This window comes from Dama dama, chromosome 22 (assembly GCF_033118175.1).
Source record: "Dama dama isolate Ldn47 chromosome 22, ASM3311817v1, whole genome shotgun sequence".
Classification (NCBI taxonomy): Eukaryota; Metazoa; Chordata; class Mammalia; order Artiodactyla; family Cervidae; genus Dama; species Dama dama.
This window is the reverse complement of record NC_083702.1, coordinates 42,903,069-42,964,016: the sequence shown is the minus strand read 5'-3', so window position 1 is coordinate 42,964,016 and position 60,948 is coordinate 42,903,069. Positions and strand designations below refer to the sequence as shown.

Here is a 60,948-nt window from a genome sequence, read left to right as displayed (position 1 = left end):
ACTTTCATTTGTAAGATGGGGACAAAAATGACTTGGGGTTGGTGGGCTTCTCTACCCCCATGGAAAGGGCACCTAACATGGGACCAGCCACTGGGCTCCTGCAACTTCACCCAGGCTCGTATGTCAATAGACTAAGCACTGGGCCAAGAAGCGGGGATGGTTTGCTTACCCCAATGAGCATAACCCAGTCTCCATGGCCAGGGAGCCAATAGCCACCCATAGAGACCCACCATCTGGCCACAAAGCAGAGCATGGCATGGCCCAGAATTCCCAAGGCCTGGGAAAATCAGGCGGCTTTGTGGAAATGATATATGAGCCAGACCTCAAATGTTAAGCAGCCCCTAACCCCTGGACTTGGACCTCTCAGCTTCATTTCCTGCCACTCCCCAGTGGCCAATCTCAACCCATTTTCTGCCACTGAGCTGTTGCTCTTGAGGTTCCCTCCACCTAGTCTACCCACTCCCCTCAACTCCCAGGAGCCTGCCCAAGTTCATCACTGTGACTGAAGAGAGTCCTAGGAGGACCAGGAACAACATGTGAGTCCCTTGAGTGCTTCCTAAAGAAAGGAATCCCACACCCCAAGCTCAAGCAGCATCTCCTCCAGTAAGCCTGCTAGATTTCTCCCATTGGAAGTGCTCATCCTCTCCAGTGAAGCAGTCTCACGGACTTGGTAGTACACTGAGGGTTTGCTCTTAGTCTCCTGGATTCAGTGGCCGATCCCCTTAGCCTAAGACCACACCCTGCTGGCTAGGTATCCCCGCTCCAGGAGACATCTCTTTGATGATCAGACACAGGCAGGGCTGGGCGAAGGGTGGCCCATCTGCGGGGCCCTCCTCCGGTCATTTGGGGGCAGGTAAGGTGATGCCAGCACAGATGGCAGGCAGCTCCAGGATGAGTCAGGAGAGAAATCCGACCCTCCCTATGGGCGAGCAGGAACCTGAAAGGTGGCATCAACCTGAGCTGGGGGTGGCAACAAGTGGGACGAGGGGAAGGGGGCCCAGGCCAGGGAGGCAAGCAAGCAAAAGGCCACCAGCTTCTATGACAAACTGTTTAATGTTCCCTAATGTGCAGCTTCTGAGGGAAAAAAAAGCCCATTAAAAATCCACAAGCTGTATGAAAAAAAAAAAAAATCCACAAGCTGTACATTCTGGTAACGGAGTGGCTGGCCCCCTCCCCACCCCATCCCTCCAAGAGGCAGGGCAGGGAGGGGCGCAGGTGCTGTGAGAACATGGTCCTGGGCTGTGCTCACCGGGAACACACACGGGTTAGTGCCTAAGTCACAGGGGTGGGGGGCATGACATTTACACAGGGGAGAACCACGGACACACATGTGACTGGAAGACTCGAGGGGCACAGGTGACGGTAGACTGGGGAAGCCACAATGCCCCCGTGGAGGTAAACACAAGAAATGTCAGCTGGACGGGTGGCTGTCACACACGGCAGGCTCGGGGGCGCCTGTGAACAGAGGAGGCTGTGGAGGACTTCCCCAGTGGTCCAGCGATGAAGACTCTGTGCTTCCACTGCACAGGGCACAGGTTCAGTCCCTGGTCAGGGAACTAAGATCCTGCATGCCGCACACAGTGAGGCCCAAAAAAAAAAAAATAAGAGGCTGTGGAGGCAGGAGACCTCGTGAGCCAAGGGGAGAAGCAGACTCGAGTCCACCCTGTGGGATCTTGGGTGTGCAAACCAACGCACAGGACTGAGAACGCAGATGCTCTGAGGAGAGCAATGAGGGACAGGACACAGATGTGTGTGTGAGACCCATGAGAAGGGCCCGTGGAGACACAGGGCCAGGGGAAGGCCCAGAGCAGCAAGTCCAGGGGTGGGAGGGAGCTCTGGCCAGGAGCTCCCCTGGGTGAGAGAGCCCAGAGCCCAGAGCCCAGAGCCAAGGCCCCATGTCAAGAGTCCCAGGGTTGAGGAAGGCTCAGGATGGGGAGGACCCGGGTCCACTGCAGACACCAGAGTCCCCGGTGGTGGCTTCTGGAGTGCGTGAGGAAGGCACAGGCATTCCAGGGGGGCCCTCAGGCCTCGCTGCTGCTGCTGCTGCTGCCGCTTCTGGTGCTGCCGCGCTCTACCCACACAAGGCGGGCCTGCTCCTGCAGAATGCGGCCCCGCACCACCTTGGCCAGCTCCTCCGAGTGGCCCCACTCGTGGGCAGGCACCTGCACCCAGGAGCAGGGCAGCCCCCAGAGCACATGCTCTGAGCCCCGGCACTGCCGCAGCAGCTCGGAGTCCCGCCAGCCCGGCCGGCCCAGCAGACCCCTGCCGAGAGAGCACAGTAGGCAGTGGTCAGAGAGGGGGATGAAGATGGACAGTGAGACAGAGAGAAAGGAATGGACTAAGACATGGAGAGTCAGAGAGGGAGGATGGACAGAGGGAGTCAGAGAGACAGACAGAAGGCAAACGAAGAGATGGAGAGAGAGAGAGAGCAAGGCACCCAAACAGGAGGAAGCGCAAAGTCTTTACCCCTCCTCCCGGCCCAACTCACCTGACTTCCCGGACATTCTTCTCGGTCACCTCCACGTGGATGACGATGGGGTAGATCTCGTTCTGGACCAGCTCCCGCACACCCCGAGCACCCAGCTCCAACAGGCAGTGCTTCTTCTCAGGGTAGGGGTGGTCAAGGCTACATTTTACTCCCAAGCCAGAGACCCTAGCCTCCCTGCCCCCGGACTGGGTCCCCATAAGGGGTTCTCCCCTGTGTAAATGTCATGCCCCCCACCCCCGTGACTTAGGCACTAACCCGTGTGTGTTCCCGGTGAGCACAGCCCAGCACAGCCCATAAGGGACCCCTACAGGGTCCAGCTTCCCCATCCACCTTGGCAATAAGGAAAGAACTGGAAGGGAAAGCCCAAGACCCAGAGAAATAAGTCACTTTCCCTAGACTCCGATCTGCATAGGGCTCTGACCCCACCCATGGCAGCCCCAGGTGGCTCCCAGGGGAGCGGCAAGTCTGAGACAAGGATGAACAGATCAGATGTATCAGCCAAACTCTCCAGGGTGAGCCACTTGAGGCAGAGTGCCCCAGGTCACCCATTTCACAGGTGAGAAGACACCCATGGAAGGGAAGGGGCTTGCCCAGGGTCACCCTCTGCTCCTGGGCCCAGAGGACACCACCCCCCATGCCCCACCCCAAGCACCTACCTTCCCGACAGACTCCTGGATGGCACGGATCCTGCTGCCCAGACCGGGGGCGGCAGGCCGGGCCTTGGGGGCTCCAGGTGCTGACAATGTGCACTGTTCCTCTCCAGAGAGGCTTTCTGCAAAGCACAGGAAGGCACAGACGAAGGGCCAGTGGGCCTGACTGCCCCAGGGTGCCACCCCGTCCTCCCATCTTCAAGTGTGCAGGCTCACCCGCTGGGCACACTTGGAAGTCCAGCCGGGAGCTGGGCAGGTCTAGGAGGTTGCGGATGAGCCGGGGCGCCAGGCACTCAGGCAAGAGCACCACGGGCCGCAAGGCAGACACCAGCAGGGGCCGCACCAGGCTGTAGGGTTTGAGGCTCCGCTCTGGCTCTGGGTGCGGGAGGGGACAGGATGTAGACGAGATGAGGGTGCAGGCAGGGCCCCAGCTCCTCGCTGCTGGGATGGCCAGCCCCCTCAATACTCAGAACCCCAGTGCCTCCTCTCAAGGCCCCTATCTTCTTTCCCTTCCTAGCCCTTCGGGGCTTCACTGGGACTGTCCTCCTCCCCATCCCGGGCCTCACCCGTGCCCCCTACAGGCCATTGTCCTCTCGGCAGCTCAGGCAGGCTTCAACGCTGAAGTCAGATCCTGTAACTCCCCTGTGTTCAATGCACCAGTGACTTCCCACAACTCTCAGGAAGAAGGCCACATCCTCCACGTGGGTGACCCAGCCCTGCCGGAGCTGGGGAGGCAGCAAGCCACAGATCCCCTCACTACAGGCTCTATTCCGACCTCACAGATCAGCAGCTCTAATCGTGGGACCTCTGCATGCCCTGGTGGCCCAGTTAACTCTCCTGTCAGAGCCCAGGTCAGGCCTTCCCAAGCTCCCAGGTGGGCAGGGACCCCTCCTACCTCGCCCCTCCCCTGTCTCCCCTCCCCTCTTCCCTCTGCCACAACGTGTGACAACAGATTTGCATTTGCTGCATTCAGTGTCCTCCAAGCATAAGACACATAGCCATGCCTCTGAGTCTTTGCCTTCTGCAACGAATGCCTCTTCATCCTTGAAGGCCCCAGCTCAATCTCCTTTCCAGGAAGCCTTTCCTAACCAGCCTTATGCTCAGAATTGCTATTCGTTCCTCTGGGCTCCCCTAACCCCTCATCCTCCTTCCTCTAGGAACTCCCTCTGGGGTCATCATGGCACCTGCCACCATACACAGGCAAAAGGCACAGCTGTGCATGCTTTGCCAGACAAGAACAGGCCCACGCTTGTCCGTGCCTCACACAGACCCCTGGTCACACCTGGACACAGACCAGCTCCCTCCATCCTGGTGGCCCATCTCCCACCAGGTCCCTGGCCTGCACCCTGCCCCCGACTGGAACCCTCCCACAAGCCCTTCAAGGCCAAAGGGAACACCAAGGCCAAAGGACACCCAGATGGGCACATTCCTGGAGCCCATAGGCAGTGGCTGCACCTTCGCACCTGGGCACACACCTGAGCAGGGCTCCAGCAGCAGTGGCTCTGGGGAGTCCCCGGGAGGACTCCCCACGTGCTTGGGCTTCACCAGTCGCAGCTGGTCCAAGGCGCGCTTCTTTAGCTGGTGAGGGAGTAGAAAAAGAGGGGCACCTGAGAGCTCAGCTCCATCCCATCCTCAGGGAGAAAGGGCCCTGCTGTCCAGTCTCATGGGTCAGCGCAAGAACCCCCTCTCTATCTGGCTGTCCTCTGCCCCCACCTGGCCCAGCACAGCCCCTGAGACAGAGGAGGGTGACCATCAATAGGAACCCAGGGAAGCAAGACTGCTAGAGCTAGTTAGAGCTAGAGGAGCCTTAGGTCTGCCCCCACATTACAGATCAGAAATGGAGGCCCAGAAGGACCTAATAAGATGTAAGAGACAAACTCTGGGGTCTCTTCCAATTAATCAGCAGTGTAGGAAGAGTATAGAAAAACCAAAATTGACAGCATTAATTCTAACAATAGTGGTTGCTGTTCAGTTGCTCGGTCATGTCCGACTCTTTGCGACCCCATGGGTATCAATAGTTGACAGGCGTCAAATAATGTGACAACGTGACGAACGCTAACTAGATCCCACATGCATGAACCCAGGAGGCAGGCTGGGTTCCCCATTTTACAGATGAGGAAACAGAGCCTCAAGAGAGGGTCAGGTGGTCATCCAAGGTCACACAGCAAAGACGGAAAGAAGCTGGGATGCAAACTCTGGAGGCCTGGCTCCAAACCCAGGTTCTCCACCTTCTCTTCAGTACCATGGTCTCTTGAAATATTTAACCTCTCCGAGCTTTGCTCTGCCCAGGCATGTGGTCCATGGATCAGAGAAGGGAGTGTAACTACCGTTCTGTTAAGTGCTCACCACATGCCACCATGCTCCTGAGCACCGGGCACACTGCCTCACTTCCCCCTCTCAACCACCCGGACTGGAGCCCTGTTGCTATTCTCTTTGACGGACACACTGGGGACAGGATCAACCAAGTCTGGGTGAAGACGCAACCAAAATGCTCACCAAGAAGATGAGCAACCAAGTGGGTGGGGTCTCCTCCCCCAGTTTCCAGAGAATGGAGCCTGTCCTCTCCCTTTTGGCCCCCCTCCCCAAGCCCTCACCCTGTCCTCCGCAGCCCAGCTTACATTACTGCGGGGGCCCCGGTGTCGGCTGGATGGCAGGCATTTCTCCTGAACTTCCAGGAGCTGCTGGGCTCTGGCGGGGGTGGGTGGGGGAAGAAGGGAGGTCATGTCATGAGTTTGTAGGGAGATGGGGAGTTCCTCACCTTCTCTCCTCCAGCCCCCTCCCCCAATCCTGTCCCATAGGATGGCAAGGGACTGCAGGAAGAAAGAGAGTCCCCCATCCTAGTCCCGGTTCCCAGGGCTGCGGGCTGTGTCACCTCTGATAATTGGGCACAGTGCCCCGGTCCAGGTCTCGCAGGGTGAGGGGGTCGACCCGCGTGCAGAACCACTCCTGCCGCCGCTTGTATGCCGGGTCCACCAGCCGCAGGATCTCCTGAGCTTTCACACACAGGGCATGGGGGTCAGCCCGCTCAGGCAGGGTGAGGTTGGCTCGAATGTAGAAGGGCTCAGCTCCCGGCTCCTTCACCCAGGCATCCAGGGCCTCGTGGAAGGACTGGCAGGCTGAGTGTGGACAAAGCAGAGGGCAGCAGCGAGGACAAGGGAAGGAGAAAGTCAAGCATTAATCTCAGAGAGGTCACACCTTCCCCTTCTTAAAATGAGAGTCCAAGACCCAGGGAGGGAGGGGATGGGCCCAAAGCCACCAAGCCCACTGGGGACAGAACCAGGACCCAAACCCAGGTTCCTGGACTCCTATCCACTGCTCCTTTCACTGTAAGTTGCTTACTGAGGACAAGACAGAGGAAGGGCATACGAAGAGACAACTAACAAGCAGCCAGTGGTGTAGGAGGGAAGAGCGCTGACAGGAGTCAGGACGTGAGGCATCCCCCTCCCAGGCCGTGGCTGTCCCACCCACACTACGGACTGAAGGAGCCTTCTCGTGGGCCCTCAGTTCTGACCTTCCAGGACTCCTGCGTCCTCAGTCCCTGCCCGCCCCAGGCCAGGTTTACCCTTGAAGTCCATCAGTGGGAGTGTGGATGTCTGTTTCCGGGGCAAGGTTCTCTGCTGGGCCTCGCCTTCCAGGCATGCCCCCTCCAAACCAGCAGCCTCTGCCCTTGGCTGGGAGAAAACCCAGACAGGGAGGGAACTGAGCTAGCTTCCCAGGGCAGCCCTGGGGCTGAAGAACACCGCGTGTGGAGGTGACCATGTCTCAAAATTCTGATGCTCCCACCTCACAGGGTGCGTGCCCAGTCAGACCCTGCTCCCTGCAACTGGCCTCCCCACCCAGCGTGGCTCAGTCTGGTCTTTTCCACGTGTAAGGGTGGGGATCTGTCCAGTGCTATCAGTCTGCCCCACCTCCCAGCCCCTGCCCAATCAGATTTCACTTAATGCTGCCTGAGGAGGGGCAACCAGCCGCTAGTCGATGAGCCCACCTCTGCTCCGACCACAAACCCCGCCCAATGAGCTAGATCCACCAATCAGAGGGTGCCCAGCCCCAGCTAAAGTACCGATTCCGCCCCCAGCTCAGAGGGGCGGGGCCTCACCTCTCTCGTTTCTACCCTGGCCGACCCTGGCCCAGAGAGCACCCTCCGCACAACAGCGCCAGACCAGCTGTCCCCAAGGAACGACAGGCTATCTGGGCCCTTGTCCTGGGGCTCAGGTCCCCCGGGGGGACTCCAGCCAGACACTCGGATGGCCAGAGACCTGAGCAGAGAAAAAGGAGTTGGAATTAGCGTTTAGTCAGTATGTTGATTCAGTTCAATATTCTTGGAGAACTATAGTGATGCCCCAAAAATGCCAAGACTGCCACCCCAGGCCACTGCACCTGCTGGAATGCTCTTTCCCTTCTTTTTTTGCCTGGCAAATTCTGCTTATCCTTCATAACTCAGGTCAAAAGCAACCTCTCCTTCCCAAACGCCTGCACACAGCGAGGTGGAGGTTCTTGCTGGAACACCCCGTTTTTCTATTTTCCCCTTGGTTTCCTCCCTCAATAAAATGCCTTGAGAATCAGCCCTCTATCATGTTTGGCTCTGGATCCTGACCACCAATCACAAGTGTCTGGTACATCTGGCAGATGACTAATAAAAGCTTGTTATGCTCATAGTCTAGGGCAGGAGGTCACCCTTAAATCATAACAGATCAGGGATGGTTACTGCTGGCAGTAGGAGCATAAAAGGGAGGGGCTTCCCAGAGGAAGCAGCAGCTAGGCTACATGAGGGTGAAGAATAGAAGTACTCCTAGAACAGACAGAACTCTGTGGTTCCAGACCGAAGAGCTGGTGCAGGCAGAAGTGTGGAGAATAGGATACAGTGCAGAAGAATTTAATAACAACAATAATAACAGTAGCATCAAACACTTACTGGGTGCTTCCCATGTGCTAGACACCATGCTAAACTCCTTGCCCTAATTAACTAATTTAACATCCTGGGAAACAGCTCCCAGGAAAGGCAAGCTGGAGCCAGCCTATGGAGGGTAAGGAATGAAGGTATTTGACCTTCCTCTGGTGGTCAGTGGGTACCACTGACAGTCAGGACAAAGAGTCACCAAATCCCTCTCATAGGAGGACTCTGCCTATCCCTGAATGAGAAGTGGTGAAGCCCTTTGGCCAGACTCAGAGAGAACTGACCATAAGTCTCCCCAGGACCCCTCCTCCATGGTTCTGTGGAAGGGGAGAGGTCAGGCTCTGTAGGTGTGCCCCAAATGGAGAGGGAGCCCAGGAAAAGCCTGGGCATTCACTCACCTCCCCATCTACACTGGCAGCTTCAGTCACATAGCCACACTGCCCCCTGCTGCCTGCTCAGGGTGGGCAAGGCTGCAAAGACCTTAACCCAATCAGTACCCATGCAGGGGAAGACCCTGGCCCTCGGGAGTCCAGCCTGGCTCCTGCCCCCTCAGTGAAAACAGAGGACCAGGACCCAGGGGCTGGGGATAGACATGGGTGCTGGGGACATCTGGGCTGCCTTTACAGGCTCCTTCAGCCCCGGGACTGTCCTGGCCACATCGACTGGGGACAGAAAGGCCTGGACAGAGATGGGAGGCCTGAGGCTGGGCCTGGCTATGCTGCCCAACGGCTGGATGGCTGAAGCCACAGCTATCAGCTCCAACCCCAGTACTAACTGTGCTCTAGCCTTTGAAAGCGAGCTGGCCACTTGATTCTATCCCCACATCCATAAAGCAAGGACAATGATGACACTCGTTTCCCACCATGGGTGTGAGGCTTAGACAAATATAGAGATAATGCAGGTAGAGGTGGAAACCAGAGGGCTCCAGGGCTTTCCAACTAAATGGGTTATGAAATTCACTGGGTCATGACCAGCACTGTTTTTAAATGGAATGGAACAGAAAATATAAGCCTGCCTCCCTTCAAGTAAATCCAACTATCTTCCCGTGACCCTTTTGTTCCAAGCACTTGTATTGGGTTTCTCCTGCAGCGGGATACTATCAGAAGAGTTTGAGAAAAGTGGTGTGGAGGGCACCAGCAGGAACTCTGGGGCCAGGAGACCTGGCTGCTCGCCTCTGGTTCTCAGCAGTCCCATCTGTGTCTATCTACCTCATTGTACAACTCAGTAAGTTTAAACACTGGATGTTGCTGGAACAGTGCCTGATAAAAACTAGACATTCACTATCACCAGGTGTGATTCAGGACAAGTCACCTCTCTGTGGTCCAGCTTCCCCCTACCCAATTTCAAACCCACAGACAGCTGACCACTGGTGGCTTCCTTAGTTCAGGGCCCAGTGAGTAGACTGCATTCAGGCCCTCCCGGTCCATCTGCTCACTCCCTACCCCTGCCTGCATGCCACGCCCCCTCCCTGCAATTCCAGCATCAGGGCAATTCCTCAGCCATTCCACCTTTTCAGGTTCAGAGACCCAGCTTGGGCATCTTCTTCTTCAGGATGCCCTTGCCCACCTTCCTGAAGGATCAAGTGACTTCTCTGAGCCTCCACAGCCCCAGGCTACTATCTGGGAGCTCACAGGGGCAAGATCCAGGTCATGTCTCTTAGACTCAGACCTCAGCAGACAAGTGTGTGGGGAAGAAAAAGGAACATGGTGGAGGGCAGGGGTTGCCTGCTCCAACCTCTCAGGAACTCCTAGGTTTCTGGCAACAAGATCTGATTGATCCCAGTCCTGCCTGTGGGAAGGATGGGGGTCCCTATCCATCAGGAGAGGGCTCCCAATCCTATCCCCCAGTGTTAGGTCAGGAGTCAGGTCACAGGGGAACATCAGGGACTGGGCCAAGTCCTTCACTCTGCCAAACCTGAGCATCATGAGTCAGGTGGCCTGGATAAGTGCTGCCCTACACCCTGGGGCACTGTGGGAAGATCCCTAGGTTCAAAGGTCAGGGACCTATGAAGCTGAGATGTAAGCATGTCACACAGATTACCTCACCGAATCCTCCCAACCACCCTACGGAAGCCATCTGTTATTCCCCCAACATAAGAGAAGAGGCAAACGGAAGCCAGGGGAAGTTACAATTGCCAAGGGTTACACAGCTGGTGGGTGGTGGCGTTAGACAGTGACCTACCCAAACCTTCCCTGTGTGAGGTCGGCCAATGCCAGAGATCCTGTCTTTGTGACAAGAGCGGGCAGGTATGGCCCTGCCCAGGAGACAGCACCCCAATACCCTCCCAGTGTCCTTCCCACCCAGCATCTCACCTTCACTCTTTTCCACCTGCCTGACCATCCTCTGCCCTGGCCCAAGACTCTGGGAGCCAAGAGGGGCAGGGGAGAGCAAAGAGATGCAACGCCCAACACACAGGGAGCACTCAACACAGGTGGAGGCTAAAGCAGCTTCAGTGGGGACTTCCCTGGGAGGATAGTGGTTAAGAATCGGCCTGATAAGGCAGGGGACACGGATTTGATCCCTGTTCTGGGAAGAATCCACATGCCGTGAGGCAGCTAAGCCTGAGCTCCACAAGGAGGGCCACCACAATGAGAAGCCTGCACACCAAAACTGGAGGGCAGCCCCCTCTTGCTGCAACTAGAGAAAGCCTGTGTGCGGCAATGAATACCCAGCACAGTCAAAAACAAATAAAAGTTTAAAAATAAAAAACTCAAGTAGCTGTGATGAGAGGAAGGGACTCTGGAATCCCCAGCTCCACCACCAAGTGGCCGCGGGACACATTCCTGACTCGGAGCCTCATTCTCATCTCTATATGGGGCTTGCAGGGCTACTCTGAGGATTAAGCCACAACAGAACCAACAATAGCTAAGAACTAACTTCCCACTCACTACGAGCCAGGCACTGCATTTAGCACTCTAGTAAGAATATTAGAACCTCCACAATGACCCTAAGGGACAGGTACTACAGTGAGCCCATTTTACAGAGCAGAAAACTGAGGTACTGAGAAATTAAATGAGTTGCTCAAGGCCCCACAGTAGCAAGTGACAGAGCCAGGATTTCAGCTGGCTCACAAGTCTGTTTGGATCCCGCCTGTGCTCTGACCTGTAACCCTGCCTCCAGCCCAGGACTTGTGCAAACAGCGCTCCCAAGGCCATTAGGGCTCTCACATCCCTGAACTCCCATCGGCCCACCCCCTTCTCTCTTAGTCCACCAACCCTGCCCCAACCCCTCAATCTGTGTTCCTCCCCCATCTCCCTCCTCCCCAGGAACTGTGTGGGCACCAGAGGTGGTCCCATGATCACATGGGCCAGAACCTTCAGCTCCCTCTGCGGCATCCCGGGGGCCCTTGGACAGCAGCCAGGACCCCTGCTGCAGGCCTGAGCAGAGGAAGAGAGGAAGGGCCAGGCAGGCAGGAAGGGAGGCGCCTCCGCCCCTTCCCCCAGAAGCACGTCCTGCACAGTTAGAAACAATGTCACACTGGGCCCGGTGCCTGAGAGTGGGGGCAGGGGCCTGGCCAAGCTGCTTCCAGGAGGCAGGAGGCTCCCAGTGCTGCTCTGCCCTGATTTCTTGTGCGACCTGTCCTCTGTAACCAGCATCCCCACATCCCAGCTCTGACATTCAGTGCTTCCTATGCCCTCCCCAAAACCCAAATCTGGTCAGGCCACCCTGGACCTTGGCCCTGGCACGTGCCAGCTGTGTGACCTCGGGCAAGTCGCTTAACCTCTCTGAGCCTCGGTTTCCTCCTCTATAAAAACGGGGTAATCATAATAGAGCCTGCCTCCCAGGACAGAGGGAATGCTGTAAAGCAGCCTGGAGCTGGCCTTGCATTTAGTAATAGCTAAGCACCATCCCCTCCTCCCCCACCACCCAGGTTTCCCAGGGCGCACAGCACCACACTTCCCCAGCCTGACTCACAAAGCCTGCCCTAGCCTCGACTTTCACCTTTCCCCCTTCCCTGCCCTCACACTCCAGTCACCACCAAACGCCAGGCCTGTCCCTGGACAGCCTCTGTTCTCTCCTCTTCCATATCACCCAGCTGCCCTCCTGGCCTGCTCTCTCCTGGCTGCGTTCAAAGGCCACATTCTCAGATCAGCCTCTTCCATCGCCTGTCCTTCTGAGATCACTGACCAGGAAAGCCATGTGTCCACCAAAATGGACAGAGCACATGGCCTGCAGCGTGCTGGGAGCCGCCGAGGTTCGTGTCTCCAGTCATAGGCGAGCCAGCTCAGCTGCAGGGAGATACAAATGACAAACTACCACCACCCCACCCTGCCCTCAGCACAAAGTCTGCTGGGAGGCTCAGTCCTGCTGGGAGATCTGAGCAGGAACAGGCAAGCAGTACAAGTAACAGTTGCCACCTACCGAGCACCCACCGCATGCCTGGCAGAGCGGGGTGCTTGGCTGCCACAACTCCTAAGCCTTCAAACACCACCTGCAGAAGACATCGCTGTGCCCTATTCCCTGATGAGGAAACTGAGGTCCAGAGAGGTGAAATAACCAGCCCAAGCCTCCCAGACAATGGTGACAGCATATGAATTCAACGTCTGCCTCTGCGCAACAACCCAACAGTCTGACAGCGGCGTGAGGCAAGGGCTTCGCTGCTGCTCCCTCCCACCTCACCCCTGCTCACCCTTCTCCGGGGATCCGGACCAGCCCCCCAGCTCCACCCCGCCCCAGGCGACTGTGGTACCTGCTGAAGAGATCCAGGCCGCAACCTCTGGCCAGAAGGCCGTCCGGCTTTCCCAAAGGCCACACGCTGTCGGAGGACGAGGACGAGGAGAGGCCTGGGGACCAGGGCTTGAGCGTCACACTCCCTGGGGAGGAGGGGTGAGGTTCAGGGGCGCCAGCAGAGCCATGAGGGAGGGCTGGGTCCATGAGAAGGGGTTGAGCCCCTCCAGCCCAGGGATGGCTCAGGGCCCAGAGGCCTTGGCAGGTTGGAGGCCCTGGGAACACACTGGACTCACAGGGCTCAGGGCTGGGCCTGGGTCGACCAGGGTGACCCATCAGTTTCCTGGAAGAAGGTGGAGGGCGGGCTGGAACTGAGTAGCTCCATAGAGCGTAGCTGGGACCAGGAGAGAGGACCACGATGGGCTCCGGGTGAGAGGTGGGAATCAGCTCCCCCGGGACCTCCTGAGCACAGCCTCCCTGCCTGGCCAGGGGACAGCAGAGCCTCAGGGAGGGGACGTAGGCCAAGGGCAGCATAGGTAGCATAGGCCTCAGGTGGGTCCCCAGACGAACCCTCCCCAGAGTCCCGGGGCCTTTACCTGTGATGTCTGACATGCTGCTGAAGGACCTGGGCAGAGAGAGGGCGGGAGGGGCCAGCACTGAGCGCAGTGGGCACTCAGCCCCACCCCCACTCCTGTCCCCATGCTACCCCAATGTCTGGCAACCCCCAAGCACAGGCAGGCTAGACCTAAAGTCACAGGGCAAGAAGCTAATATTCTGACCGTGCGACTGTGCTCATGTCCCTCCACCTAGAAGGCCACCCCTTCTGGTCTGTAATGCCACTCCCTCCAGGAAGCCTACCCTGACCTCTCATGCCTCATCCCAATCCTACTTTCTACTGTCATTTGTAGCTCCAGGGTCTGCCTCCACACTAGAACATGACCTTCCCATCGCACACTCATCATAGCAGGTTCACTCATTACATCAAGCCAATGACGGGGGACACATGCCAGGAGGCAGGAGATCTCCCGCCCTCGGTCCTGGCACCAATCATATGGCTCAGTTTATCTGGCCCCATTTTCTGCTGCTGCCTGAACCTGCAGCCGTTCTTGCCTGAGATCCTTGACCCCTGAGAACCTCCTCCATGTCTCCTAGTCCTGAACACCCAAGCTTCCCCCTGGATTAAGGCTCTTTGAGGTTTAACTTCCAGTGACTCTCATGTCAGGGTGCTCAGCAGGGACTGAGCCCACTTTGCCCTTTGACCTTGTCTTAACCCCTTGGTTACACATATGACTTCTGGAACCTGGGTTTCCATAGCTCCAGTCATTTAAGGGCAGCAAAGGGAGGTGACAGCGTGGACCTGACCCTGGCATCAGGGACTCTGGGAGGCAACAGTAGCGCCCCCCACCCCGGCCTCTCTCTTTACCTCTTAGGGGGCGCAGGGTCCTCCTCTCGCTGCCGGCGGAGGATGGAGCCAGCGCTGGGTGGGAAGGGCAGGATGGAGAGGCGATTGATCTCCTTCTCATTGTCCGTGGCCTCCTCCTGCAAAGTCACAGCAGGGCCTGGTCACCCCCACAGCACCCGCCCACAACTCATCGTGCCAAGTTTGTGCTCATTTCACAGATGGGAACTAGAGCCCAGAGTGGAGGGGCTGGCTCTGCGAAGCTTCTGTATGTGAATGGCTCCCCAGGTCTCCTGGCGCCCGAGCCCAGGCCCAGCACTGAGCCAGCTTCTTTGGGAGTTTCAACAAGGCACTTGGCTTTCATGGGCCTCAATTTGCTCTCGTGGGAAATGGAATGGTCAGCAAACTGGAGAGCCCCCTGTGTGTCAGTAATAATATGACGGCCTTGTGCACCCCCCACATCTGCGCTAGGGCAGGCGTCTTACCGAGGCGTGGGGCTCGGGCCCTTCCACGACAGCCGCCTCCCCCGCTGCTTCTGGGCCTCCCAGTGGGGACGGGAACTCGCTGAGGCTCCAGGTGCTGCTGAGGTTGGAGCACAGGGAATGGGAAGAGGCGCAGGCCTGGAGAGGAAGGGGAGAGGGAGCGGTCAGCAGCGCTGGGCCAGGGCCAGCCACTGCCATTTTCTCAACGCCCGAGGGCTGGAAACAGGGACGAGGTGGGGAAGGAGGGAGCTGGATTCCTGCCCTCATGGAGCTCACAGCCTAGTGGAAGAGAAAAACTGTGAACAAGCAGACAGATGAAGGAATTAAGGCTCAGCTGCCAAAAGAGCTGGGAAGGAAGGTACCTAGGGTGCGGAAGACACTCAAAGGCCCCACCCGGCCAGGGGGCCATCAGAGTGTTTTCCGGGGAAAGTGTGGCTGGAACTGAGAACTCAAGGATATGTAAGTGTTAAAGTTGGGGAGGATGGGTGAGGCAGATGGAACCGTAAGAGCAAAGGCCCTGAGGCAGGACTGACACATTCTAGGAATTAAAAAGCTGAGACTGGGGGGAAGGGATAGTGTGGGATCAACAATGTACAAACTGCTATATTTAAATGGATAACCAACAAGGTCCTACTATATGGTATATGGAACTCTGCTCAATGTTCTGTAGCATCTTGGATGGGAGGGAAGTACGGGGGAGAACAGATGAACGTGTATGTATAGCTGAGACCCTTTGCTGTCCACCTGGAACTACCACAATATTATTAATTGACTATATGCCAATACAAAACAAAAACTTTAATAATAAAAAAAAAAAAGTTGAGACCGAGAGAACCAGGCTCGAGGTGGGCAGGTAAGGGAACCACCCTGTAGGACTTCTAGGGCAAAGTAAGCCACTGAGGATATTTTAAAGTCAAAAATCACAGATTTATGCTTCTTTTGTCCTGTTTCTTCAGGTACTACACTCCTGGCAGACTGATTCTCTTTAAGCAAACCCAAAATAGGAAAGGGGCTTCCCTGATGGCTCAGTGGGTAAAGAATTCGCCTGCAACGCAGGAGACACAGGAGCTGTGGGTTCAATCGCTGGGTCAGGAAGATCCCCTGGAGGAGGAAAATGGCAACCAACTCCAGCATTCTTGCTTGAAAAATCCCATGAAGAGAGGGGCCTGGTGGGCTACAGTCCAAAGGGTCGCCAAGAGTCAGATATGACTGAGCAACTAACCACACACACAAAATAGGAAAAGATTTCTTTTCCTATCTTGGCAGAGATCTGAGAGCCAGTGTCTGATTCATAAGGGATCTGAGGGCTTGGCCCCACTGCTGGATGGCTATGTGATCCTGGGCAAGCTTATGACCCTCTCTGGGCTCTGTGCAATGAGGCAACTGTACTAGTCGGTTTCTGAGGAACTTCTAGGGCACACATTTTGCATTCTAAGATGCTCGCCAGCCCTCAGGCAGTTGGGGTTCTCCAAGTGTATGATAAGACAAGCTTCAAACTGTTTTTCGCGCCCCAGGTATAATCTCAGAAACCCAGAGGCCCCTACACTCCTGTCCTGTCCCCTGATACACCAACCCCCACCCATCTGAGCTGCATTTTGTCCACCCTGGCCAACAGCCCCCTCCAAGACTGGCATGTTCTTGATCTCGAATGATGACTCCAACCAGGACCCACATGTTTCCTCCCAGAGCCTGCATCTTCCCAGGCCCAGGTGAGGACTCCCGATGGGTCCCCCACATCCCCATCCCCAGCTGAGGTCTCTCACCAGGTCTCACTCTGGCCGAGAGTTCCAGCTTGGACTCCTGACCCTGCTCACCTTGAGATGGGGCCCCCCCTGGATCCGCTGTAGCTGCACCTCCAGCAGGGCCTTGGCACCCTCCAGGCTGGTGAGCGCTGTCAGCAGCTCATCCCGCTCCACCTCCAGGCCTCGGACCTGCTTCCGGTACTGGTCCTTCTCAATGAGGCTCTGCGAGTACTGCAGCTGAATACGGTCTCGGCTCTGGATGGCCTGGCAAGAGTAAGCAGGGAGGGGACTGGGGCCTGGAGCTGGAGGTGACATGCTGGCTCAGCTGTCCTGGCCTCTGACCTTTCAGATCAGGCCAGGGGGTGGAGGGATGGGTAGCAACAGGACCGGCAGCTAATGTTTATTAAGGACTTCCTGCATGCTTGTACCCTGTGCTAAATATTGGCTCATTTAATCTACACACTAACTCTCAGAGTTAGAAAGTCTCTTTATTCTCATTTTACAGACAGGGACACCAAGCCAGCAGGGACATAGCTTCAGAGTCCAGGCTCGTATCATTTCCTGGAAACAACTCAAAACTCTTCTCTGGGACACACTGTGGGTGGGGGACTTTATTCCCGGCCTCCAGGGTTCAAAACCCAGCCCAGTGCACCCAAAGAATTTTTCCATACAATGTAGACCAGGGTGCCCAAGAGCTGGATTCATGGCCATGGGGACCTGCCACGATTGTCTCAGAGGGAGCAGGGGTGAGAGTCTCAGGGGCTAGGAGCAACCAGGTAAAGTGCAGATTCCTGGGCCCACCCCAGACCACCTGAACCAGTATGTCTGGAGTCGAAACCCCAAATCTGCATTTTCACCCGGCCCCCTGAGGCCCACGCTCACATGTAGACATCAACTGCTCCAGGGATTCAAACATGGCCCAAGGACAAAACCTGCTGCCCTCCCCGCTGCATGGGGAGCTCAGACGAGGAGGGCTGGGGGCCTCGGCCCATCCCTCAGGAGGTGAAGGAATGGTACCCAGGACTTGGGAGCCAGAACTTTTGAGTATCTCTTCACCAACAAATATTTGAAAGCCTCGCCCTTGATGTGAGCAGAACAGGGATTCAGATGCAAAGGCCGCCCACACCAGCTTTCATACCTGTCCCAGGAGCTCAGTGAGGCAGGTGTGTTGAGAGGGCAGGGCTGGCACACCTCAGCGCTCAGGTCCCCTGTCTGTTTCTCCTGGCCTACTTTGCCCCATCCTAAACTGACAAGTATACTGTTTGCGATTCCAGTCCTACCTGCCTCTCCCCATCTTCCCCTGCAGGCCGGGCTCACCTGGTCCCGCTCCTTCTCGATCTCCTCCAGCTGGGCCAGGACGGTGGCCATGCGGTGCTTGTACAGGTCACAGTCCTTCTGTAGTGTACGATGCTTCAGCCGCAGGTCCTCCATCTCCTGCAGGTACTGTGGGTGCGGCAGGGCGGGGCGGGATGGGACACACCCCGGTTAGACTCCAGGGCCAGGGACCATGGGCAGGAGGCTAGCAGGTCCAGGGAAAGGCCTGAACCCTAGTAATAAGTGCCCACCTCCCCAGCTGGGTGGCCTGGGCTGCTTACTGACATCCCCTCACTGGGCCTCAGCTGCCTGATCTGTAAAATGGGGACAACAGCCCATCCCAACCTACCTGGGCCTCCTCATTTCAACTGCAGTCTGCCCCCTTAACCCACTCTGCTTCCTCCGCAGCACTCATCACCCTCTGTGACATGAAGTGAGGGACTGTGGATTACGCATAAGGTGTCCTGTTTGTCTCCCCTGCTAGAATCTGTCCTCCCCAGGAGAAGGGACCTCTGTTGTGTTCACAGATGGACCTCAACACATATTTGAGAACAAATGAATGCACAGCTCTTGGCACGGGACCTGGCACACAGCAGATGCTCGGGGAAAGCTGGCTGAAGTAAACGGGTGATGTCCATTCCCCGCCTCCCCAGGAGCTTCCCCAGGCTGTGAGCAAAAAGGCAAGTGGGGGCAAGGCAGGGGGTATACGGGGAAGGCGGACATCACCTTATCCCGCAGCTCCTCGGCCCACTGCAGCTCCCCCTGCACATCGTGCAGCTTCTGGCACAGCTCCTGCCGGCTGTCCTGCGCCTCACGCCAGTCATGTTCCAGGATGTCCAGGAGGATGCGCTCGGAGCCGGGGGCCCCTGGCCGGCTTGCCTCCTGGGGGGGCGGGTGTCAGAGTTCAGTGCTGCCTCAGCCCCTGACTCCGGGCCCCTCCTGAGTGTGGGGCGAGGGGGGACACATAGCTCTCAGCCCCAGCTCACTAGCTCTGCCCCCTTGGCCAAGAGCCTTGGCCTCTCTGAACCCTGGCTTCCCCTTCGGCTGAGTGGGTGTGGCCCCAGCAGTTCTGCCCACCCTCCAGGGAGCATCTGGTGTACAAATGAGGTAAGTGGATGAGGGCGTGCTCGGACAAGTTGGACCAGGATCTTATTCCTCAACAAGAACCAGGCCTGTTCTCTCTTGCTCTGGCCCCAACCCGCTAGCCAGGATAGAAGATGGGTAATATTTCCAAGACCTATTTCTACCCTCCTCCTCTGGCCTGACAAGGGGTTTTCATAGGGTCTGAGCCTGGCCCAGGCAGGTAGACCATGAGCTGAAGATCCAGTCCCCAGACCCACACCCTAGCCAGGCACCCCAAACCCTATAAAATACACCAGAGTCCTAGCTTCCTCCCCCACTTCCTGTGAGGTGTAATGGCCAGGTGGCAGGCCCATGCTGTCCCTTACCTGCCACAGGACACTGAGCAAGCCCTGGGGCCACCCAGACCTCAGAGGTCTCAACCTTTCCATGATCAGACTCCTTTACAAATCCAAGGAAAACTGGGGGCCCACTCCCCAGAAAAACACTCACACACAAAATCAGATACACTGTTTCAAGGAGCTCAGAGGCTTCCTGAGTCCCCCGTCCCCCAGCCCCAGACCCCAGACTTAACACACAGGGCGAGCTAAGGGCCTCCACTCAGAGCTCAAGAGGCCAGCCAGATCTCAGATCCCTGGTTCTAGAATCCTCATTTTCTAGGCCTCAGGGGGACAAGTGAGCAGGAGGGTCTGGCCTCCCCCTGGGCCTACCCCCATACCTGCTGCAGGCCTTCCTGCAGCTCCTGCAGTGAGGCCACCAGCCGCTGGTTCTCAGCGCGGAGCTCCAAGACCAGGTCCGCACTGTCGGGCTCTTTCTCTTTCTCTTTCTCCTCGGCCCCAGGGAGTGGCCCCCTGGCCCTTCGCAGCTGCGTGCACTCTTCCTCCAGCCGGCTCACCTTGAGCTTGAGCTGATCCACCTGGGGCCCAGGACAAGGGTCAGCTCAGGGAGGGAGCACTGGCCAGGCCAGAGAGGAGACAGAGGTCCCGCTCCTGCAGTCCAGGGTGCCTCCCCAGTTCCCAGAGGGGCCCGAGCAGGCATCCTCCCTGGACATGTCTACAAAGAAGCGACAGGCTGGACCAATATGACAAGGCCAAGCCACCCTCCCAGGGGAATCTGACTCAAGGACTTGTCGGTGGATGGGCCAGATCACAACACACTTGTCTGTCCCGCAGTTCTGACATTGAGCACAGGCAACTAAGCCCAGCACCAGCATAATGGACGGGAAGGAGGGCTCCACCAAGAACAGGAGGACCCAGGGGCTAGGCCCAGCTTGGCCTCTAACTCCGTGTGGCCTTGGGCAAGTCATTGCCCCTCTCTGTGCCTCAGTCTCCTCACCTCCCAGGGGAATAAGGAGGAGGATAGTTTTGAGGGTCTCACCCAGCCCAAGAGCCAGGATGATCCCCCTCAGAAAGCTTCCCCACTCAAGATACATGTACAGAACAGCCATGAGTCTGATCCTCCCTTAGAGGTAATTCCTACCAGAGCCTCCATGAGGGGTGGTTCTGCTGTTGGTTCACTCCCAACACAAATTCCAAATCTGGGGTCCAGGTTTCAATTGTACCATTTTACCCTCCATCATCCTGAGCAAGTCACTTACCTCCTCTGGGCCTCAGTTTCCCCATCAGTAAAATGGGCCTGTGCAATCCCCCTGCTCCTGCTCCACCACCTGCCTCCCAAAGTCATTGCAGGCATCAAACAAGACAGCAGGTGGACAGAGGCCTTTAAACTACAAAACTGCTGGGGGTGTAACAGTGGCTATTTTTACAGCTTTGAATAAAATCCTAGGACCACACCCCCAGTCACCAGTTCAGTGTGGGCGCCAGAAACTGACCAAGGGGGCTGTGTGGGCTGCTGAGTAGTGGCCATGGCAGAGATGTACGACCAGCTGGCTGGATTATGAGTGTACTCAGCCCAAGCGATTTTCCAAATTCATGTGGGGTCTGAGGTGTCTATAGAGCGACACAAGGAGCAGGTGGCAGGCCACAAAATGAAGTCATTGTTGGAAAAAGACAGAGTGACCTCCGGGGCCACACTCAGGCATGCTGATGTCTGGTGCCCTAGGAGCACCCTGGCCCTGCTTGGAAAGGACTCCCAGCCTCCCAGACTCCAGAGCCTGGCATGACATTCCCCACACCACCATCCCACACACACAAGGGTCTGGAGACTGGGTCAGGCAGTTCCACGAATTAACAGCCCACTCCTCCTCCGCAGAGGACTCAGAAAGAAATTCATGACTCTCACATTCCTTTCCCCTCACAAAACCCGCTTTGTGAGCCGCTGGAGAAAGACAGCTAGTTACAAGGGCAAATGTGGTCACACCCTCTCCAGCAAACCACAGCCACACACCCCGGCCTCCTGCCTGACCCAAGGCCGGCAGGCTTCCCGGATGAGCTCAGGGGACAGGGCACCTGGGAGTCTCCGCCAAACACCAGGAAATAACGGATGCATTTAATCCTGGTGTACAAACTCACTTAGCACAAAATTATAGCGTTCATTCCTTTAAGGTTTATGTTGCTTAGAAATAACAGCTCATTAAATTTGCACTTTATAAAATACAGTATTAAATCACAGCCACCACACACCTGTCCAGGGGGGAGGGAAGCCAAGCTGCCAGGAAAAAGCATGATCAGCTGCTCTGTTCATCTCCACCTGCAAAGCCTTTGTTAATTGGTTGCGGAAAAGCTCCAGTAAATTAAGGCAAGTGTACAGTAGCTACATTTAAAGAAAAGCTTATCTATTAACTGAATTTCATCCCTTAACCTCCACCAGCTAAACCAGGAAAAAGCAGCTCTTCTCTGCCCATTGGCAGATTTCTTTACCCCTAGGGCCATCCTGGACCTTCCCCAGTGGCTCAGTGGTAAAGAATCCGCCTGCAGTGCAGGAGATGCAGAAGACACGGGTTTGATCTCCGGGTCAGGAAGGTCCCCTTAAGAAGGGAAATGGCAACCCACTCCAATATTCTTGCCTGGAAAATTCCATGGACAGAGGAGCCTGACAGGCTACAGTCCACGGGGTCAAAAAAGAGCTGGACACACGTGAGTGACTAAGCACACACTATGTGCACCTAGAGCTGAAATGCTGACACACACAGAACCTCTAACACCTCTTCTTCATCGGTCTACCCAACCCCAGGAGACTCCAGACAGGCGCACGCACGCACACACAGGGCACCCCCCCACCCAGTCACAGGCACATATCCTCTGCTTCAGCAGACCCAACTCACAATCACATCCAACCCACCTGTGCCGGCCACCGCCCCTCCCAACACCCTGGGACCAGCGGCCATCACACTGTCTGCTCTGAGCAGGCTCTCCCCACCAGGCTCCTCCCCCAGCTCACCCCACTCCCAGCAGTGCCCAGAGTAGAGTCAGAAATTCCCCATCTTGGAACCCTGGGAAAGTACTCCAACCAACCTGTCTGTGCCTCAGTTTCTTCATTCATAAGTGGGGGTAATAACAGGGGCTCTGCCTGACCCCCATTCCCGTGGAGTTCCCAGGAAATTACAGGAGTTGATGGACATCAAGCCCGAAGGACCATGCCTACCACACAGGAGGTGCTATATTGCTATGATGTCACTGCATCATGACCTCCCGCTTCAAGGATGAGGAACCTGAAGCTCAAGAGGGCCTGGCAGCCTGGGCCCATGAACCTGTGGCCTCAACAACCCCCAGTCGGGACTCCTTTCCCCCGATGTCCACCCCCACCCCCAATGGCACCCACAGTCACAGGCTCCAGCACACCAGTGCTCTCACGCTTACGGGCTCATCGTGGACATGTGACCCATGGTCCACGGCCACCTCTCACCCCGTGGGGTGCCCCAGCCACAGTTGAGGCTCATGGGGTCAGGGGGCTTCAGATCCCACCATCAAAATCCCCCAGTGGAACCCTGTGCAGTACCGCCAAGGAGAGCCTACTGTGTGCCACGTGTGTGCTCAGTCACTTCACTCACAGCCCACCAGGCTCCTCTGTCCATGGGGTTCTCCAGGCAAGAATACTGGAGTGGGTTGTCATTTCCTGCTTCAGGGGGTCTTCCCCACCCAGGGATGAAACCCTGCATCTCCTGCCTTGGCCGCAGGCACTGTCAAATCCTTGAGACAACTCTCTGCAGCAGTATAATCCCAGCTTTATCCCCATGTGAAGACCCAATAAGACACCAAGAAAGAGAGGCTTAGTTTCTCAGCCTCTAAGAGGCATGGCCTCGCTCGCTTATAGAGAGAACTGGGTGAGATTTCATCTGGACAGGAGCGAGAGGAACAGCATCATGAGGCAGAGGCCAGCAGGGGCACCAGGCAGACCTGGTTCACATCCAGGCTGCGCCACTTGCCGCTCTGTGACCTCGAGGAGGTCTCTTTACAATCTACACCCGTGTCTGTACTCCAAAATGAGAACGTGGAGCATGGTGTCTTTGTAAGATTACATGATGTGATACGTGTAACCTACATGGCACAGAGTCATACTTAATAATATCAATAACAATGGTTAACCATAATCCAGGTTTTGAGCACTAACCCTGCACCAGGCACTGTATATGTCTTAAATTCTGTGTCTTAAATCCGAGGAATCCTTCTACCTCAAGGCCTCTCTGCCTCAGCACTTGCGGACCTTTTGGACTGGACAGTTCTTGGTTGTGGAGCTGTCCTGGGCTCCAAGGATGTTTAGCAGGAACCCCAGCCTCTACTCACTAGACGCCAGTAACACACTCCTGGTTGTGATGATCAAAAGTGTTCCCAGACATGGCCAAAAGTTGCTAGGGGGAGGGGGAGCAAAATCACCCCCAGTTGAAAACTACAGTCATAACTCAATGAAATAAGCACTATCAATATCCCCATGTTACAGATGAGAAAACTGAGGCACAGGGTAGAGAAGGGACTTGCCCATGGTCCAGTAGCCAACAGATGGTGGCTCTGGGACACCAGCTGGCTACAATATTACCATCACTTTTTGCAAAGCTGCCCCTTTCCCATGGCACACCCCACCCCAACCCCCCCAGGGCCTACCGCCAGCTGCAAGTCCCGGCTGCGCAGCACGGCTGAGTTCTTCTCCTCGCTGAGCTGTGCCAGGCGCATGGCGATCATGTAGTTCTCATCCTTAAGCCGCAGAAGCTCCAGGCTCCCCGCCTCCCAGTCCTCCCGCAGCCGCTGGCAGCGCTCCTGAGCCTGCTGTTGCTCCCGAAGCCGCTGCTCCAGCCCGGCCCGCTCCTCCTCCAGCACCCGGCCCCGGGCCTGCAGCTGCTGCTCCCGCTGCAGCTGACTCTTTCGAGCCTCCCGCAGCCGCCGCACCTCTGTCATCAGGAACTGGGTCAGGCCCTCAGGCCCCTCCTCATCTGCCAAGGACAGGGCAGAGAAAAGTCAGGTCAGGCAAATAAAATCCAGCAAGATGGCAGACCACACAGAAAAACCCAAACCGGAAAAACACTAGAAGGAAATATTGGAACACATTTTTACAATGTGGGGACAGGGAAAGGCTTCCTAAACCAGGCAAAAATCAAAAAACTATAAGAGATTTCTGAATGATGACAGATGTCAGAAGCAAAGTTAAAAGACAAGTAACAGAGTGGAAGAAAATACAAAAACTGACATAGAGCCACACTATATAAAGAGCTCCTACAAATCAGTAAGCAAACAACAAAATAAAAATATGGCCAGAAACTATCAAATTGCAAATTACCAAACAAAAAATGACTGGTAAACATAGGAAAGGGCTTCCCTGATAGGTCAGCTGATAAAGAATCCAGCTGCAATGCAGGAGACCCCGATTCAATTCCTGGGTTGGGAAGATCCCCTGGAAAAGGGATAGGCTACCCATTGCAGTATTCATGGGCCTCCCTAGTGGCTCAGACAGTAAAGAATCCATCTGCAATGCGGGAGACCTGGGTTTGATCCCTGGGTTGAGAAGATCCCCTGGAGAAGGGAATGGCAACCCACTCTAGTATTCTTGCCTGGAGAATCCCCATGGACAGAGGAGCCTGGCGGGCTACAGTCCACGGGGTCACAAAGAGCTGGACACAGCTGAGCATGTATGCATGCAGATATGCAATGAGGAACGTATTTTCCTATGTTTGTGCTGAGCTGTGCTTAGTCACTCAGTTGTGTCCCACTCTTTGTGACCCACGGACTGCAGTCCACCAGGTTCCTCTGTCCATGGAATTTTCCAGGCAAGAATACTAGAGTGGGTTGTCACTCCCTACTCCAGGGGATCTTCCCAACCCAGGGATCGAACCCGTGTCTCTTGCATCTCCTCCATTGGCAGGTGGATTCTTTACCACTGTGCCACCTGGGAGCCCCCTCCAACTCATTAGCAATAATAATAACAATAATGATAGTACCACTAACATTTGACTTTATTCTTTGGTCTACACACATATATTAATTTATGTAATCTTCACAACACTTAAGGTAGGTACTATTTATTGCACCCATTTTAAAGACAGAAAAACCCAGGCACAGAAATGTCAAGCCATTTGCCCCAGGCTAACTAAGCTGTTGAGTAAGCTGAGTACATCTCTCAACAAAGTGCAAACTTAAGACAACAACATATTATTTTTCATGTATCTAACCACACAAAAAAAATATTTTTAAATGACCCCCAAGATGAATAAGGGGACAACAAAAAGGGTGCTCATACACTGTTGGAGGGACCCATGTTGTGTGTGTGTGTTAGTCACTCAGTCACGTCCGACTCTTGGCGAGCCCATGTACTGTAGCCCACCAGGTTCCTCTGTCCATGGGATTCTCCAGGCAAGAATTCTGAAGGTGGGTTGCCATTCCCATCCCCAGGGGATCTTCCCAACACACGGACTGAACCCAGGTCTCCTGCACTGCAGGCAGATTCTTTACAGACTGAGTCACCAGGGAAGCTACACATCCTCTAAGAAATATGACTTCTCAGAACTTCTCCTGAGACACACATGTGCACAAAGATGCGGATGTTCCCAGCACTGTAATATTTGCAAATAACACATCAATAGAGGATGTGTTAAATAACTATGGCACATCACTAACAAACACGATGCAGTCATTAAAAACAAGCATAACAGAATCACACTGGTGGTGGTGGGGGAGTGAATCACAAAAATCAGTTGTTCCAAGAAAAAAATGAAATACAGAACAAGACATGTAAGATGATCCCCTCTGTGTGTGTGTGTGTGTGTGTGTAATTGCCAAACTGTTACCAGCAGAGCAGAGTTGAAGGAAGAAGTAAAGATCTTTGCTGTTTATTCTCATCTCATGGCATGTTTGAGTTTTTTACAGAAGAAACTGCAAACTGGTACACGTCGGCCACATACAGGTCTGAGAACAATTTCAGGGGGAAAGAGCCACATTAAGGGTGTGGGCTCTGAATTTAGACTCTAACTGCATTACAAACCCAGCTCCACATTCAGCCTGCTGGGGAGGCCTTGAGCAGACAGTTTCAGCTGTCTCTGTGCCTCAGTTTCCCTGCCTGTTCAATGGCCACAATAGGAGTGCCCCCCTCACAGGGAGGGGGTAAGGAACCTGCGCTGGCACCCACTGCAGACCCACTCACCGAGGATCATGGAGCAGCGCTGGGCAGGCTCTCGGCCAGTGAGCAGTGTGAAGTGCTCGGGGTAGTAGAACTCCAGGGCTTCCAGGAAGGCCTCATAGCCCCTCTTCCCCCGGCAGCGCAAGATGTCCATCAGGCGCCCTGGAGAAAGGGGGGTGGGTGTCCAAGGGTCAAGGTGACGGCTGCCCCCAGTGCCTAGCTGCTTCCTCCTGTCTGCTCCCCGCCCCTCTACCCCGACTACCCCAGGGCCCACATTCCCCAGATCTCTGAACCAGTGACACACACAGGGGCCTGACTCAACACATCAGAGGAGATAGCCTGTCTGCTCCTGCCAGGAGAATCAGGACCCACTCCCCTACCACCACCAGTGGCAACTGTGTTTCAACAGCTCCCCAAGCCCCTGCCTGCCCTCCAGGATACAGGGCCAGCAAATGGAGCCTGCCTTTACAACGGCACAAAAAAGCCCCCTCCATCTTCAAGGCAAACCAAAATAGCTATCTCGTTGACCAGTGCCTGAAATTCCACCATCAGACCCTCATCGCTTCACCAGCTCCGCTCAGGCACAACCTACGGGAGAAGGCACCCTCAAAAAACTGGGATGGGAAAATAAAGAAAAATGACTCTCCGAGAAGTATGTGACACACAGACGGCGGGGGACAGGGAGAACCTATAAAAGCAAAGGACACAGGAACGAGGCCAAGTCCACCAGCTGTGACCGGGAGGTCCCAAGCCCGGCCTGAACCGCAACCCCTCACTCTAAGGTGGACCGAGGAGGCGGGGGGCGGGGAAATCCAGGCGCGGTGTGGACACGCGGACACGCTGAAGGAGGCAGGATGGCGGACACACCAACCATCCCACCCTACCGATGTGGAGACCGAGGTCCGGGGGATCAGAGCCCTTGGCCGGTCGGCCCCAAGAAGACCCCAGGGAAGGTCGGCCCCGCCCGCTCAGGCCCGACCCCGCGACCCCCACGGCTCACCGGTGCGGTTGACACGGCACGGGAAGCGGTAGGTGCTCAGCACCTCCTCCTCGTCCTGTTCGTCGATGACCCGGCATTGGCGCAGATACGGCGTGAGCTTGGCCGGGTTGAGGGTGCGGGTCAGCCGGTGCCGGACGCCCTCGATCCGCTCCCACAGCGCGTCCTCCTCCGCCTCGGACCCGGAGCCGGCCCCAGCCTCCTCCTCGGCCTCCCCAGCCTCGGCTCCGCCCGGCATGGCCGCGTCCTCGGGGTCTGCGAGCCAGAGGCGCGCGAGGGTCAGCGCGGACGCCGGGGGCGGGGTGCGCCGACCGAGCCCAGCTCCGGGCGTCGTCCGTAGGACCCCGCGTATCCCCTCGGCTTTCCCCTGGCTTCCCGCGCCCGGTCCTCCCCGAGGATGCCCGGCCCCCGAGCCCCCCGGACTCACCCCGCACGCCAGAGCCGCCTCGCACTCCCGGGTCGGCGCTCGGGCGGCGGCTCCGCCGGCGCAGGGGGGCGGGGTCGGCGGCGCCCCCGGCCCCGCCCCCGGCCCCGCCACTGCCCGGGCTGCCCGGACCTCCCCACATCGCCGCCCCGGTCCGGACCAAGCCTCCGGACGGCCAGCCACCCGCACGTCCGCCCGCAAGCCCGGCTCCCTGCCGTCCGGCCGCTGCGCGCCTCCCCCCGCTTCCTGTTTCCCGCCGGCTCTGCCGGCCCTGGCTCGGCAGGGTCCGGGCGGTCCGCCCACACCTGCCCGGCCTCGGGGCGGGGCGGCGCCGGCGGGACACGCAAGCTCACACCCTCCTGCGCGCCGCCACACACCTTCTCCCGCCCGCACGGGGCACTGGGCACACGGCGTCGGCTCCCCCGGCCCAGCGCGCATTCCCGGCGCCCAGTCCGCCGCTCGCACCTGGCACCTGGCGCTGACTTCGGCTCGCTGCCTACGCGGCGGCCACAGGGCATACCGGTCACACCGGCACACGGCACATTAGCAAACCGTGTGCTCGGAGTTAAAACGTCCCACACAGCCTACACAACACCCCAGCCCCGTGCAGATGCCACACACCCGGTGCGATTCTATCTGCTCGTCTCAGGAAATGACCATGCAGTGTGGAGCCAGGCCACCCCCGTCCCCAGGGTCTCTCCCAGGGCCTGAGCACGTCTGTGGCTGCGCTTAGCCGGGAGAGCACTGCTCCTGGAGCAGGAGATCCGGATCCCAGTCCGGCCTCCGACCTACCCTTGTCTCCGTGTTCCCAAATAAATTGCCAGTTTTGGCACCTCCTCTCAAGCTAAAGGGCCGCCTCTGGATGGGCAGCAAAAGACAAGAGTTATGGCTGTCTTCTCAGAGATCAGAGTCGGAACTCTCAGGGCACCAGCCAGGTCCCTCCTACATAGTCTCATTGGAGAACAGTAAGACCAGAGACCCATTTCCCAAAGGGGATTCCTCTAGATGCTAGACCCAGAAACACTTGGGAGTGGTGCTGTAGTCCAAGCAAGGAATCTACACTCCCCAACCCCCTTGGGGTAGTCACTTAACCACAGTAAAGTGAACACCCACATCAGCTGGCATGGCCATACCATCCCTCCATGGGTTAGATACTGCCAGTGGGGCCTGCTGAAAGTGAGGAGCAGAGGGGCTGGAAAGAGCTATGAGCTCCCCAAACTCCTTCCATGCCATCTGAATTCAATGCCATGTGCATTTGTGCTATGTATCCAAAGAAATAAAAGTTTTCAACAAATGAAGGCCAAGAAACGTGGTCAAGAAACTGGCTTACCTTTATATACCCTAGTATTGTTTCCCAAATGTAATTAACCATTTTTTTTGTTTGTTTGTTTTTTTGTTTGTTTTGGAGATCACCAGTTTTAATTGGGGGGAAATGCTTTGAAAGTACTGGATTCTAGTGCAAATTCCTCAGTTCACAGAGGAGGAAGCAGAGGCCCAATAAGGCAAGGAACTTGACCAAATTTACACAGTAAGGAAGAAATGGGACCAGGCCAGGGCTCAGTCCCAAGCTCTAAGCCCAGGCACACACCAGGCCTTCCTCCCAGTGGCCCCAGGTGCCCTTGGCTTCCTGTCATCCTCCCACTAGCAACCCTGTTCATTGTGAATACTTTTTAACTTGACCAGGAGAATGGGATGAAAGTCTTAGAAAATGCTTCTGTGGTTAATTGTTTCCTCATTAAGAAGCCTAAGCAGGGCCTGGAGATAAGACATAGAAACCAAGGGACCTGCAGGTAAGTGGACAAAGAAGTGACCAGCAGGAGGTCGCTGGATGCCCAGCAGTCCCAGAGAGGCTGTCGTTGCTGTGCGCACCACAATCATACTCACATACAGTTACACACACTCATCGACACACACACACACGCCCACAGTGGGCCTCCAGCCGAGTGGGAGACAAAAAGGCACACAGCTGCCCTCCCCACAGGCAAAGCCCCCTCATTCATCTGTCCCTGGGCATCTCTAGCACTGGGAGTGGAAGTGTGCAATTCAACATCACCTCCTCTTAGGTCCTCAGTGGGTTTGCTACATTCATTTCACTATAGTCACACCAGGAAGGCAGGAACTGCGGTAGGGAGACAGAGGGTCTAGACCTCGCATTAGGGGCCCTGAGTCTTAACCCAGGCTCATTGTCATGAGTGCTGTTCTTCTGAGCCTCAATTTCCTTGTCTGCAGAAGGCAGGTGGTGAGTAATTCCAGCCACACCTAGAGAGCAAGACTGTTTAGCAGCAGAGAAAGTGCCCTAGGGGCCTACATTTGACTTTAATTATGTCTCTTTGAGCAAATTCCTTTCCCTCTCAATTTCTACATCTGTACAGTGGGCACAATGGTTCCCCCTATGCAAGGACTGTCTCTAAGCTACAGTTCTTTCATTTGTGAAATGGGCACTGGGCAATCGGTCCTCTTCCTGCTTCCTAGCAAAGTGTGTCCCCATGTTGCAAACCAATCCATTGTCCCACCGCCTCTGACCCTGCTGGTAGTCCAAGCCGCTAACCTGCCCACCATGGGGCGCTGGATTATAGTCTACTCTGCAGCCAGAGGGACCACTTTAAAAACAGTTGATAACCTCCAGAGGTTTTCCCACCAAACTGGAATATAATGTAAATTGCTCCTAGACCCTGCCAGCTGCCCCACCCTATCTCTTCCATCTGCCTCCCTCACTCACTAGCCTCATTCTGTTCCTGGAACTGGTAAGCTCTTCTCACCTCAGGGCTTCAGCCTGTTCCCGCTGCCTGAAATGCTTGCCCCTCAGCAACTCGTGCAGAGGGCTCCTTCTAGTTATTCAAGTCTTGGATCAAAGGTCACCTCCCTTGGCACAGGAGCTCACAGGCACACTGGCAGAGCTCCTCCTGCAAGGCTCCTATGTACCCCCTCAAGCCACTCTGATTGTTTTCTCCATCGGACATCTCCCCACTCCTGGGTGACTTTACCTGTTTGTTGCCTGCTTTTGCTCCATTTCTGTTAAACGTCTTGGTCAGCAGGAGTGTACTGGAAAGTTCCACGAACAGTGAGGATGAGGAGTGGAGAAGGACAGGAGAGGAGATCAGAGAAGGCAGGGAGTGGGGGAAAGATACAGCGCAGAAGGCCATTCAGGTGACTGTCAAGACGTTCCCTTTTATCAGCAGTAATTCAGTGGGCCTTTGAACAACATGGGTTTGAACTGGTACAGGTCCCCGTATATGCAGATTTTCTTCAGTAAGTAGGTACTACAGTAGTATATCATCCCTTTTTAGGTTGAATCCAAGAATGCAGAACCTAGGATATGGAGGGCTGGCTATAAAGTTCTAAGCGGATTTTCAACTGCAAATGGGTGGGTGCCCCTAACCTCCACGTTGTTCAAAGATCAGTTGTACTAGATTATTATTGTCTCCTTCAAAACAGCCTCAAAGCCCACAGAAGCGAGCATGTACTTTTTCGTTCACTCCTTCAGGAAGGCCCCCAGCCTCTCACCTTCTTCATTCCTCTTAGGCAGCCTCTGATTGCATTCCAGGAACTGGAGCCTTGATTTCTCTCGCCTGCTAGATGGGAAATGTGCAAGTGTGGTGGACCCGGGCTCCCCACCCTAGCCCCCAGACTGATCTCACCTTGTCTGGCCATCTCTTCACCAAGTGCAGGGCCTGAGTCACATCAATGCATTCATGGCAGCCCTCAGCAGGGGACCTGGCACATGGTAAGTGTTCAGTAGGAAACTGATGAATGGACCTGGCAACGGGGAGAATTCACTTTGATGGGCTTCAAGACACAAGAGCCAAACTGCCCCGGGGTTCAATCCCAGTATAGCACATGCTTATGATTCTAGGCAAGTCACAATCTAACTTTTCTCTACCCTTCTTCTGAGGGGACTTAATGCACATGCTCAGTTGAGTTCATCTAACAATGTCTCTTCCTCTCCCACTGCCCAGGAGCCCCCTAGGGTCACTCTGTGCAGAAGGCCAGAGGGGCCCTGCTTCCCTGAGACCTATTTCACGGAGGTGGGGAAGGAAGGAGGATGCTGGGGAGTCTTTTGTGACCAATCACAGGAATCTGGGCCAGAAGGGTATTTAAAACTATCACCTTTCATTAGCTGTTAAAAAAAAAAAAAAGAAGGAAATCCTACCATTTGCAACAACATGGATGGACCTGGGGGCATTACATCAAGTGAAATAAGTCAGACAAAGACAAGTACTGTGTGATTTCGCTTGCATGTGGAAACCAAAATAACCGAACTCATGGAAACAGAACAGACTGGTGGTTGCCAAGGGTGGGGGCTGGGGGCAGGGAAAAATGGGTGAAGGGAGTCAAAAAGTACAAACTTCCAGTTAGAAAGATAAATAAGCGCTGGGGATGAAATACACAACAGGGTGATTATAGCTAACAATACTCTTTTGTATATTTGAAAGTTGCTACCAGAGTAGATCTTTGAAGTCCTCTTTGGAAGAAAAAAACAATTTGTAGCAATGGGAGGCAATGGATGTGAACTAAACTTATTGTGGCAATCCTTTCACAATTTAAACATATATCAAATCATTGTGTTGCACACCTTCAACTAATGTAGTGTTGTGTATCAATTATATATGAAGGAACTTTCAGCTACTGAGGCTGGGGGAGATCCCGCCCAGAAGGACATCAGATCTCACTGTCCTCCCAGCCTTTTACCCCTCCGTCAATAAAATGACTTGATTCCTCCCCTCTCCCCCCAAATTATATCCGAATGAAACTGGGGAAATAAGACTACCATTTTATAGAAATTGGGGGAACTGAGGGCCAAGGCTTTGGTAGCCTGGGTGAGCCTGGGTTCCAGAAGACAGGGACAGCAGGGCACCGTGAGGCAGAATGGCAGCAGGGAATGGCTGGCAGGAGACATGCTCCAGCATCACATTATTGAGCTGGAGACTCCAGGGGGACCAGACGGAGAAGAGGTAGCCACGTCCCTACCTTCTCTTGGCAGCAGCAGAGTAGAAAGGCAACTCACACTTGTCCCCATTCAGGTCAGTTACAGAGGTCTGTGCGTGCCTGACCTTCACCTGTCCAGGGCTGGGAGCTGGGCTAGGCTGAAGGGTCCCACTCAGGGGTCCAGGGCTGGGCAAAGACAGAAAAAAGCAGTCAGAAATTGAATATGAGCTTCTCCTACTCCCATCCCTACCCTCAACCATGGCTGTATCACCCAGCCACACCATGGGTCCCCTCTGCCTCGGTTTGCCCCTCTGCATCACAGGGAAATTGGGAGGGAGATGTCCACCCCAGCGAGTCACTGACCACCCTCCTGAGAGAAGATGGAGACCTCAAGGGGGATGCAGGACACAGACGAGGCTGCGACGGGAACACAGCCATCTGCGAGCTCTCCCGGGAGTGTATCGCAGAGGAGACAGCCACTCAGGAACGTTGCCTGGGGGCCCTGAATTCCAGAGAAAGGCCCGTTGAACCGCCTGGGCTGAGTCAGGAGGAAAGGGCGGGCCAGGGGACCCGCCAGCTCTGAGTCACTGGGGCCCCGCTGACTTGCGTGCCTTCCTCTGCAGGCTGCTGGGGCCAAATGAAGGATCCTGCAGAACGGGGTTCAAATTCTAGCCTGGCCACTCCAGTGAGGTCGTGACCGGGACAGTGGAGACAATAAGGGTTGTGTGTCATTAAATGAGTGAGTATGTAACAGGATTGACACAAAGCTGGCACTCAACAGCAACAATACCAAATAGTTTTGAGCACTTATTATATACAGGACATCTATGTATTAAACAGTTTCCAGAATTAGCTCCTAATTAACAAACAGCTAGACATGTGGAGTTTGTTGGTGCTGCGCTAAGTGTGGGGCTGCCCGTGGAGAGTCGCTCCTTCTCTCCTCCACCCCAAGCCCCTAGGCCCACCTGCACACATTGTGTCCGGCCCCGTCTCTGTCTGCAGTCTCTGTTTTGTGCCCTGGGCCGAGCACTTTAGACTAAGTTGCTCCCAAAGGTGTGTAGAACAAGTCTTCTGCCCTGGGGGCATCTAAACCTAAAGCTGGGGAAGAGACAAGAGAGGGCAGGGCCGTCCAGGCAGAAGGAACAGCCAGTGCAAAGACTCAGGGGCAGGAAATCTCACGTTCTGTTCCCACAGGGCCTTCATTCCCCTCACTTGATGGGACTTGCACCATTTAGAGCCATCAGTCCTGCTCACCGTGGTCCCCATGACTCAGACCCCACCCCAGAGGAGGAGGTGAGGTGTGGGGGCGGTCCTAGCAGGAAGGCTGGTGAATAATCATCCACTGGCCTTCAGTGCTCACAGAGAGAGATCAGACCCGTGCTGAATTTGGCCATCCCACGTAAGCCCAGTGGGCGGGGCCTCTTACTCCTCCAAAACCCTGCCCAGGGGGCGGGGCCTCTTACTCTCCAAGACCCAGCCCAGGGGGCGGGGCCTCTTACCCTCCAGAGCAGGCGAGGAAACCCAGGCTCAGGTAAGGCCAAAGGCTGAGCTTCCCGCCCCAGCCAGGAACCTGTTGACTTCTACATGCTTTGGGGAGAGTGAGCAACCTCAGTGTGGGCGAGAAAACCAGGTTTAACTCTTACTCGGCCTCTCATTTGTTACTGTACTTTGGGGAGCCGGAACCTCCTTTCTTGGCCTCATTTTCCAACTCCCCTGCAGTAAATGTAGCCTGATGAAATGAACCTGCAGCATGGCACAGGCTCTGGAGCCTGCATTTAAACCCCTCTCAGTGCCTCAGTCTCCTTATCTGTAAAATGGGGAGAATAGAACCTATCAGATAGGGCTGTTTTGAGGATGAACATTTCGGCGTGCTTGTTTGCCAGGCCATAATGAGTACTTTCCATAGATTAATCCCTTGAATCCTCAGGACAGACCTGGGAAGTAGCCACGATTATTACTCCCATTTTATGGATGAGAACCCTGAGGCTCCAGTTAGGTACTTCGCCCAAGGGCACCCAGCTGGGAAGTGGGAGCTCTGGAATTTGAACTCAGACACAGTCTGGTGCACAGACAGTTCCCATATACCCTCTGCTTCTGTACAGGCGTAGCCGCCCGCATGATCACTAACCCCCACCATCAGCTTGCAGTGTGCTAAGTCACTTCACTCATGTTCGACTCTTTGTGTCCCCATGGACTATAGACCGCCAGGCTCCTCTATCCATGGGATTCTCCAGGCATGAATACTAGAGTGGGTTGCCATTTCCACCTCTAGGGGATCTTCCTGACCCAGGGATCGAACCCGCATCTCTTATGTCTGTCTTCTGCATTGGTAGGCAGATTCTTTACCACAAGAGCCACCTGGGAAGCCCGCCATCAGCTTGCTTATAAACAAACAGGAAGGCTTCCTGGAGGAGGCAGGGCAGAAGCTGGGTCCGGAACGGGGGAGAAGATTCCTGCCTGACAGGCAGGAGAACACCTTTGTGCAGTAAGGAACTGAGTGTACCCAGATGTGCCTGGATGAGCGGCAGAGAGAGGGCCTGGAAAAGCCCTGGGGAGTAAAGTTACCAGATCTTCCAGTTACCTATTGGTGCATGTCAGTCCACCCCAAAAGACAGCCTACAACGAAAGACAGCCACCATTTTTGTAGCTCATGAGTTACTCATGACTCAGACTTCTCGTCTTTGCTCATGTGACATCAGCGGGGATCAAAAAGCAGCTAGAGGCTGGACAGCTGGGGGTCCTCAGGCACCTCACTGTATCTCTCAGCAGGCTCTAAGCACGGTCTCTAAGCATCACGGCCTCGGGGAGGCCAGCTTCCAACATGGCATGTCCAAAGAGAGCCTGAGGAACCCATCGCCCTTTCTGACCTGGCCTTGGAAGTCAGCCAGTGTTGCTGCTGTCACACTCTATTGGTCAAAACAGTCACAGGCTCGCCCATATTGAGGGTGCCAGGGGCGGGGCGGGGCCTGGACGGTACCCTTTGATGGAGGATTGGCAGATTTCTGGCAGAGCCTATGTGGGGTGACAAATACTATGCTAGGCATTTTTAAGAATGTATTGTCACAGAAGGTGACTGGGGCTGGAGCAAGGGGTCAGCCATGGAGCCTGCTCTGCCTGTGCATGGCAGACTCAGTCTCCAAGTCCTGGGTCAAGTGACTATATGCCTCAAAACGTTTTTTAAAGCTTTTAAAAAATGTTTACTTAGGTATGAAACACAATAAGGTGCACAGATCTTAAGTGGGCACTTAAAAGACTTTGACCTATATGTCTCCACTTGGCTGATCACCACTCAGATCAAGACACTGACCATTTCCATTGCCCAATCAAGAGGTGACTACCCGTGCTTGCTTCAGCAGCACATATACTGAAAAACTGGAACAATATAAAGAAGATTAACGTGGCCCCTCCGCAAGGATGACAATGCAAACTCATGAAGTATTCCATACTTCTGGAAAAGAGAAAAATAAAGTATATTAATGTATATATAGCTTCCCAGGTGGTGCTAGTGGTAAAGAACCCACCTGCCGATTCAGGAGACATAACAGATGTAGGTTTGATCCCTGGGTCGGGAAGATCCCCTGGAGGAGGAAATGGCAACCCACTTTAGTATTCTTGCCTGGAGAATCCCAGGGACAGAGGAGCTTGGCGGGCTGCAGTCCATGGGGTCGCAAAAGAGTCAGACAATACTTAGCGACTAAGCAATAACAACAAGGTATATATATGAAGTCTAGAAAACTGATACTGATTAATCTATCTGCAGCATAGGAATAGAGACTCAGATATAGAGAACAGACTTGTGGGCACAGCTGGGGAAGGAAAAGGTGGGATGAAGGAGAGAGTAGCACTGAAACATATACATCATATACATCGCTGCAGGTAAAATAGATAACCATACGGAAGATAGGTAACCAGTGGGAATTTGCTCTATGACACAGAGAGCTCAACCCAGTGCTCTGTAGGGGTGAGATGGGGTGGGAAGAAGGTTCGAGAGGGAGGGGACATATGTATACCTAAGGCTGATTCATGTTGTTGTACGGCAGAAAACAGCACAACGTTGTAAAGCAATTATCCTCTAATTAGAAATAAAAAAATAACGTAAAGAGGCAACTACTCTTCTGTGTTCTGTCGCCACAGATTAGTTTCATCTATTTTTGTTCTTCATAGAAATGGAATCGTCCAGCTTGTGCTCCTCTGTCTCTGGAGTCTTTCATTCACCACATTCACCACGTGGAAGTGAGGTTCTTCCACATAGGTACATATATGTGTAGTTCAGTTCAGTTCAGTCGCTCAGGCATGTCCGACTCTTTGCAACCCCGTGGACTGCAGCGCGCCAGGCTTCCCTGTCCCATCACCAACTCCCGGATCTTGCTGAAACTCATGTCCATCGAGTCGGTGATGCCATCCAACCATCTCATCCTCTGTCATCCCCTTCTCCTCCAGCCTTCAACCTTTCCCAGCATCAGGGTCATTTCCAATGAGCCAGTTCTTTGCATCAGGTGGCCAAAGTATTGGAGCTTCAACTTCAGCATCAGTCCTTCCAGTGAATATTCAGGACTGATTTCCTTTAGGATTGACTGGCTTGATCTCCTTGCTGTCCAAGGGACTCTCAAGAGTCTTCTCCAACACCACAGTTGGAGTAGTTGTAGTAGGTAGATATAGTTGCAGTAGGTGATAGGTACAACACCATATTTGTAGTAGGTACTTATATTTGTAGACTGTCGTGTATTTGTAGATTATCCAGTCTTGTCTCTGAATTGCATTCTGTTTTGTAAATATACTGTGTAATGGGCAGCTGGGTAGTTCCTGTTTGGAAGCTATTACAGATACCGCTGCTATGAATATTCATATGCCCTTCTAATAAACATGTTTATGCACCTCTGTTGGATTCGCAGCCAAGAGTTGGCTTGCTTGGTCATGGGGTTGGCATAGGTACAATCTCAGTAGATCTGCCAAGCAGTCCTGCCACGTGCTTGACCGTTTTCCACTCCAACTGGTGGTTTGTGAGAGACCGACATGCTTCCCAGCACTTGATGCAGACAATCTTGTTTTACTCAGTCTATTGGAGGTGAAGTGGAAACCAGTTTTCTGAATGAAATCTCAGTACAAGTCATCGTTTCTAAGACAAATCAAAGGTGAGATGTAGTGAAAGCCAATACTATGTACAAGGGGGAGTTTACTGGAATATCTTGCTATTGTTTTAGTTGGTTTTGCTTTATTTTATATGTTTATATTTTAGAGGTAATTACTTATTGTTAAATTTAAACTTAAAGCATATATGTGCCCTTGAAAAAAACGTACGAAGCCCTTCCTGCTAGAGTGCAAGCAGCTAAGAGGCAATGCTAAATAAAGGAACTTGGGATTTGCCTGGTGGCCCAGGGGTTAAGACTTCGTGCTCTAAATGCCAGGGACCAGGGTTCAATTCCTGGTAGGGGAACTAAGATCCCACATGCTGCACAGTGCAGCCAAAGAAATAAATTTTGAAAAGTAAATAAAGGAACTCAGAAATGGAGTAGCTGAGGTGAGCATGGAATCCACTTCGGTAGTGGATTATAGTTAACCAAGTGAAGAGGAATTCCCTGGTGGTCCAGTGGCTAAGACTCTGTGCTCCCAATGCAAGGGGTCAGGGGTTTGATCCCTGGTTAGGGAACTAGATTCCACATATTGCAACTAAGAGTTTGTATGCCACAACTAAAGGTCCCATATGCTGCAACAAAGACCCAGTGCAGCCAAATAATTAATTTTAAAAAAAAGAAAAAGAGTACATGGTTTAAAAAAAAAACAAGCAAAACTTGATGGAACTAATAATCATGGTAGGAGACTTTAACACACACCTTTCAACAATTTCTGTGAATTTAGCAAAACTAGAAATAGAGTCAAAATCAACTATATTTCTCTTCACTGACCACAAAAATAAAACATTTTAAAACTGAAACTATTGAAGTCCTAAAAGATAATATAAGAGAAAATTTAGATGACTTTGAGTTCAGTGATGACTTTTTTGATAAAACATCAAAGATGTAAGTGATGAAATCATTGATAAGCTGGACTTCATTAAAATTGAAAACTTATAAAAGACACTGTTAAGAGAATGAGAAGACAAGCCAAGGGCTGGGAGAAAATATGCTAAAAGACATATTTGATAAAGGACTCTTACCCAAAATATACAAAACTCTTAAAATACAAAAAATAAGAAGATGAACAACATAACTGAAAAAAAAAAATAGCAAAATACCTGAACAGACACCTCCAGGAAAGATGTACAGATGGCAAACAAGCATATGAAAATGCACTCAATATCATGTGTTAGTAGGGGTTTGCAAATTGAAACAACAGTGAAACACTACTATGCACCTACTAAAATGGCCAAAATCCAAAACACTGAAAACACCAAGTGCTGGTGAGGATGTGGAGCAAAAAGAACTTCCTCTCTTGGCTGGTGGGAATGCAAAAGGGCACAGTCACTTTGGGAGATGGTTTTTTTATAAGACAGTTTCTTATAAATTAAACATACTCTTATACCATATGATTCGGCAATCCTTTACTTCTTAATATTTACTCAAAAGTGTTGAAAACTTAAGTGCACACAAATATTTGCACCTGGATGTTTATGGCAGCCTTATTCATAGCTGGCAAAATTTAGAAACAACCAAGAAGTCCTTTAGTAGGTGAACAGTTAGATAATTTCGGTACATCCAGACAAGGGAATATTATTCGGTGCCAAAAAGAAACGAGCTCTCAAGCCATGAAAAGAAACAGAGGAAAGTTAAATGCATATTACTAAGTGAAAGAAACCAATCTGGAAAGTCTACATACTGTGGGATTCCAACTATATGAATTCTAGAAAGGGCAAGACTATGGCAATAGCCAGATGGTTAGTGGATGGGGGAAGGAAGGATTGTCGATGGAGCACAGAGGATTTCTAAGGCAGTGAGATTATTCTATATGGCACTATAATGATGGATGGATGTCATTATGCATTTGTCAAAACACATAGAATGCGCAACACCAAGATTGAACCCTTATGTAAACTATAGACTTTGGGTGATGATGTATCATAGTTTCATTGATTAAAACAATGAGATGTTGATAGTGGGGGAAGCTATGCATGTGAAGGCAAGGAATAGATGAGAATTTTCAGTACTTTTCTCTCAATTTTTCTGTGAATCTAAAATTGCTGGAAAATAATAAAATTCTATTTTTAAAAAATGAAGCCATCTATAAGAGCATCAGAAATATCAACTTCCTAGGAAGAAATCAAACAAAAGGTGTGCAAGACGGCTACACTGAAAAAGACAAAATATTATTATGTGTTAGTCACTAGGAAAATGAAATAAAGACCACAGTGAGGTCCTATTTCACACCTAGTAGGATGACTATAATCAAAATGACAAACAGTAACAAGGGTTGGCCAGGATGTGGAGAGATTAGAACCCTGTCACATTGCTGGTAGGATTGTAAAATGCTGCAGCTGCTTTGGAAAACAGTTTAGCAGCTCCTCAAAAAGTTAAATATAGAGGTGCCCTATGACTCAACAGTTTCACTCCTAGATATACAATACCCAAGAGTTGAAAATATATGCCTGCACATAAACGTATACATGATGTTCACAGCAGTTTTACTCATATTAATAATAGCCTCAAAGTGGAAATAACCCAAATATCCATCAACGGATGGATGGATGAACAAACAATGTCTATCTAGACAATGGAATATTCAGTTCAGTTGCTCAGTTCTGTCTTTGAGACCCCATGGACTGCAGCACACCAGGCTTCCCTGTCCATCGCCAACTCCTGGAACTTGCTCAACTCATGCCCATTGAGTTGGTGATGCAATCCAACCAGCTCATCCTCTGTCATACCCTTCTCCTACCTTCAATATTTCCCACCATCAGAGTCTTTTCCAGTGAGTCAGTTCTTTGCATCAGGTGGCCAAAGTATTGGAATTTCGGCTTCAGCATCAGTCCTTCCAATGAATATTCAGGACTGAATTCCTTTAGAATTGACTGGTTTGATCTCCTTGCAGTGCAAGGGATTCTCAGGAGTCTCCTCCAACACCACAGTTTAAAAGCATCAATTCTTCGGTGCCCAGCTTTCTTTATAGTCCAACTCTCATATCCATACATGACTACCGGAAAAACCCTAGCTTTGACTAGACAGACCTTTGTTGGCAAAGTAATGTCTCTTGTTTTTAATATGCCATCTAGGTTGGTCATAGCTTTTCTTCCAAGGAGCAAGCGTCATTTAATTTCATGGCTGCAATCACCATCTGCAGTGATTTTGCAGCCCCAAAAAATAAAGTCTATCTCTCTTTCCGTTGTTTCCCCATTTATTTGCCATGAAGTGATGGAACCGGATATCATAATCTTAGTTTTCTGAATGTTGAATTTTAAGCCAACTTTTTCACTCTCTTCTTTCACTTTCATCAAGAAGCTCTTCAGTTCTTCTTCGCTTTCTGCCATAAGGGTGGTGCCATCTGCATATCTGAGGTTATTGATATTTCTCCCAGCAATCTTGATTCCAGCTTGTGCTTCATCCAGCCCAGCATTTCGTATGATGTACTCTGCATATAAGTTAAATAAGCAAGGTGACAATATACAGCCTTGATGTACTCCTTTCCCAATTTGGAACCAGTTTGTTGTTCCATGTCTGGTTCTAACTGTTGCTTCTTGATCTGCAAACAGATTTCTCAGGAGGCAGGTAAGGTCGTCTGGTTTTCCCATCTCTTTAAGAATTTCCCACAGTTTATTGTGATCCACACAGTCAAAGGCCTTGGTATAGTCAATAAAGCAGAAGTAGATATTTTTTTCTGGAACTCTCTTGCTTTTTCCATGATCCAGTGGATATTGGCATTGTGATCTCTGGTTCCTCTGCCTTTTCTAAATCCAGCTTGAACATCTGGAAGTTCACAGTTCACGTACTGTTGAAGCCTGGCTTGGAGAATTTTGAGCATTACTTTGCTAGCGTGTGAGATGAGTGCAATTGTGCAGTAGTTTGAATATTCTTTGGCATTGCTTTGGTATTGCCTGAATAATGGAATATTATTCAGTCATAAAAGAGAGAAAGTGCTGATACATGCTTCAACATGAATGAACCTGAAAAACATGATGCTAAGTGAAAGAAGCTAAACACAGAAGGCCACGTTTTTTATGATTCCACTTCTATATATTTAAAGTCCGGAATAGGCACATCCATAGAGACAAAAAGAAATTAGTGGTTGCCTAGTTGGGGAAAGGGGAGTGTAGAGAATGACTGCCATTGGGGATGGAGTTTTTTGGGGAGTGATAAAAAATATTCTGGAATTAGAGAGTGGTGATGATTGTACAATTTTGTAAATATACTTAAAAAAAAAAAAAAACCACTGAATTGTATGCATTTTTCATTTGCCACGCCACTCGACTCATGGGATCCTAGTTCCCCAACCAGGGACTTGAACCCGAGTCCTCAGCAGTTAAAATGCAGGATCCCAACCACTGGACCAACAGGGAATTCCTTGTACACTTTATTTTTGGCAGCACTGGGTCTTTGTTACAGACTGTGGGCTCTTCGTTGCCTGTGGGATCTTTATTCTCTGACCAGGGATTGAACCCGCGTCCTTTGCATCAGAAGGCAGATTCTTAGCCACACGGGGAAATCCCACCCTGTCTACTTTAAATGAATGAATTGGTATGTGAATTATATCTCAATTTTTTATTTTTTAATAGCATCATTATTTGAAATTAAATATGATCTAAATAAACCAAGAGCTATATCATTTTCAAGGACCAGAAGCCTCAATATTATAAACATATCAATTCTTCTCAAATTAATTGCAAGATTCAACACAATCCCAATTCAAAAATCCCAGAGTTTCCCCCCTGAAATTAACAAGTTGACTCTAAAATGTATATGGAGATGCAAAGGAAAAGCCATTGACATAAAAAAAAATAAAATAAAAAAGAACAAAACCACAGAACTTACTGTACCAGACTTCAAGAACTACTGTAGGAACAAGAATTTAAACAGTGTGGCATTGGTACAAGGGCAGACAGACTAACAGTCTAGAGACAAACCCACACATACGGCACATAGGACACAGCAGTGCAGTGGGAGAAGGACAGTCTTTTCAGGAAATGGTGCTGGGTCAGCTAGATAGAATATTGTGGGAGAAATGCATCTTGATCCCTCTAATGGCTTCCTGTAGCTGCTGTAAAAAAATTACCAGAAACTTGTGGCTTAAACCCATAGAACTTTATACCTTCACAGTCCTAGAGGTCAGAAGTTCAGAATCAGTATCACCGGGCCAAAATCAAGGTGTCAGCAGAGCCAACACCTTGGAGGCTGTCAGAGAGAATGTTATTTGCCTCTTCCCATCTCTGGAGCTGCGGGCACTGCTTGGTTCATGGCTACATCAATCTAGTCACAAGGCGAGCAACTTTTGTTACAGAAGGTAACAGTTCCAGGAATTAGGAGGAGGCTCTCCATCATTGGGAGACTGTTTTTTCAGCCTAATGTAACCCCTACCTCACACCATAAACAGATATAAATTCCATACCTAAATGTGAAAGAGCAAAATAATAAAGACTTAGAAGAAAGCATTAAGAGAACATCTTCATGACCTTGAAAGAGGCAGGGTTTTCTTAAACAATAAATAAAGGAGCTAATAATTTTTTAGTGGACTATATCAGAATTAAGAACTCTCCTTTGACAAAAAATACATTTTGAGGAGTTAAAACATGACCCACAAAATGGGAGAGGATGTTTGTAATGAACATATACAGCAAAAAACTTCTGCTTGAAATATACAGACCTCCTACAAATCAATACAAAAACACCCAACATGAAAAGACATCCTAATAGCAAAATAAATCAACTATACGCCAACAAAACGTTTTAAAAAGAAAAATAGGCAAAAGACTTGAACAGATAGAAGTGGATACCCAAATGGCCAATAAATACATGAAAAGGTGTTCAACTTCATTAGTGATCAGAGAAATGCAAATTAAAACCACAATGCCATATCACTATACATATGCTAAAATGAAAAAGGCAAAAATATCAAGGGTTAGTGAAGATATGGAGTAATCAGAACTGGTGGGAACTTCAACTGTTACCATCACTTTGGAAAACCTTTTGGGAGCTTCTGCTAAAACGGAACGTGCATGGATGCATGCTTCAGTCGCTCATTCGTGTCCAACTCTTTGCCATCCCATGGAGTATAGCCCACCAGGTTCCTCTGTTCATGGGATTTTTCCAAGCAAGAATATTGGAGTGGGTTGCCATTTCCTCCTCCAGGGGATCTTCCTGATCCAGGGACCAAATTCGGGTTTAAGTCTCTGGAATGGGTATCCATTCCCTTCTCCAGGGGATCTTCCCAACCCTGCATCTGCAGGGTCTCCTGCATCTGCAGGTGGATTCTTTTACCACTGAGCCACCTGGGAAGCCAAAACAGAACATATGTAGACCTTTGACCTAGAAATTCTGCCTCTAGGTGTAAATCCAACACATTCACCAAAAGACACATACTAAGCTAGAATATTCATAGCACACTATTTGTAATGGGCAAAACCTGGAAGCTATCCAAATGTCCATTAATAGTAAAACGGATGAAATAAAGTGTGGTGTAGTCACACAGTGGGGCATTACAAGTCATGAGGATAAACAATGTACAACCACAGGCAACAACGTGACTGGATCCCACAAACAAAATGTTGAGTGAAAGGAGCTGCCTACAAAAGAGGACATGATTCCATTTACATGGAGAACAAAGGCATCAAAATCTCAGAGGTCAGGACAGTTAGTACCATTTGCGGGGAGCTGGAAGGGGCTCTGAGGAGACTCATGGGGAGCTGGTTGTGTTCATGTGTTTTGTGTGTGTGTGTGTGTGTGTGTGTGTGTGTTCATGTATTTATCTGGGTGCTGGCCGCCTGTTGTGTTCACCCTGATTACACTTATGGTATAGATATAGATATCTGGTTGTTCAGATGGTAAAGAATCTCCCTGCAACTCGGGAGACCCTGGTTTGATCCCTGAGTCAGGAAGATCCCCTGGAGAAGGGAATGGATACCCATTCCAGTATTCTTACCTGGTGAATTACAGTCCATGGGGTGGCAAAGAGTCGGACATGACTAAATGACTCACTCAGACACACACACACAATCATAACAAATGTAAAAGCGTCATTAAGTGACAAAAACAAATGTAGAATGTTGACTGCTTGTCACTTTTTTTTTAAATGGGAGTGTGTGAATATACATGCAAGGGCGTGTATATGTGTATGTATACGTACCTATATATAATCATATGCAGGGATCATTCCTGGAAGAATGTGGAAGAAACAGCTCAGCTTATTGCCTTTCAGAGGGGAACTGAAAGCCTACATAAAGTTTCTAATCCAGTAAGTATGTTTTTTAAGTTATTAAATAGTTCACACACATGAAAATGTTTAGAAAAAAACAATAAACACCTAATTGCTTTGTTTTGTTTTTTAAGACCAATGTTTGCAAAGTATGGAGAAGCAATGAGGTTCACAGACCATTTCAGTGAAAGACTGAGTTCTGGGTTCTTCAGGTTTTTCTGCAAGGGGCTTCCTGGGGGTGCTCATGTGCATCCCTGCGCGTCTTTCATGTGGGCAAACGTAGACCCTGAAAAGCCTCGCAGCCGCCAGGGTGGACAGGTCCCGCCCCCACCCCGGTGCACTAGTCTAGCTTGTGCGGTGCGGCTTTGGAGTCAGACGGGAGTGGAAGTTGTGAGACCTCAGCAAGTCACAGCCTCTCTGAGCCGGGGTCTCCTGGTCTGGGGGCTATGTCCCCCACTTCAAACTGAGGCCAGCAGAGCCCATGTGTGAGGAGCCGGGCAACAGCCGGCCGCACCACTCCACCTGTCCGCAAGGCAAGGACCGGGCTGGAGCCTCGGACTGCAGCGCTCCAAGTGAACACAAGGTGGCACTCACCCCCCACAGGTTTAGCCAGGTCCCCGCCTCTGAGGGCGATGGCCGCTGGAAGAAGGGAGGCGGGCAGGAGGCTACTTCTGCACACGTGTCCGTACACTTCTGGGCCCTGGGGATGAAAGGGTGAGCAGTGGGGCGTGTTTCCTAACACACCTGGACTCCTCCATTCCCCCCAGCCCACGGTGTGCTGTCTGTTCACTCATTGTATTGTTGATGTTGTGCATGTTACTCACTCAGTCGTGTCTGACTCTTTGCGACCCTGTAGACTGTAGCCCACCAGGCTCCTCTGTCCTTGGGATTTCCCAGGCAGGAATACTGGAGTGGGTTGTCATTTCCTTCTCCTGGGGATCTTCCCAACCCGGGGACTGAACCCGGGTCTCCCGCATTGCAGGCAGATTCCTTATCTTCTGAGCCACCAGGGAAGACTGATGATGTTAGATGTCATGGAAAAACCAAATGAACTTTCTGGCCAACCCAATGTCATCGCGTCAGTTCAGCTATGTGTCCCCCTGACACTAGTCCTCATCTCCAGGTTTTTCCATTCCCACAGCTACTCATTCAGGCCTCCACACGTCTCACCAAGACCCTGGTACCACGTCCTCACTGGTCTCCCTGCCCCAGTCTGGCCTTCCAGCCCATGACCGCTCTGTAGCCTTGGTGCTCAGGTCTGCCACATCACTCCTCTGCTCAAAAACCGTCTGTAGCTCCCCACTGCCCTAAGGAAGGTGTCCCCAGGAAAGGACAGTACTTCCAATGATCCTTCCTACCTCTCACTCCACCCAACCGATGTCCAGCACGCCCATGTGCAGCACACTCCTGGGCCTTTGCATAGACAGGGTCCTTCACCGGAAAGCCCTCTCCCTGTCTGCCAGGCACGCTGTGATCCATGTGCTGACCACACACCAGGGGCTGTTCTAAGCACTTTACATGAGTGAAATCCTTTAACTCTAATAACAGCCCAAGGAGAAAGGCTTCATCATTGTGTCCAGCTCATAGCTGGGAAAACTGAGGCCCAGATGGGAGAAGAACCATTCAGAAGTGGCAGAAGGATCTGATTGCAGCCCACCCTGGTGTGGGCCTCAGAACTGCCAATATCTCACCCTGCTCCCCTATCCACACCACAACCACCCACCCCCAGATTAATGGCTCTCTCCTCTGTGGATTCTGAGTTTGGTAAACCAGCGCCTCACTGCACTGTGGGGGAATTAGCCGATCACACAGCGTACAGTAATCTCCATATCAGGAAGCTTCTAGATAACTTCACTTTATTTCTCTGGGTCTGTGGTAACTGGCACAGTGTAAGGGGTTCAGTAAACTAGAATGAATGAGTGAATGGTTTCCAGGGATGTCAGATCCTGAAGCTTTCTCAGCTTCCTCAAAGAAAAGAATACATTATGAAAATTTTCTGAGGCCAGACCTCTTCCTTCTCCTCTCCCCTGTTCCCTCCTCCTGCCCCGCTCCCCGGTTTCTGGGAGGGCACTGGGCCCTTCAGAAAATGCCCCAGGCTCTCTAGTGGTGTGTTTCCTGATTACTGATGAAACCAGGGCTTAAAGCTGGTGAATCATGAGCCACCACCAGCCAGGGCATTGTTGGAGTGCCAAGGGGTAAGGGAGAAGCCAGGTTCCCCACCAACCTCTCTTCCCACCACTGTGTAGCCTCCCCCAGCCTCTGGTGTCCTGGTGACACTAGCTGGAAAAGGACTACCCCTGGGGACTTCCCTGGTGGCCCAGTGGTTAAGACTGCTCTGCCAATGCAGGGGGCGTGGGTTCGATCCCTGGTCAGGGAACTAAGATCCCACATACTATGTGATGCTGCCAAAAGATAAAAAAATAAGAAAGAAAAGGACTAGCCCTGGAGGTAGGTGACTTGAACAACTCCTAGACTGTCCTCAATCCTCCCACACCCCACCTTAGCCAGTCCCAGGTCCAAAAGAGCCTACAGCCTAACAGTTCACAACTCCCCTCCCCATCCTTGATCTTCTAACTTGTTGATGATACCTAGGGAGGTGCTGCACCCCCATTTAGAGGTAGGGAAATCACTTCCGGGAGAGAGAACTACCGAGAGAAAGTAAGCAGGGCACAGGAAGTTGAATCCCATTTTTCTGTTTCCCAAGGTGGTTTGAAGCAGGACTGGCCATATTTTGATTCAAAGGTCACACCCTTAGAGCAGGGGTTTCCAACTTCAGGGATCTAATGCCTGATGATCTGAGGCGGAGCTGAAGTAATAATCATAGAAATAAAGTGTACAATAAATGTAATGTGCTTGAGTCATCCCCAAACCATCCCCATTCTTACCCCGTCTGTGGAAAAACTATCTTCCACAAAACCAGTCTCTAGTGCCAAAAAAGTTAGGGACTGCTATCTTAAAGGACAAAGGAGCAAAAAATACGAACCCCTCAGCTCTGACCCGAGACACCTGGAGGAATCTTATCAAACAGCCAAGGGACTGGAAGCAGGTGGGGAAACTACAACCCAATGGTTAAGGGCTTCTGTTCAGGTTCAAGTCCCAGTCTGACTCCTAACAAGTCATAGAGTTCCTGCGACCTTGGACAAGTTTCCTAGCTTTCGTAGGCCTCAAGTTTCCCCATCAGTAACATGGGAGCAATCCTGAGTACCTACACATCACAGGATTGCTGTGAGGACTGTCTGAGTTAATGCAGAAAGGGTTTAGAATAGCTGCTGCTGCTGCTGCTGCTAAGTCGCTTCAGTTGTGTCCGACCCTGCGCGACCCCATAGACAGCAGCGCACCGTGCTCCTCTGTCCACCGGATTCTCTAGACAAGAATACTGGAGTGGGTTGCCATTTCCTTCTCTGTAGAATAGGTGAGGCATACTCAATAAACAGCACAATTTTTAAAAAGCATGTTTTGAAGGAATTGTCTCCCTGAGGAGGAAGAATTTGGAGTGAATTCTTGTCATCAGAGAGGAATGTTCCCCATACCTGCCTGATAGAAGGTCCAGGCCTGGGGCCTCTTTACAAACCCCACAACTTGTCTCATCCCGGACCTGGCAGGTCAGACTAGGCGTGGGAAGCAGGTGTTTTTAATAAGAGCCCCTGGGGGTTACTTGGATCACGCAAGCCTGGGAATCCCAGGGGCTGAGTACCATGTCTTTTTCTGTAGACTCTTCTGGTAAAACACCTGCCACCCACCTGTCGTCATGTCCTTGGGGGAAAACCAACTTTCTCTTTTCCCCAATTAGTAATAATATTTAGCTGGTCGAAAAGACTCATGAGGGACTTCCCTGGTGGCTCAGTGGTAAAGAATCCACCTTCCAATGCAGGGGACTGGGTTCAATCCCTGGTTGAGGAACTAAGATCCCACGTGCTGCAGAGCAACTCAGCCCACACTCGGCAACTACTGAGCCCGCATGCTGCAACTGAGACCCGAAGTAGCCAAATAAATAAATAAATTTTTTAAAAAAGATTCACTAGTGCCAGGTCCTATGGGCTTCCTAGGTGGTGCTAGTGGTAAAGAACCCACCAGCCAATGAAACAGACATAAGAGATGTGGGTTTGATCCCTGGGTCAGGAAGATCCCCTGGAGAAGGAAATGGCAGCTCACTCCAGTATTCTTGCAGGGAGTATCCCATGGACAGAGGAGCCTGGTGGGCTACAGTCCATGGGGTCACAGAGTCGGACACAGCTGAAGTGTCTTAGCACACAGCGCACACAGTACCAGCTGCTGTGCTGTGTGTGATGCTCTCATGTCCGACTCTTTGTGACCTCATGGATTGTAGCCTGCCAGGCTCCTCTGTCCATGGGGTTCTCCCTGCAAGAATACTGGAGTGAGGTGCCATTTCCTCCTCCAAGGGATCTTCTCAACCCAGGGTTCAAGTCTCCTGCATTTGCAGGTGGGTTCTGTATACCACTGGTGCCACCTGAGTGCTTTGCTAAATTAATTCCATTCACCAACAGCCCTCTGATGCAGGTCCTCTCTTTAACCCCATTTTATAGAGCCCAAAACTGAGGCCAAGGAAGTTAATAACTTGCCCAAGGTCACCATTGTGGGGAAGTGCCTAGATGCTCTGGCTCAGAGCAGGTCTATCAGGAACTGGAAAGTCTTCCGTCTTTTTCAAGTCTTCCACCTTCTGGCCTGGGGCAAAAGAGGGCGCTCCAGAGCCACAGAAAGTCCAGGCTTTGAGGCCCTGAAGACTGATCTCATCCCCCACTCCACCCATAATCTCCCCTGGATCGCTCATCTGCACCTTTCCCCAGGTCCATCATGTTGCTAGCATTTCTCTGGAAATGTCATGCCTTTGATCAAGCTGTTTCCAAGGTCAGGCACATCCTTCTGATAGGTAGTTAGAACAGGGAAAAGGAGTCCAGAATGGCGGTGGCTACAAGACCTGGAAGGGAAAAGCCCGCGAAAATAGAACAAAGGAAGGTCCAAGGGCCAGAGTGAGACCCTCAGGTGAAACAAACAGCACTCCTGGCTGGCCCAATTTACAAAGGACAGGCCCAGGGAGAGAAAAAAAATATAAAAAGAGGAGCCAAAACTAGCTCTCTCTCTCCCCCGCATGCTGGGGCGCTCTTCTTTTTGCGTCTTTGGATTGACATGCCCTCATGCCTCGAAGATAGATTTTCCTGCTATCTTCTAAGTAAAATAGAGCTGTAACACTGATTTGTCTAAGAGCTATAACACAGTCCATTTGAGACCTGAGAGCTATAACACGGTCTGTCCAAGACCTAAGTGCTGTGACCTGCCTAGGGCTTTAATGTCCGTCACTCCAAATCTTTGTTGTGACGAGACAGAACCGAGGAGCATACACTCGCCTGACATCTATGGTGCCGTGACTAGGGTTTAACCTGGTGGAAACAACCTCCGAGCAGAAGAGGCCAAGCACAGTAGGATCCCAGCTCAGCGAAGCTCCCTCGGTGGAAGCGGAACGCGAAGAAAACCCAGCGCAGGGGAAGGCCTGTCGTGCTGGAAACCGGGGCAGCAAAAAATGAACTCAGCAGAAAGCCCACGCGGCTCAGCCTCAGATTCCAGAAGACCTCTGGTTAAGGTAGGAGGTCCTCACTCCTGTGGCTGGAGGGACATCCCTAACAAAATCTTAACTCCTTTACAATCTCTCGTTTCTTGTTTCCTCAAACCCTCCATGAACAGGTGGGCGGCATGGGCGCAACTGAGGGACTCTGGAGAGTCTACTCTTCGGTATGTCCCAAAGGCTCTATCTGCTGGGCCCCAGTAGCTCTTACCCAAGCCGGTGGGGGTTCTTCTGTCCTTACTCTTCTCTATGCCAAGAATCAGGCCAATGAAAACTGTGAGCACCCATCATATATCTAGCAAATTTTCCAGCAGGCTATGAAGGGGATTCCTTGGCACATTTTTCCCGCTGCTTTTTCCTCCTGTCCTTCAGCTCTCTTTCTTGGGACTCGGGCCTGACCAAAACCCAGGATGCCCAGCTTTAGGACCTAATGAAGCTTAGGCTCTGATGTCTCATTGCAAAAATTCAGTGAGAGACAAAGCAATAGGTAAGAGGTAGATTTGTTAAGATTCAGAGAGAAGCGCCCATTCTACAGGGTACCAGCCATGGAATGTGGCCTGGTTAGGTTTTGTGAGCAGGGTGAATTCATATGCTAATGAGTGGGAGGATCATCCCAGCTATTGGGGAACCACCCACTCCTCTGTCTTTTGACAGTGCCTTAGAGCTGTCCTGCCACCTCTGGGTGAGTCTTTTGGCTTATAGATTGGGGATTAAGGTTTACTTGAATTTGACTTGTCATCTTGGACCCAATTGATTTTAATCGGTTTACGTTATACCCTTGTGCCATGTCATTCTTTCAAGGGTTGTGCTCTGCCACCCCTTCCCTCCTGTTGCATGCTCCTTTCCTCAGCCCCATCCGGGCCCACGGTGTTGCCTCTACAATCTTTTAGAGGGACAACCAGAAAATAGCTGGCCTTGGGAAGAAAGTACTGTATAATATCCAACCCCTTAATCCTACCTAGAGCACTGGTCATACTGGAGACATTGGGGATGCCCAAACTCCAGCCCGGGGGTCCCAGGAGGTCATCATGCCTTGACCTGCCCAGGGACCCAATTCTCGGGAGGTCGTCACGCCTTGACCCGCCTGGTGATTCAATCTCTAGGAGTCTGTCACGCCTCAGCCTGCCTGGGGATCTGCACCCTGACCCGGGGACGCCTGACTCTCAGGTTGCAACAGTACTACGTAGGATGAGCTTACATCATGATATCTATTCCCATCCATGGTGGGCAAACCAGCAATGAGTTAAGATTACAACCCCTTAATTCCACCCAGCACTGGTCATGCTGGAGACTTCGGGGATGCCCAAACTCCAGTCCAGGGGTCCCAGGAGGTCATCATGCTTTGACCTGCCTAGGGATCTGGTCCTTGAAAGGTTGTCATGCCTCCACCTGCTCAGGGATCCGCTAGTCCCAGGGGTCCCAGGAGGTCGTCATGCCTCGACCTGCCCAGGAACCCAATTCTCGGGAGGCCATCATGCCTCGTCCTGCCTGGGGATTCCATCTCTAGGAGGCTGTCACGCTTCAGCCTGCCTGGGGATCTGCACCCTGACCTGAGGACGCCTGGCTCTCAGGTTGCAACAGTACTGGGTAGGATAAGCTTCAGAAAGCCTATTACTTGTGGGACTATGCCCAGTCTCAGCAATAACTCAGGAGCCCAACGAGAACCCCATTGCCTTTCTGGAAAGGCTAAAAGAGGCCCTCCAAAAGTTTACTAATCTGGATTTAGACTCTTACGAAGGACAGGTGATTTTAAAGGACAAATTCCTGTCCCAGTGTGCATCAGTTATCAGAATTAAGTTACAACAGCTACAGCAGCAGGACCCTGCTGCCTCTTTAGATGGGATGGTTCAGACAGCCACCAATACCTTTTATAACAGATAACAGGAGAAGGAGGCTAAGGCCCAGGAGAAGGAGAGAAAGAAAGAGATGAGGCATGCCCAGATGCTGGCCGCCCTCCAGGGAAGCCCTATGGTACACCCCGATTCCTTGAAGGATAAGGCACGAGGCAAATGCCTAATCTGTAGACAGGTGGGGCATTGGGCCAAAGAGTGTCCAAACCGTGACAGGTCTCCTAAAATGGCTTGCCACAAATGCCATCAACGGGGACCTTGGGGTGGCACTCTGCCCTCGGGACCCAAGAGCCTCAAGGTCAAGCACCAAGCCTTCCCTCATGATGGTTCAACAGGACTGAAGCCACCCGCTCCAGCCAGCCCGCCTGTCACAGGGCTGGAGCCAAGGGTGCAACTGGATGTGGCAGGTAGGTCCGAGAATTTCTTGGTTGACACAGGGGCTACATACTCTGTCTTGATTTCCTATTCCGGAGCCTTCTCTCAAACCTGTACCATTTTGGGTGCTACAGGAAAAACAACTACTAAAAGATATACCCAAGCACTTATTTGTTGCTAGGATGAACAGATATTTTCCCACCAGTTTCTGGTGGTCCCTGAGTGTCCTACTCTCTTAATGGGAAGATACATAGTCACTAAACTGGGGACCACCCTTGTGATGGGAAGCTTTTCAGCCCCTAGAGCTCTACAGCTCCTGGTTACTACTGAAGAATCCATTATACCTTCTCCAATAGAGAGGGACCAAAAACTATGGGAAGACAAAATTAACCCCCAGGTGTGGGACCAGGGAATTCCTAAATGAGCCCACCAAGCTGAACCAGTCATCATTGTCCTCCGAGATCCCACTTGATTTCCTAACTGGAAACAATATCCCCTCAAAAGAGAGGCTCAAGAGGGACTACAGCCTTTAATAAATAAATTCCTTGCTTGTGGGCTATTGGTCCCCACCAGTTCGCCATGTAACACCCCAATCCTCTCAGTAAAGAAAAAGGACGGAACCTGGTGAATGGTTCAAGATCTCTGGATCTAAATGAAGCTGTAGTCCCCCTCCATCCCACAGTACCCAATCCCTATGTAATCTTGAGAGAAATCCCACCCAGTTCCAAGTGGTTTACAGTCTTGGATCTCAAAGATGTATTTTTTTGCATACCACTGGCTAAAGAATCCCAAAATCTTTTTGACTTTGAGTGGGAGGCCCCAGGAGAAAAACACCAACAGATGACTTGGACAGTATTACCTCAAGGATACAGAGATAGCCCCCACTTGTTTGGACAGGCCCTTAGCCGGGATCTCCTAGACCTGGACCTGGGACCTAATGGGAAAATATTACAATTTGTAGGTAATTCTCATCTGCTCTTCAGATGAGAAAAATGCCCAACAACATGCAATTTGGGTTCTAAACTTTTTGGCAGAAAGGGGATATAAAATCTCCTGTGCTAAGGCACAGATGGTCGAGACAAAGGTCACTTACCTGGGAGTTCAGATTACACATGGGTCCAGGAGGCTGTCCTCTGATCGGGTACAAAGAATCCTCCAGTTGCCCTCCCCCACGACTTGAAAACAATTGCGAGCTTTCCTGTGGCTAACTGGGTACTGTAGAATCTGGATACCCAACTATGGTCTAATTGCCCAGGCTTTATATGAAAGCTTAAAGGGATGAGACGACTCAATCCCACCGATGTGGGGAACTCCTCAAAAGAAGGCAGAGGCTACACTAAAACAGGCCTTAACTCAGGCACCTTGAGGTTGCCAGACCCAGAAAAAGCATTCCAACTTTATGTTCATGAAAGAGAGGGAATAGCCTTGGGAGTGTTAACTCAAAGGTTGGGATCTGAGCCCCAGCCTGTAGCTTACTTATCCAAGAGACTCGATCCAACTGCCCAAGGCTGGCCCCCCTGCCTTCGAAATCTTGCAGCTATTGCAATCATGATAGAAGATGCTTTAAAACTCTCCTTTGGGGGCAAACTAACTATTTTCACCAGCCATCAAGTAAAACAACTCCTAAATGGGAGAGGCCATTTATGGATGTCTAATCAAAGAATCCTCAGATATCAAGTAATGCTGATGGAAAATCCAGGCCTCACTATATCCCCTTGTGAGGTTCTTAACCCAGCCACCCTCCTGCCTAACCCTGAGGGCTCTCTCACCTTTCACTCTTGTCTAGAAACCTTGGACCACTGGACAAAACCTTGAGAGGGATTGTCGGAAGATCCTCTGACCAACCCTGAGGAAATCTGGTACACTGGTGGAAGCAGCTTTGTCTTGGATGGGAAAAGAAGAGCCGGGTATGCAGTAGTCTCCAATTTTGAGGCCATAGAGGCTAAGCCTCTGCCACCAGGTACTTCAGCCCAGTTAGCTGAGTTCGTAGCCCTGACTTGAGCTTTAGAGCTGGGAAAAGGAAAAAGAATAGCTATTTACACTGACTCCAAGTATGCCTTTCTGGTGCTACATGCACATGCAGCTATTTAGAATGAAAGGGGCCACTTGACCACTCAGGGTCCCCAATCAAATATGATGATCAAATTCTTAGACTCTTGGAGGCAGTCCATCTGCCCACTGAGGTTTCAGCCTCCCGCTGTAAAGGACACCAGAAAAGGGAGCACGGAAGTGGCACGAGGGAACCAAGCAGCTGATCAGGCAGCTAAGAGAGCAGCGTTACAGAACCATGACCTAATAGGGGTTGCCACCCTAGTTCCGCAGACTTATTTGCCAGAAACCCCTTCATATACTGAAGGTGAGTCTCTTAAAGCTAAGAGTGAGGGCTTTCAAGAAGATCATATGGGGTGGTTCCAAAAAGAGGAGTCCAAAAAGAGGGACTCCTTTTTCTGCCTGGGAACCTCCAATGGAAGTTGGTTAACTCCTTACATGCCACCACTCATTTAGGGAAAAGGCCCTCCAAAGATTACTAGAAAGGTCCTTCAGAGGAACAGGCTTTCAAACAACTATAAGACAAGTGGTCTCCTCTTGTCCCACTTGCCAATTAAACAACCCCCAAGGAGCTCGAAGATCCCAGCTGGCCCAGCCCGTCCAATGATGTGGGACCTACCCAGGAGAGGACTGGCAGATGGACTTCATCCAGATGCCAGTTTCTCAAGGGTATAAATACCTATTAGTCATGATAGATACATTCACAAGATGGATTGAAGGCTTTCCCACCAGGACTGAGAAGGCTGAGGAGGTAGTAAGAAAACTACTCCATGAAATCATTTCAAGATTTGGTCTGCCCAGGTCATTACAAAGTGACAATGGGATATCATTTACTTCTAAGGTCACCCAAGGGGTCTCTAAAGCATTGGGCATTACTTATTATCTCCATTGTGCCTGGAGGCCTCAGTCTTCAGGAAAAGTAGAAAGAGTCAATCAATTCTTAAAATCAGCGATAAAAAAAGATAACCCAGGAGACCTCCCTGGGATGGAAGGAGGCTTTACCAATAGCCCTCCTCCACACCCGTATTGCCCTTAAGAAACAGGTCACTCTTAGTCCTTATGAGATGCTATATGGGAAACCTTTTGTTTATGTCAACGACCTCTTCCTAGATCCAGAGGTTCAGACCCTCCAGTCTTATACCATGGCCATTGGGCAATTCCAACAGGATATACGCTTGTGGGGTATGGACTAGGACCCAAAAGATTCTAAGGAGTCACCACTATATGCTCCAGGGACTCAAGTCCTAATTAAAGTCTGGGAAGATAGGTCCCCAAGCTAGCTTTGGCTCCTCTTTTTATATGTTTTTCTCTCCCTGGGCCTGTCCTATGTAAATTGGGCCAGCCAGGAGTGCTGTTTGTTTCACCTGAGGTTCTCACTCCGGCCCTCGGACCTTCCTTTGTTCTATCTTCGTGGGCTTTTCCCTTCCAGGTCTTTTAGCCACCGCCATTCTGGACTCCTTTTCCCTATTCTAACTACCTAACACTTCCTAATTTTAGGCTTCCGTGTAGAGAGGGTAGCCTCCTCCAGGAAGCCCTCCCTGACTACCTTCTCTGGCTCCTGGGGCACCCACTGCCCACTAGGGGATGACTGCCTCTAGCACTAAGGACATTGTATCCTATAGGTCTGTCTCCAGGTTCTCTGAACGAGAGAGTGGGATGTGGGAGAGGCGAGATAGAGAAGAGGTGTCACGGATCTTCTTCTGGGTTAGGTGAGAGAAGAGGACAAGGTCAGGTCTCCCTCTGCCCAGCCTCTTCACTGGCCATGACCCTCAGGCCTTCAATCAGTACCTCCTGTTGGGCAACCACAGGCTGGGACTGCCTGGAGGTGAGAAGGGCGGGGGCTATTTGCTTCCCCCGGGACACTTTGGCCTACCCCACCTCTGTCTGCCCCGACTCCAGCTCCTCAGACCTGGGGCTTTGAACAGAGGGTGATACTTCTTGAAGGTGTGAAGTGACATCTTGGTACCATTTTCCTCTGGCTGGTCCCAAGCCCTCTGGGGGCCCTGCCCCATCCTTCCCAGCATGGAGGACTCAGGGGAAAACATGGTGCATGCAAGATGAGGCTGATGGAGTTACTGGCGCATCACCCCCACCCAGAGATGGGGGACTGAGCCCTCCAGAGCCTGGTCTAGCCAGAGCTGAAGGCTTGTGGTCCCACTGGGGCAGGATAAGACCTAGCCTCCTCCTTCCCCACTCTTTCAGGCCCTTCCACTGGCAAAGCAGGGGAGGGCTTTGGAGATGGGGAGGAGAATGGGACAGGGCATGCAGACAGGGAGGAGGGTTGGGTCCTGGAGCCAGGGATGGTTCCTGTGGACACTGGACACTCTACTCCCACATTCCTGGCTACTCCAAAGACTCAGTCCTCCTTCCTTCTGGCCTTTCCCAGCAGTGGGGGGAGGGCAGTACCTGGGTCTGAGCTGGCTGCTTGGGGGCCCCTGCAGGGAGAGACTGAGGTCTTAGACTACAGGGGGTGCCCAAGACACCTGTCCAAGGCACCTCCCTGGCGGGGGCGGGGGGGGGGGGGAATCCTTCTGATTCTCAAAAACAGGAAGTCCACCCGCCCGAAAGGTTGTTGCTGAACCACGAAAGATACCGGGATTCGTGGCCTCCGGAGGAGAAGAATTCCATCCAAGGCCAGAGAAGAGGCTTGATCGCTCAGAGCTTTTGTGTAATAAAGTTTTATTAAAGTATAAAAGAGATAGAGAAAGCTTCTGACATAGATATCAGAAGGGGCAGAAAGAGTGCCCCCCGCTAACCTTTAGCTGGATGTTACATAGCTACTAGCAGTCTGCTAATTAGAGAAAAGAAATGCTTCAAAACTCAGAGAATGGCACCAGGCCCCTCACCCACAACAGGCGCTGAGATAACATTGGCACCAGGTGAGTCATCCTGGGCCATAAAACGATTGATGTAATCATGAAGAAAGGCGGATTTCCAAACAAAGATATGGTTTCATTAACATAGATTAGGAGGACAATGTGTGAGTATAACATACTGGTTTGTCAAGTCAGTTCTGAGCCTTTAGGTGGAACTTGAAGACAGAGTCTAGGGTAAATACATAATACATTAACATAGCTTAAGACAAACATTTCCATAAGAAAAATGTATTGGTTAGCTCAAGGTTTGAGAAAAGTTAAGCTCAAGGTTTGAGAAAAGTTCAAGAGGAACCAGGTGTTATTATGGCAACACAGAATTTTAAGAGAAACCTCTTTTTAAATTTGTATAGAGAAGCACAAGAAATATAACACTAGTTTGTTTCCTCATGCCACTTAAGAGAGAGATAAAAAATATGACACTTGTAGCCTATTTCCTCCATTTGGAGACCTCTGGTCTTCCTGGCTCTTACACCCCCCCCCCCCTCCCCGTCAACAGGCCCCTGTGTATGCAGACACTGGACTCTGGAGGTCCAGGGACCCTTGACCTCTCAGACTGTTTCCTGTTTCCTTCCTCCTGGCCAGAGGGGAGAGAGAGAGAGAGGAAGACAGAAATGGCCTGAGTTGAGGGAGAGGCCTGGGAGAGTGTGAACACAAGAGAAAGGCCCAGAGAGCCTGAAAGGAAGGAGGTCAGAACAGGCCTGAGACATAGTAGGTGCTCAATAAATCATCTGGCTTGAGGTCAGAGATGGAGGAAAGGGCTGCTCTGGGGAGAGTGGCACAGCTGGGAGAAAGAGAGGCTGGAGGTTCCCAGCCCAGGGTCCCTGAGTCCTGGCACATGGTAGGTGCTCAATAAATATCTGAGATAATGTTTAGGATAGGCGAGGAGGGAGTGTCCTTGGGAGGGCAGCACTGTTGGGAGGCAGGGAATAGGGGCTCCCCTGGCCTGGTTGCTCGCTGGAGGTGGATAGCCCCCGAGAATCGACATCCCATTGTCCCTGTCTGGCCCCCACCCCACCCTGTGGCCGGCTGGGTCGGACCACTGTCTCAATTCAAGGCCCTTTATTTTTAAAATCCCTGCGGTGTTCCCACCCCAGACCGAAGGAGCAGTGCCAACCACAGATCTGCTGCACCCTGGGCTCGGGGCTCCTCAGCCATCACGGCGGGGAGTGGCAGCATCTGCTGGATAGCAATTTGGGGAGCCCTCATTCACATTTGGAGGCCAGAAATCACTGATGACTGTGACATTTCTTGTTATTGTTAGGTAGTTAGAATAGGGAAAAGGAGTCCAGAATGGCGGTGGCTAAAAGATAAGGAAGAGAAAAGCCCGCTAAAATAGAACAAAGGAAGGTCTGAGGACCAGAGTGAGGACCTCAGGTAGAACAAACAACACTCCTGGCTAACCCAATTTACATAGGGCAGGCCTGGAGTGTGTGTGTGTGTGTGTGGGGAAACATATAAAAAGAGGAGCCAAAGGGCTGGGGATCTCTCCGCCCCCCCCCCCCCCCCGCCCCCCGGACGCTCTTCTCTTTGCGTCTTTGGGTCAATGTGCCCTCATGCCTCAAGGATGGATTTTCCTGCTATTATCTAAATAAAATAGACTAACACAGAGCTGTAACACTGATTTGTCTAAGAGCTATATAACACGGTCTGTCCAAGACCCAAGAGCTGTGACATGCCGAGGGCTTTAATGTCTGTCACTCCAAATCTTTGTTGTGTCGAGACAACCGAGGAGAATACACTCGCCTGACATTAATATGGAAGGAGATGTTTTCATTTCACAATTACCATGCGCACAGTGTCCTCAAGAGCTAACAGTGAGTCCTCACTTATCTACATTTTTTCGTGAATATGCAGAATGGAACTGCAGAATAGGTGACCTTCTAACTATTGTACTGGGGGCTTAGACGCTCAAGTCTAAAAGGTAAGGCTGTTTGTTTGGCTTAAGGTTACAGAGACAGGACATAGTCTCTCCAAGCAGGTTTCGTGATCTTACAATGGGGATAAAACCGCATGATGTCAGTACAAAAATCACGAGTAAAATATCAGCAAACGGAGTCCATACCACGTTAAAAAATATAGCACAACCAAGAGGAATTTAATAGAGGAATTCAACCGTGGTTCAATGTCAGGAATTCTGTCCGTCTAAAGGCCAGCATCTTAACAGGGAAACACCAAAGGCCTTCCACCAAGATTAAGAAGAGGCACTGGTGAAGAATACCAAGTATCTCCACTATGATTTATGTATTTGTTTTTAAATATAAAACAGTTTGTGACTGCACTGGTTCTTCACGGAGCCACGAAGGCTCTTCCTTTCGAGGTGTGGGCTTTCTCTGGCTGTAGTTCTCTGGCTTGGCTGCTCCTTGGAATGTGTCTTGGTTCCCTGCCCAGGGGTTGAACCTGCATCCCCTGCATTGGAAGGTGGACTCTTAACCACTGGACTACCAGGGAAGAAACCCACCATGACTATTTAAATGGTACTGAAGTGTTAGCTAACGAAATTAGATCCGGGACAGTAATTAAAAGAAGGATTGGAAATGAAGAAGTAAAACTATCTATTTGTAGATAATTTGATGGTACATTTGGAAAATCCTATGCAAGAAGACTAGTTAGGATATCTGTAAGGGAGCTGGATATTGAGTTAACTTCTAAGAATTAACAGCCTTCATTTTACAAAAGCAACAACCACTAAGGCTATAGTAGAAGAGAAAACCTCCATTTAAAACAACAGCAGAAATAGAAATTCTTAGAAATAACAAGAAATATTTTGAAGTCTTTAAGAAAAAAACCTAAAACTCAGAACCAAGAATGGACTTGAGCAAATGCAAATTCATTCCTTAGTACTGGATAGTATCTCAACAAAATGGACATATCACTTTCCCTAAGTTAATTGGTAGATTTAAGGCAACCCAATAAAAAGGCATAATCAATAAAGCAGAAGTAGATGTTTCTCTGGAATTCTCTTGGTTTTTCTATTATTCGGTGGTTGTTGGCAATTTGATCTCTGGTTCCTCTGCCTTTTCTAAATCCAGCTTGAACATCTGGAAGTTCATGGTTCACGTACTGTTGAAGCCTGGCTTGGAGAATTTTGAGCATTACTTTGCTAACATGTGAGATGAGTGCAATTGTGTGGTAGTTTGAACATACCTTGGCATTGCCCTTCTTTGGGACTGGAATGAAAACTGACCTTTTCCAGTCCTGGGGCCACTCCTGAGTTTTACAGATGTGCTGGCATATTGAGTGCAGCACTTGCACAGCATCAGCTCTTAGGATTTGAAATAGCTCAACTGGAATTCCCTCACCTCCACTAGCTTTGTTCATAGTGA

General features: G+C 51.6%; 1 protein-coding gene and 1 non-coding gene across 2 annotated transcripts; one reads left to right on the top strand and one right to left on the bottom strand.

Moving 5' to 3' along the window:
* Positions 1 to 1,049: 1,049 nt before the first annotated feature.
* On the bottom strand, positions 1,050 to 27,684 carry CARD10 (caspase recruitment domain family member 10). The gene is made up of 21 exons (XM_061125278.1): positions 27,642 to 27,684; positions 27,218 to 27,469; positions 26,242 to 26,379; positions 23,715 to 24,040; positions 19,436 to 19,633; positions 18,364 to 18,519; positions 17,641 to 17,766; positions 16,396 to 16,587; positions 14,585 to 14,719; positions 14,124 to 14,239; positions 13,297 to 13,325; positions 12,723 to 12,846; positions 7,235 to 7,394; positions 6,701 to 6,809; positions 6,011 to 6,254; positions 5,757 to 5,826; positions 4,614 to 4,716; positions 3,355 to 3,513; positions 3,145 to 3,260; positions 2,489 to 2,601; positions 1,050 to 2,262 (listed from the first exon to the last, which is right to left on the bottom strand). The coding sequence occupies exons 2-21, from the start codon at positions 27,450 to 27,452 to the stop codon at positions 2,022 to 2,024; spliced, it is 3,090 nt and encodes a 1,029-aa protein (XP_060981261.1). The 5' UTR covers positions 27,453 to 27,469; positions 27,642 to 27,684; the 3' UTR covers positions 1,050 to 2,021.
* Positions 27,685 to 35,904: 8,220 nt separating this feature from the next.
* Positions 35,905 to 36,014, top strand: LOC133044087 (U6 spliceosomal RNA). The gene has a single exon (XR_009689836.1). It is a non-coding gene; the product is annotated as a U6 spliceosomal RNA (small nuclear RNA).
* The last annotated feature ends 24,934 nt before the right edge of the window (positions 36,015 to 60,948 follow it).

Bases quoted from the DNA above. Each gene is read 5' to 3' on its own strand.
- CARD10 (XM_061125278.1), bottom strand. From the start codon at position 27,452: ATGCCGGGCGGAGCCGAGGCTGGGGAGGCCGAGGAGGAGGCTGGGGCC. The intron at 12,847-13,296 runs GTAAAGGCCCCG...CCTCCTCCCCAG, and splicing joins CAGCATGTCAGACATCACAG to GGAGTGTGACGCTCAAGCCC. The intron at 7,395-12,722 runs GTACCACAGTCG...TTCTCTGCTCAG, and splicing joins GGCCTGGATCTCTTCAGCAG to GTCTCTGGCCATCCGAGTGT.